Below are 72,089 nucleotides of genomic sequence, written 5' to 3'. Positions count from 1 at the left end.
TTTGTAATTACTCAACTTTGAATTTGTTCAGTGTGGTCATAGAATGAGTAAACATGTTGATGGCAACAATAGTGACCGGCGGGATAACAGGTGGTGTTGTGTTGGTGGTACAGTGGTGGTTGGGGTTGGTGGTTTGCATCGCCGCCCTCCAGGCTGTCGACCTGGCTTGTTTCCTGGCCACTGCAGGAAATCTATGTATGTTGCCCTGGATAAAAGCGTCTGCCAAATACCTTTAGGTGCATCTAGGTATACACATACACTTTACCAAACTTTCGGGTTCTTTCTTTTAGTTTCACTTTGTTCTGGAGATGTTGGATTGCAGTTGCAGTTGCATTGCAGTTATCCCTCAAACAGAGAGAGACTCTGTCCCTCTGTCACTAACATAATCACTCAGTGATAATGCTAGCAATTGGTCCGATATGGACTATGAGACATGCACATGCTGAGCTTATGCAAACAGATTGCGACAGGAACGTTATACGTGACGATGATGAAAGGGAACCGGAAACACTTTATAAGAAGGTGTGTTTATAAACGATTTACAAGGTAGCCTCTTGGTTAATTAGATAATTACAAAACCTTACAAGACATTAGATAACATTAGTAGATCACTAACAAATAGTTTACCCTATTAAAGTACAAAATAACATAATTTGTTGAATGAACGCAATTTACTCATTTAGTCAAGTATTTCCATCTAGTGTAAATAATTTGTCCTGATTACGTTCTGTAAAACACAACATGCATTTTTGGATGAAACCTAATCATGGTCATGGTCATAATCAAGTTCCATTTATTTGTATTAACGCATTACATTGGTGCATTTTAATCCAAATGTTTGTTTGTCTGTGTTACAAGAATCAGTCTTGTTGAATGAATTAAAATGACATTTGATAGTTTTATTAATGTAAGCCTTGTTACATTTAGAGTTATCGCTCTTGGTAGCACTAGTAAGTATTTCATTATATTACCAAAATTCATTTTGATAAAAAGCAGAATGATGTATAAACAGTTTGTTTTATACATTTTTATATTTTGCAACCATTTATACACTCACTGGCTTTCAATACATATAGGCAATGACTGAATACTCTTGAAAAAAATCTAAGTTAATGTGTAAGGAAATGTTTCTGATGTTCTGAAGATTCTAGAGGATTTGATAGTCTGAAAACAAAAGTGTCTGTCTCTGCTTGCTAATGTGACCTTCAGACAGCCTCCTTATCACACCCATTTATATATTCCATACTTCCCTTTTGATCAACGCATCCCCATAGGCAACACGTTATATTTATGCTCAGTATCAGTGTTCAATCAAGGCTGTATTCACCTGCGGCCAAACCACAGCCGTGAGGATATCCTTTACCAAGCCCACTCCCAACCATCTCATATTCTTTAAATATACATATATATATATATATAAATGTATATATATATATATATATATAGTATACAACACATTCTCCCACCGATCAAAATTGTTACCGACCACTTTTTTAACTACTTTTCCATGGAATTATTTTTTGCTATGTTGGTGTGTGTATATATGTGTGTGTGTGTGTGTGTGTGTGTGTATGTGTGTGTGAATGTGTGTGTGTGTGTGATCTCACCATTTTCTCACTACTTTTGTGTCTGATATTCTGGGTTTGCTAAGCATTTCAGAGCTCACAGACAGAGTTGTGCTTCTTCCTGTGTCATGATTCAATACTAAAACAAACGCACACGCACACACACAAACACACAAACACACACACACACACACACACACACACACACACACACACACACACACACAACACAGACTTGCACACACAAGAAAACAGAGGGAGCATTTAAAGAGCAGCTTTGAGCTAAATGGTTAACTGTATCGTGAGGGATTGAAACTATGTCAATATGCTAATCATGCCAGCATGACGGGACAACACAATGCGCGTTAAAAAAAGCAAACATATTTTTATCCACGCTGAATTCCGCTAGAATTTAGACATCCCTCTCTGTGTAGCCTGATTCTGTCAACCTGATTTTGATAAGTTGTTGCTTGTGCAATGCCGTTTTCTTCTCTCCCATAACCCTTGTCTGTAGAGCACTCTAAAATAAGAAATCCCTTCTCAACAGATATAATTAATCACAGTGGGAGAACAAGACATGTAATTATTTAGGTTACCTTAGAAAGCTTACAACCCCCCCCCCCCCCCCTCCTCCCACACACACACACATACACATACACAGATTCATTTCACCACACATCATTCCTGGAACTTCATGAGAAACCATTTAAGCTCAGGCAAACACTACCTTCTGCTTTTGTTAATGACTGCCGTATGGTAAATATAGAGAGCTAGCAGATTGGCAGTCCTCTTATAGGGTTTAGCAATCATTGTCTGATTCAGGGGTGTCAGTAATTCATACAAGCAAAAAGTTCATTATTTGGATCTTTATCCACATTCCCACTGACTTATTTATTATTATTATTATTTTTTTTTTTAATTGTAGAGTAAACATTATTGACCTTGTTTTGAAAAAATGCTTTCCAAAGTACGCATTCTATTTAAATGCAATTCCTTTAAAATCCCAACATGTGAGTTTGTGGTTTGTGAGTGATAGTAGGCATCGGTACACTGCAATGTTTTTTTTTATCTCAAGGTACGTTACTTTTGCTTTTAACTTCACAGCTGTATTTGACTGCACAGAGTTCATGAATGTTGTCATAGTTCATAGCACAAAGTTCATTCTCACTGGTGCCATTGGCTGCAGGCTCTGCCAATTTTGTGGGCTTTTGTATTCTACTTCATTCATCATTTCCTTGCCATTGCGCATTTACCAGTTCTTCACAAATCTCTGCATTGGAAAATACTTTGTGCAGTTCTGCAACTGTTAACTGCACACATAATTAAATCTGTCACCTCCACCACCTTCTCTCTCTCTCTCTCTCTAACACAAGTAGGGAAATATGAGTCAATGGACTAGTCTGGAAATGTCAATGGATATAGTCACTGCTTAGGCGTCTCCATGACAACCTACAGTAGTCCTAAATACATTCAAAATATTGGACAACACAGCTGAGCTCTTCTATTAAGATGATTACATATCTCTCTTGTGTTATTCAAAGATGCAATAAATCAAACATTATGCCTTAGATACCTTTCAGACGGTTTTAATTGTGCCATATTCAAAATAGAATAGCATTGTATTTATAGATGTGTTATTTGGATTACTGAGAGAACAACTGTTAGAGAGAGACTTACTGTTCAATTGCAAGCCTGTATTTAAGTGTATTGAGGATGGTCAAAAAGCCTAAAATAATTCCATCACCATAACTACATGACTATCTTCCAGAAGACGGAAAAGCAAATTGTTCTATAAAACTAGGTAATCAGCAACCTTCCTAACCCTCCACCAATTATAGATTATTCCCTTTTGCTGATAACGGGTTCAACATCAGTTCAGCGAAAGATTAATCCGACATAATGAACACATCCACTGGAACACTCCTGACCAATTCAGAATTAGCACGATTAGAGGTGTCAGTCGAAATCCCAGCTGGCGACCGAGGGGAGGAAAGTTTATATTGTGCAGCGTCAGCTCGAAACAGCATGCAGAGCCTTGCCAATCGGACAGCGAACACATCCACATGAGGGATGGGGAGCCTTTCACTGTTGATGGACCTATTCTAGTCCAGGCAATTGCCTCTCCGAACATAAACACTCTCTGGACTTCAGAGGAGATTAGGGTTTAAGGGTCAAGAGTAACTGGAGTGACAAGTGTCAGGGCGACTGAAGTATATGTAACCTGCGTTTCTGTGGACAAGCACAGTCCTGTACTGGACTCAGTCTCGCAACCCTGGGCAAGGGAGGCTAAAAACCCATGGGTGCTAGTGTCTGTCACTCTTAAGGTGTCGGAATGAGCTATGCTCACTGCACAGGACTGTACTCGCTGGTTACCATTACATATAGGCAATGGCTGAATATTCCAGCTTGAAAGAATCTAACTTAATGCGTAGGGAAATGTTTGGGATGTTCTGAAGATTCTAGAGGATTTGGTAGTCTGAACACATTTATGTCCGTCTCCGCTTGCTGTTGTGACCTTCAGACAACCTCCTTATCACAGGCTTGCAACTCGGTGCTTTCAATGTTTTTTGCCAAGGAAACACACTGAAAACTCTCAGCTGCTGTTTTCATTGCACATAGTACTCTTGACAAGATAATGAGAGGTAGACTGACATTCTGCTCAGATGCCGAAGACGATCCTTGATTCTTTTGCTTTGTTTTGTTTAGTGTGTGAATGAAGGCACTGTGACTGAACTGCTGGAAAGTAAACTGTAGGTAATGAATCAAGTGATTGCTTTGACAGTTGAGTAGTATGCTGCACAGCTAAACTGCCAAAAAGAAAGCAGCTGTCCAGAGTACTTACTTTATCGGCATTGCTGACACAGTAGGCTATTGACAGAGTCCCCGAGGGCTATATGATTTATAAATGAGAAATGTGTCTGGGCTACAGACCTGGTTAAGATGGTAAAACATTTGTTTTTTTAAATATTTTCATGTTTTTGTCTCCAGAACCGGAGTCATCAGAACATACGTGTGATCTAATGGACCAAGTTAAAGTTACTGCAAGTGGGTAAAGGCAACTGATGTCAAATAAATGCGGCCCATTCCATTCATTTAACACAATCCATTTCCTTTTTCCTCAGCTGAGCTTTGCCTCATTTACTGCCATTAGGTTGAGTCTCGAATCAACCACTGACAAGCCCCATGTTCTTTAACAGTGCTGTCTTCATAACCAACTTCGTGAAACTATTTAACAGGCTTTGGAGAAGTCTCTACCCGCTAAAATGACACTGTGCAACTGATGGCAATGATGATTCTGTTTAAACAGTGCGTCTCATATAGCCTACAGTATCCCACATCCTCTGGCTCAAATATCAGCAAAGCATTGACAAATATGTTCAAGGACAACTCAGTCACAGACCAGCACTGGGATGATTGGTTGTCGGCATGTAATTGCAACTTCAAAATTGTAAGGATGAGTACCATGGGAAATTCAAGTGCCACTGTGTCCTCCTTTTTACAGGAAAAGATCATTTAATCCCCATTAGCGTTATTTTTAAATCTCTGGGTCTTTTCAGGGCAGATATTTCTATTGATGCCAGAGAGCCTTAAGGCCAGTGCTGTTTAGGGAGAATGCCCAAGGCTCACGTACAGAAAGAAATCCAATCTCAATTATCGAGAGAAAACTATTCTGAAATAATTCCTCTGTGGTATGTGTCTGTCTTCTTTTTTTTAGTTTTCTTTTGTTTTAGAGTAGTGCTTCTAATATACAATAGTTTCCCATTTCTAGCGAAATTAAAATAGGAAGAGTGAACTTTTGCTTGTCAATGTAAAGCAGCTGTAATATTCTGTCAGACGTGGAGGCTTAGCTACAATCATTTCTGAACGAACAGACTTCTGCATGAGTAATTGTTGAGGATGAGGATGTGCTACTGTCAGATTAGTTTGGCTTAAATGGTGCAGGATCATATATGGAGGTTGTATATAGGCACCCTAATGCAGTGTGTTTGCTGGAAGTGATGGACCTTCTAAACCTTGAACCACATTTTTTGTATGTTCTACTTCTCCAGTAATGGATACTTGACCTCAATACATTTACTATGCACGCACCATATGTTCTAACGTGTCCTTTCCTATATTGGCACCGCTGGGCTTTGGAGAACACCGGTTGCATTACAGGCCGTGAGAGAACGGAAGGAGATAGCTTATTAGGAACTGTGCAAAGGTGATCTGACAGGAAAAGGAGAGAATTAGTGGCCAAAAGTCACACAAGAGAGCGTTGCCAATAATAAAATGGGGTAACTTGATTAATTTAATATAGCTCCTGAAATCAATTTTTGCCTAGAGCAGTAAAAGGCATGAAACCACTTTTGCCCCGACTGTTAATTGACTCCAGGCTTCACCAAAAGCACCAGACTAATTTGTAACCCTAGTCTGCATCAAAAGCAGTGAGGTACATGGCAACAAATGACTGCAGTTGCGACACTTGCATCTCCATGGAAATTATGGATATTTTTGGTTGATGATCAAATAGGACAGAATTCATGAGGTTGGTGAAGTTGCTTGAGGTTAAAATAATTTGTTTTGCAGAACGCAGTCTGCCTTTGGGACGAGCAGCGGCTTAGCTGAAAGGCAGGACCAAAATGTACAACACTAAAAAATGTCTTTAAATCAAGATGAGAAGTCTTCATTTATAATGTGGGATTCAAAAAAGAACTGGGGGGTATTCCAAGTACGTGGTTTGGTGAGTAACCCGGATAAGTTAACTCATAGTAAGTAGTAAACCTCCTAAAAAAGGATCCCTATGGCTTTGTTTTGCTAGGAGAATGAAGCCATAGGGCTCTTCTATTAGGAGGTTTACCACTTACTCGGAGTTAACTTATTCGGGTTCGTCACTAAACCACATACTAGGAATACCCCCCAGGATACTAGGAGTAGTAGCATAACAATGTACAACCACAACAACCACAGACAATGAACTGAGGACACACAAGGGTTTAAATACACAAGAAAACAAGAAATGGGTGAAACCAATGATTCAATAAATGGGAACAAAGAAACCACAAGGGGAGTGAGCAGTGACACAAAGAGGCACATGGTTAAACAAGGAAATAAACAAAGACACGTGGCTTAACAGGAAGTACCTCCAGGAACAGAAACACAAGACATGGCAAAATAAGGGTGCGAAACAAGGAACACGGTGTAGACAGTGAGGAATGTGACACATATGCCTGATTGACTCACACACTGATAATCAATACTTCCAACATATAACCTACTGTACGATAAGACCAACATACTATATCTCAGGCAGTCCTAAGATGAAATGGCTAAAAATGATTTTTGTTTCACATTAAGGCCCAAAAATAAAATCCTTATTGGGTCAATAAAATATGAGACAGTCTATGGCTTCCGAAAAAAGAAAATGTGTTATTACCATTTTTTTTATATCAGACCTCAGGGAGCTAGCATTGTTGTGTAACAAAATGTTGCATCCCACCAGGGGACATTGCAGGTGCGTTTTGATGTGCTAAAACCTCATTGTAGCACTGAAAGGAACTAAGAGTGTCTGCGTGGATACCTGCCCAATCAAAGAGCTCTCTAGGGTCAAACATTTTGGCTCGCCCGGGCCCCACTACTCCCAGTCGGCATTGTCCCGTAACAATGGCCTGCTGTAAACAGCCTCTCCCCAATTGTTCGCTGGCCTGGCGTTACCCCAAGCCGGCACGCAGGTGACATTCAATTCCCCCCCATCTCCGCTCAGGGTGTTAAATTCGACTGGAGCAACCAGTCCTACACCGGTTGCCTCCACCACCATTCCTGACAAAAGCGCAGAGTGCAAAACAAATGCTGCTAAGCCGTGGTATGGGGCTTGCTCGCCTCCATTATGGTCACAGTTCATAAATGATTGAACTGGGTTTTTTAGGAAAGAAAGCCAATTTTCTGACACACTGCCCACCTGAAATGAATAAATAAATGTATAAGAAAATGCCACGTGGAAAATGACATGCAAATCCAAGACTAGTGGGACCATCGCTTAAGTGCAAACACAAGTGTATGCACAGATACTGACTATGTTTCCAGAATGATTTCACATAATTCCACTGAACTGGAAAAAAAAACATGCTTCAACAAACTGTGACCTTCCATGTTAAAATGTAGATAAACAATGAATAGTATAGTTCGTCCTCAATGAGTTTGATTACAGTTATCATATCTCAGTGCTGGAATGATACATACTATATGTTACTCGGACATTGTATGAGTGATCTCAGTTTTATCTTGCCTTTTTCATCATCAAAAAGTCAATGCTTCTGGATGTGGAAATGGAGAGGGAACAGGTTTCTTTGTTTCCTGGAACCAGTGACCTTTGGTGCTGCCAAGATCCTCACTGCCAGATAAGGAAAAGTACCTATTAGGAGGTCAAAAGGTTAGGTTGTCAGTGCCATTACAGTCGTGGGCCACAGTATAAGGGCTTTCATACTGACCTCTAAAAATGGTTCATGGTATTTTACTACCAGGCAATCTTGACGTCAACCAGGTATATTGACTACATCCTTAATCTGTAATGTTCCAAGAGAGAAAAGGACCAACGTGATGAATTGACAATGCAGTATGTCCACTGACTACCACACACAACTGATTGCACTGCAAGTACATTTCTAATTCTGGATGTCTAATTATAATAGATTTGCTATTTAGGCTTTAGGCATTGCCAAGCTTCTTCTCACCAAACATCTCTTTCTTTTGGCCATTGTATCCCCTGGGTCCCCTGTAGTAAAGAGTCATATTGTAGCTTGTAGCATCCCAGCCTTGAGCATCGCCAATGGCAAAAATAAGTAATTCCAGTACAAAGAAAGGAAAATGAAGCACATTATCTGGAAGTTTGAACACTTTTACTCTCACATCTTATGGATGTGTTATACATGTACGCACACCATAATTTTTAATATGCTCAGGTCTCACAGACTACATACTAATTTACTTTGAATTTAGAGACTGATAATAAAAAAGATGGTTTAGAGTTGGTTGTGATGATAGGCTCCAGCTTTTTCACGTCTGACAAGTTGCAGGCAAATTGGTTAAAGTATTGCGTAGGATAATTAAAACTAATTAGCCCTGATATGGTATCAGCCTCAGCCAGTAAATATAGCTGCATTTGAGCCAGGTATGTGGTAGCTATGACAACATGCAACAACCTCTAAGGAGAGGACTGGGTGTTTAGTCTGAAGACGTGACCGTGTTGGTTACCACTAATGACAGCAATGTGTGTGTTTGTGTAACCCACAACTACTCACTAGTGTTTTAGCTCTCTTTGAAGAAGCAACCCGAAAGAAAATAACCTCCAAAAACTTGACAGAATATACACTAAAACCTTTATATCTCAGCCTCTCTAGCAGATACACATGCAATCAAAACCATTTGAGAGCTTAAACTTTAACCGGAACTTGCCTTGACCCCATTTTTCTTTAACACCTCTATGTGCTCTTCAAAGTGACAAAGCAAATTATCTATTGTTTCTTTGCGCTTTGAAAACATTGCATTGCATCGTCAGGCAGGTCAATCTTGGATTGCGGCGATACTCACTCTTACGGCGTGGGTGATAGTTTTCCAGTCATTTTGGACATCCGACAAACTCGTGAAAAATCTTCCTCATCCTCCTCAAACATGTCTCTCATCTACTGAGCCTTGGCTAGCGGGTCAGCAACCATAACATAATCTGGGTCTGAAATTGAATATTCTACTTCATTGTTATTCTTGTCCTCACAGTAACTGCTGTACTCTGCCTCAATGTTGCTCCCCTCATTCAGGTTGGCAGCCATTATCACTGTCTGAAGCACAACTAAGAAGCCAAAAAAGGAAAAAAAGAAAAACATTTACATTAATAATGCCTTTTGCCTTCCCCGCCTATATTTAAGCAAATCACGGTAAATTTCATCGGCCACAGAACCTGAGAACGATGACATAGTCTAAAACACGCTCTTAAGGGAGAAGCACGCAAATGTCGCACCCGGTCTTAATGGGTTAAGAGTGTCCTGCAATACACTTTGTCCAGGTTATCAATATGCTTAGTGAATGGAAATAGTCAGTATGCATATAAATGTACGTATATGTAAATAACAAGTAGCCCAAATGTGGTACTATTCAGAGGCTGACCTCACGGTTTTTGGATTTATAGGCCAGAGATATGCACAGAAAGATGAACAGGATAGCAACTAATTTCATAGGGAAATGAGCAATGCGAACGGGCACATCAGCAACCGCACGGTGAGAATAGGTGGGGTTGAGTAATAAATAGATGTGGCAATGAAGTCATTCTTTATCAGTCAATCACAGTGATTCGACCACACCGTATTAATGTCCACATGGAGCTCAGCAGTTGTTCTATAATAGAGCACAAGGCAAATGTTCAGGTCGCCAATGGAATGGTTTACACCAGAGGAGACATAGGTCCTTGTGTGGGAGGTCTGCCCAACGTTGAAAATGTCTTTTAGAAATTTCATAGGAAAAGGAGTTACTTTGAAGGATTTGAAGGATGTATTTATACATGGAACTCCCACGTCTGTGCACTTGGAATCTTGCTTTTGTTTATTAGCTACAGGTCATGCCAGCGGATGTTGCATGTTGCCAGTCGTGTTGCCATCAATAAAGTTAGGGCCTAAGGTGTCTATTTTCTTTTTTTTTATTGCATAATGTTTCTTTGTGTGTCTTGATGGATGCTATTTTGAAATACAGCAAATGTCATAAAACACTGAAATGCATCTCCTGCAGTTAGACTAGTCTTTGTTCCAGTACTGTCCTGGCTCTGTGACTGAGGGAGTCTGATAAGGGAAATGTTGACTGAATGTCGGCATTAGCATACACACGGCTCAAATAAGGCATCACTCCACAGTACACAGCCAGATCCTCTCAGTATTTGCACACTTAATATATCTGCTTCAGATTTATGAGGTGATAAAATAATTCAATCACATGGTGTAAATCTTCTCCATAGGTAGGCATTTATGATAAGCATCTCACAGCATTATCCGTCCTCTATCACCCTATATAATTCTCTCCAATACCCCGGCATGAAGCATTTTCTTTATATTTTTTCTATATAAAACCCTGTTAGACATGATTTAATCTCTGCTTTGAATGTATTCACATCACCACTCAGTGAAATATTCAGGCAAGGCCGTTGGGTAAGGTACACAATCCCATCTGTAATGCTGTAATGATGAGGAAGGCAGTGTAAACTCATTGCAAATGGCCCCTGATGGAGCTGCAGGTGCTCTCAAAGCTTTTACGCACATCTTGCTGAAACTTTTCAAGTGTTGATCGCGCTGCTAAGGCACACTTTTCAAAATTATTACTTTGGTTTCTCCCTCTCTGTCTCTCTCTCTCTCTGTCTCTCTCTCTCTCTCCCCCCCCTCCCTCTTTGAGAAGCAGGAAGCCACTGTCACATTTCCAAAGGCGGCCATATCTCAGCACCCCACAATGAGTATGTCTATTTCTTTGCAGAATGCCTTTACATTCATGAAGAAGCCATTTGTAACAAGAAAATTGCGTATACCTCTAGTCCCCTTGGGGAATTGGGGAAGGGGGGGGGGGGGGGCATAAAGAGATGTTGTGCTCAATCACTTTTCTATACAGTGGGAATAGCTGAAAATTACATTCATTTTATCAAATAATTACAATGTCTTTTGATTTCACCAGAAATAGCTGTGTACGCCGAATATAGGTGTGCAGCTATTTATATTACTTTTAACAATGACTTTATGGATGTTTCAAATACCAGACATCACCATGTATGAGACCTTTGTCTGTACTTGTCCATGGTTGCATAAATGTGAAAATATGCATGCGAAATGGTCATCATATAATTTCAAATACACATGTGTGAAAAATGGCTTTTTTCTTGACAATTAACACTACTGTTGAAAAACATGACATTGGTGTTCGATGGTTGTACTCCATATTTCAAAGCAACCCAGCTCTCAAACACATGATCAGTAAATCAAGTCAGCCTTCTAAGCAGAAACTGGCTTGCTTCAAACATTCACCATGCTTTCCATCACAATGCCTTATCCCCCTAGCCTGTTTTATGATTACACTGAAATTACACGTGTTTGTGGGGTATCTCCCCACACGCCAGCGTGGCAAGAACCATGAATTTCCAACCCAGCTTGAGAGGACCCTTCCTACTACTGCTGCAAAGGCGAATACAAACAGCCCTCTGGCTTGCTGAGCACCAGTCTAAAATCACCGTTCCTGTACGGTTACTGGCACACTGCCTAGACACGGCCATTGTCCCTCCTGTACAGCAATGCAAGGCAGCAGGCAGCATTAAATAACACAGAAATGAATTGTTTGGTGTGGGCGCGAGGTAGTGAAATTAATCAAAGGCATTGCCCCAAACACACACACACACACACACACACACACACCACCCTTTTGTGGTTGTGCACTTCACTGATGACATTTTGCATTTTGAAACGAACAAGGAGGAAGTTTCTCCCCCTCCTCCCTTCCTTTCATGAGACTTATTGCGGAGGCGCATATGGGGATAAAATAAGATGGACGGATTGAAAGAGAGAACCATTGCTCTCCATTTTAGAAGGGCCGACTTGGCATTTATCTTTGTTTACTAAAGTGTTGGGACCTCATGAATTTTTAATGCTGAGTACGACATGAGGAAAACCTTTATTAGATCCTTTTAATTTAATTTGGAGCACAGAATGGGAACACAATGTGCAAGTATTTACAAAGTCAGTGAAACAGTTATTAATCAGTTATTAAAACCACAAGCCCCTTTTGTACGCTGGCCTAATTTACCCATTTATAAGGTGTTTATTTTGCAAGGCTTTCTATAAATATGAACAAATATGTAAGGAGGGATACTTGTAGTGTCTTCGCATTCATCCCCCATCACTTTCAGTCAACAAGAGAAACTATGTTGCTCGCTTTACAAAACAGTTATCAGCCATTACACAGAAAATATTCATAGTTTTCACTCTGCTAGTTGCTGGTTGGAAACGAATAATGCTTTAGATATAATGGGTTTGTAAAATAAGCACCAGTATAAACCCTTCTCCATATTGTGACTTACACATTTGGTCCAGAATTAGGAGGTCCATCACATGGGAGACGTGAGGTCACTGTGATTGGAAGGAGTAAAACATGCTAGGCTCATGCTAGGAACTATCCAAGCGTGGACTTCCAGTTTCCTCATCCTCCTATTTTCAATACAGCAAGTTTTTTCAAGTCTTTCAGCTTTTGCAGTATGGCTACTGAGACCTCAGGAAAACTCAAAGGACCATTTCACAGCACACTACACACTCTTCGCTAATTAGCAAAGCCATCCCATGATGTCACCATGCTGGCCATCGTATGAAGAGTGTCAGGTGTTAGCACAGCGTGGGACGTGTCAGTGGGTCTCCACCACTCTCACTGGGGGATTCAGCTAGAATTTAATTTCAGCGCATCACACCGAAACAGATTTTATCAATGCATCTGTGAGTAGGAGTGTGTGTGTGTGACAAAGACATACAGAGGGGGAGGGGGTGGAGAGAGCTGTTCATGTTTGTGCATGCATTCCTCTTATGCTACCTTACAACCAATCTCATATCTCTTTCACTATACATTTCAATTACAAACTAAACTAATTATTTTTGTTTACTGTAATGTACAATTGGGTGAGATTTTTTCCCAGGGCACCACCATTGTGGCAAAATCCATTCCCTGTCCTTACATTTTCTTCAACTGCAAATAAACAGTGGTCTTCAAAACAAAACAAAATAATGAAACTGATAGTTATGAATACAATTCCACAAAGCTCACCAGCTATTAATTATTAACAGCATCAAAAGCTGTTTGTACTATCCAGCACCCAAGGATCCTTGACCTTGCGGTATTTTGAGATGCTTGTGTTTAGACCAGGTTCCAGTCTATGAAAGTATCTCTGTAGGGCAGTTAGCTTTATACTCTATGTACAACTAGCTCACCACAATAGCAGAGTTAAATTCCTTTCCGAGAACACATATTAGCATTGATAAGAGCTAAGTTATTGCACAGTCATCTAATTCTGTTGTCTTTTGTGATGTTTTCTAGTTCTTTACGCTTTCTTTACAATCTTTTCATCTTGTACTAGTTCACCAACTCAAGTACAGCATTCTTTGGAGCAATTGCAAAACAGCCTTTCTGTGACTCAGCTAAACACTTTATGTGACTTGGAAACTCTTTGTCCTTGTATTGTGTTGGTCTGCCACACTGTGAATCTCATGGATTGTCCTCACAAAAGGCCTGACCATGGACATTGAGGAAAACAACCCAAGCCAAGGATATGTTTTCATGTTCTTGGTGAAGTGCCGTTATGTCATGTAACGTTATGCCTTCCTCCCTGACCCTTCATGTATCCTCCGGTGCTGCAAATGAAATACACTGTAAATGGTATTCTTTAATCTTTAATTACTAAAATATTTTTGATATATTGACAGAGTTTTTATGCTCATTTGCCTTTGACAGGGTACACATTTAGTTTTAAAGCAAAGTGTTTAGTCAAAATCCAGACTGTATGCTGTTTCTAGGATCTTCACAGAGAAAGATGGGAGAGAGAGAGAGAGAGAGAGAGAAAGATTAACTTGTCAAAGCTTAGGTGCAGTCAGCGATTCTGGAGAAACAACCAAACAAATACATCCCTCCCTTCCGTGCTCTTTCAGAAGCTCCACCCCCCCAAACTCATGGCCGTGCACTGGCATTGCCAAGGCAGCGACACTCACATCTGGGCCACAAGAGAAATATGGCGGAGTGTCTGCTGCCCGAGGGCCAACGTTTGACACGGGCGGTGGAGATGGTCCAGATGTTCCAGCCTTATACGGCGTGGAAGTGGATGTCTCTTTCTCATAGTTGAAGAAACATTGTAATAATCAAACAAACAACATGCAATCACACAAACACAGCATTCAAAACACAGCGTTACAGTGACTGAACATTGTGCAGACAAATACTATGATATAGAGCAAACCACGGCACGCCAGCAAGTAATGTAACTTATGTTAGGTAAGTTGTGGGTTAGCGGACCCTCTCTACTGTTGCTGCTGCAAAGCTAACATAGAGAGAGGACAAGACAGTTTCCCAGAGCCAGCACAATAACAGCACTGGCAAACTAGAAGTAAGCTGAATGTCCGTGGGCTAGTTATTTAACGTTACTTGACATAAAAAGTGTCAGATTTTATTTGCACAAGCGACACACACGTGGATATATGGAGGCGACACAGGACACACAGGCAGTCTTGAGGTCGCTGTGAATTTTTGTTTTAAGCGCCCGGGGCCCAAGTGAAGTGAACCGTCTGTTCTTTTGCATGTTTTTTTTTTCTGTTGGGGTTCTCAGTGGAGGAAACCCCTTGTGAACACGGGGAGAACATGCAAACTCCACACAGAAAGGCCCGGGAGATAGCTCACCTGAGCACTGAAGGTCTGGGGAGGACCTGCCCGCCAGAGCCAGCAGCACCCCATGAGGGAATCGAACCCATGACCTTCTTGCTGTGAGGCGGCAGTGCAAGCACCTGAGCCACCGTGCCACCCATTCAGATGTGACACAGGTACCTGCTTACCTAACCAGTTGGGATGAGCTATCACAAAAACATCAGCAAACAGGACTATTGCCTAATCATAATCAATTTTGTTCTTCTCTGCTTTGGCTGTTTTTCAGCCATTTTTTCTTCTTCACAATGTGATTATGTTGTGGAGTTCAGCTCATCACATGCCAGAGTTACCAAACCCTCAATCGCTCCCACTGCCCCCTTTCCCCCATCTCCCTTCCCCCCCCCTCCCCCTGTCCTGTGCACAAGCATGTACGCCCCCTGTTGCTGATTGGCTGGAATTTTTTTTCAGCACACAAACAAAACGGACAGCTAGCAGACCGTGTGGAGATATTTCCTGAATTTGACAAAAAAGTGTAATGGATTAGAATTGCTGACTGTACCTTCAAATGATGAACATGAGACCATAAGGATGTGCATTCACTTTAGTTTAATGGTCAAGTTGGTTCTTCAGGTATATCAATCCTGAGTGTGTCTGTATTTGTCTACATAACAGTCCTAAAAATATGTTACAGATACACAGCTTGTAATGAAAGCTCCTCATATTTGTTAAGTTTATTTTAACACGTGTGGTGAGCTGCACATCTTCCCTTTCCCATATTTCTTCATACCGTTACCCCCCTATCTGTACAGACATCTAATTTGATGCAATTCTCAGTTTTTTTTTCTGAGGTGGCATGGTTTTGTTAAGGAAGAATAAAAAGCAGGGCAAAATAGACACACACTCAAGGCAGCACTGCTCTGATGTAGAGGTAGGAATAATAAAAAAGGCAGACGAGGGAGACGGGCATGTATGTTAACATATACAGCATACCGACAAATGGGATATTTTCCTCTGATGTAAGTATGGAAGTGAAATCACCAAAAGTGGGCCATGTCCTGTCAGAAGAGAGTGTGGAGGAACAAAAGCAAAACGACTGTGACAAAGTAGCCCTTTCTTTGTTTTGTGCCAGCTTTACAAGATGGAACAAATAAACTCAAATGTCTTGTGACAAGTCAAGTGTGAGAAAACAAACACTTCTGCTATCCCTGCCACATTGGCTTAAGGTCTGAGGAGGGCAAAAGGGCAGGAGATGCGGTGGGTGGGTGTCACATAATAGACACTAACACATGTATTGTAACTTTAAAGGGGGATTCATAACATCGCAAGAAGCTGTTGTTGCCTGCTCAGTGTTTCCAGCTATCTCCAAGCAGCACATAAAATAAAGAATTGCATTTACATGTTCAATTCAATTTTATTTATATAGCGCCAAATCAATAGAATTGCCTCAAGGCGGTACATGTGAAACCATCTCTCAGATGAACGTGACATTAAATGACAAGGCTCAATAACCTGTGTTGTGGTTGAGTTAAGAGTAAATGGACTTCAGCATTTCAGTGCATAGACATGGAAATGTGAAGCTTTCATTTCAATGGTACTGACACATTTCTCTTTGGATCTTGAGTCTGTGATTTAAACAAAAACATTGTCGAGAATTGAATAGTTGCTGAGAGGGTCCTCTTTTGAGGCTTCACAGTGCCGAATAGTAACTAAAAAGCTGAAGAGACGAGTGTTCTGTGGGGCTGTTTCTCACAGCAAAATCATCTGTTGCATTTGAAGGAACAATCTATATGTAAATTAGGTCCACTGAGAGAGAAAAAAAGAAGTCAGATTCCAGGAGTTTTTGTAAGTCCATTCCATCATTTTAATTTTGAGTTGAGGTATTACAATCATTAGGTCAATCCTTGTAATTTATGTATCCTTAATATCTTCCCTTACTTCAGCCATATGTGATTTTTAGCTTTGTAATCCAATTAATTTGACAATTTCAGATTGTAAGCCCTCTCAGCAAATGACACCTTCCTTTGAAGATAAATGTAATGCCGCGTTTGAGAAGTTGTTGCGTGAAATGAGAACCCCCCCATCCCCCTCCATACCCCCACTGCAAAAAAAAAAGAAATATGAGAAAAACTGAGAAATACAACAGGGCAACAGAAGCGTGTTAGAAGACACATGTGGAGGTAGTGCGTCCGCGCATGACCGCAGGGGCAGTTGAGCTTGGCCAGATAAACTAAGAGCCATGTCCGAGAGCCTTGAGTCCTCAACCCTGCTCCCTCCACTCTCCCTCCCATCCAGCAGCAAGAGGGATGTGGTCTGTGATTGTCGGTGAAGTGGCTCTGTCATCGTTAGCCAAGGACAGAGGCGATTGTCAGGGGCTGCATTAAGAGTTCCTGATGAGCTCCGTCATGGAGTGTGTGTGAGTGTGTGTGTGAGTGTGTGTATCTTTCATACACTGAATACACCTTAAAGTACAAAACACAACAGATCAAATGTAATGAGTTCAGCACGTCTAAACGGGTAAGTACGAATAAATAAATCAATAAATCAATAAAATCAAAGAATAAATAAATCAATGAAAACAAACACAAAACCATAAGGATAAGGTACAGGCACAGGAGGCGAAACTTGGGCTTTCAACAGTAGCAGTACATCTGCAGAACATTATTGACCTAAGCTGCCCCTCAGATGACTAAAACAAGTGTGCAAAATCCATTTGTGACACAAGTGACAAGGACAGAATACAGAATGCCATGCGATGCTAGGTGAGGGGAGGATAAGTGCTGCAGAAAGTAATGCTACGGCTAACCTTGGCTAACAGTGAGGGTCTTACCCTCTTTCATGAGAGGCGGATTCTTTTCTGTTAGCATCATTCAAAATGTGCACAAAGAGGATCGTGCACAAAGAGGATCCCGCACTCAGATGTCATGTGCGTGTGCATTTGTGTGTGTGTTTCTCTACTCTATCCTTGAACATACTGTTCTCACACTGTTTTGTTCAAAGTGTTTACCAGTGTTTTTCTGTTTGGGGATCATACTGTACATTTTACTCAATGTAATAAGACAGCCCACTCCAATCACTCTTGGTCATCAGCCTCTGGGCATTTAACAGTGAAGTCATATATAGTGTTCATACCAAAAATGACAATCCATACAATCCATTGACAGAGGGTTATGACATGGTTTATGAATACTGGTTGGTTCACCACTAGGTCTGTAAATGAAACATGCTGGTTTAACAGGAGGGACATGATGTAAAACTACAGGCAGATTTTACCGGCAGGGGAGAATTTTTGAGGTGTGAAAAACTAGGATTGTTTCCAGCAATGAATAACTTCACATGGATAAGCCTGAGCTCTAATACCCGCCCTGTTCATTCCCCTGGCGGCTAGCCTAGTGCACAGGGGAAGACCATGTACGATGCGACTCTTGTCAACAAGATTAATGTGCTGCTTTGACTGGTGCCTTCGTTCTTGCGCTTTTTATCTTCAAAAATGACGCAGCTTGCAGTTTTCATTATGCGCCGTGCTACTGTCTGAGCCCCTGCTTGACGGTCCTTAGGTTTTTGTGCTTCGCTTCATGTTTGTGTGTATGCGCATGTGTGTGGGTGTATGGGTGTGTGTGTGTGTGTGTGTGTGTGTGTATTGTGTGTGTGTGTGGTGTGTGTGTGTGTGGGTGTGTGTGTGTATGGGTGTGTGTGTGTATGTGTGTGTGTGTGTGTGTGTGTGTGTGTATGGGTGTGTGTGTTCAGGATGGAGCAGAGGTGTTTGGACTAAGAGTCATGCAGCATTGCCAGGTTGGAAATGAAATCGTACCAGAGGCTTAAAATTATAGTACTTTGAGGGAAATTATTGGGAGTATGCGAGTCATAACCAAGAGAACAAATAGGCGTGAAATGTGTAATGTCAACAAACATGTATTTATTGAGACAAACAACTTTTTGACACCACCTACAAATCTACCCACAAATCCCCCCCCCCCCCAAAAAGTAAAACAAAAAGTTACAAAAAAAATGCCGATGTAGTTATATGATGAATTCTTTCTCAAGTGCTTTTCCTCCCTTCTCGAAAACTCCCATGTATTGGGTACATTTTCGTCTTACTAGTTCAAGTACGTCTCTGCGTCTGCGAACTGTAGGAAGGCAGGCCTGGACATCCAACTCAGCCTACATCCAGCCCAGCATAGCCTACATCACGTCAAGAACCTGTCAGTCATGCTGTTCTGCTCAAGAAGCACTGGTGCTTGATTTACTCATACCTGGGATAGCATAGCGATGATCAAATTAACAAATTATCGCACATTATGGCACATTTGGCATTATTGAACGGCTATCGTACAAAGGGAAAAATCATTGCACAAATAGTATAATTATCGTGCATCTGGCAACGAGTCATGTGAGTTAAGAAAGTCCATTAAATGTTGAAACGCTGGAAATATCTGGACAACAAAATAACCATCATTGACATTGGGACATGGCCAGTGTGTGTATACTACCGTTAAATCAATCAATCAGTCTCCCGTCTAATGCTTTTTTGTGCTGTATGATTAATGTTCACATCCAAATTCGAAAGATCACAAGTGATCAGTCTGTATCACGAATAAGCAAACCCAAAAGAGCTAAAAAGCATAGATTGATGACTCATGTGTAAACACAGTTATAAGCTAAATGAATTGAGGTTTGCTCTTAAAGGTACATATGTTAATAGGATCCCATATGGAAAAAAAGCCTGTAAAATTTAAATATGTCCATTTTTATACAGTATTTGTGATAACAGTGTGTTAACACATAATTATGGCCCCTTTCAGACACATTAACAGAAATATGTTTTATGTATGATCTAACCATGGATGCTGAAGGGCAAGTTTGGTTCCGATATGTTTTTTTACAGACCTTTTCCATATGGGATCACTAAAGACCTCCATCCACACACTGGATGAGACTGGATGAGAAGGTGAGAGAATATATTAGCACAATATAAACGTCTGTATCGTATAAGATAATTTATCTGATTATAAACAAACATCTGCTCTACTTTTACTTTGTTCTGTCAAGTAGTGCAGGTGCTCAAAGCACCTTCAAATAGAGTCTCACATTTTTGGCCACCAATTCAAATAATCAATTTTTTTTCAGCCCTTCTACACCGCTGTTGGCAACATCAAGCTGTGAATCGATTTCAACCACCTGCCAGTTTGGTCAGCTTTCCTAATTCGTTTATTTTGTTGGTTTGCTAATTCATTTATTTCCGAGCACTGAAATTCTTTGTCGAGTCATTAAAGTAATTATTTGGAAAAGAACTAGAACTCCCATGTGGCCATCAGTAGATGACTGAACATAAGCATCCTGTAAATCCATCAAAGATCGCTCCCACTCTAGATTGCTCTCGGCCTCAACTGCTCCAAGCACTGCTAGAAGAGCCACTGCTGCAGCACCATCCCTGATGCAAACAGGAAGAGAGGGACAAACCCAGGATGACACTTGATTAGATTTGTGGGTGACAGGGCATACGTCTTCCCCCGACTGGTCTAGCTTGCAGTGTTCTTCTAAGGGCAAGGGGAAATTAAATCGGTTTGGGGGTACATATCACTCCATGTGGTTATTGACAAGGTGCCGCTGGGTGAGTGAATGCAATAAGGACTTTCTTAAGAGGATGCCTTGCATACACAGAGACTCAAGCACAGATGTAAAACTCAAGTGTTTTCATTTTTTGATGAAAGGCTTTGGGTACATGTCTAGTCTTTTAGCGCAGCATCTATTCAGAACCAGACTGATCCTTCATTGGCTTCAACTCGTTTACTTATGCTGACAAATATCCATATCATTCATTAATCAATTTAAATAGTTAGAGACACATCATATCTTTATCATCATTCAAACAAATGGCTGCTTTAATGTGCTTTTCCTTGATAAGGAAGTGCAAAAGAGTTGTTTTTTAGTATTGTACAAGGCAAGCACTTCAAGGAAGGCTTTCTTTTTGTTGTTGCAAATGTGTTGTTGCCATTCTGAGAGCTTGGTGTGTTATGGACATCAATGTAGCCAAGGACACAGAAATGCATACAATTTATGAAAATATTGATTTCAGCATGGAACACCGTCATCATCTTTATAAACATTACTACGAGCCACGAAGAGAAGGCATGTTTCCAAGACTGCAGGTCAACCTGAACACAAAAGAAACTAAATAAATAAATAAAACAAATGTATTTCTTCCTGGAAAACGAAGGCTTCAACGTAAGCATTAGCAGAAGCATGATCAATAAAAGGAGAGTGGTCTGGAAGAGAGTGTGGAGTTCCGTGTCGAAGCCATTTTAGAGAGAATATGCTCTCTTCAAGCAAATAGTGGATTTGGCATTCATTTACTCCAAAAACCACACCAAGCCTATTCCAATAAAATGTGCGTGAGTGTGTGTGTGTGTGTGTGAGTGTGTTTGAGATCTGTTGCTTTAACACTCATGAATTCAAACCACAGTGTGCCACTTCCTCATCTTCTTATTTTCTTTTGGTAAAAGGCTGGTGAGATCGAATGCCAAGCTTACCGCCTGTGTTGTTTTGATGCGCTCTTTAAAAATTCAAAGCCAAGTTGCAGCTGAGACCGGGGCTCCACTATTTCCAGGCAGCTTCTTCACCCAAAGCAATGCTCATCGAAAATGTGCATCAAATTAACATGACAAGATGAAGCGTTTGCTTGAAATAGGCTGTCCTCTACTTTGACAGCTGATAGCTCTCTCTGTATTCAAAACAGATACGTGATTATGAAGCTGAGAGGCAGTGAGGAATTTAAATCAATAAAACATACCTCCTCTCTCTCTATACTAACATTCTTAGATATTCATTCATCGTTTTTGCAATGCTTCATTTAAAGACATTTTTCACATGCTTTAGCCATGTCTATATGCAACACAACTGTTAAAAGATAAAACAAAGGAGTGCCGAGAATGTCTATGCACATCATGCTTTTTGAGTACATGATTTGTGAGGGAGGTTCCTGGATTGTGTGGATATTGACTTGGCTTACCCCCTATTGGTGTCAGCTCTCTCTCTCTCTCTCTCTCCCTCTCTCTGTCTCTGTCTCTGTCCCGTAGCGTATGATCACATTGTAATTCATGAATTTGCTTATTTGTGAAGTGCAACTAAACATTACAAACATCTGAGCAAGTTTTACAAGGCCGGTAATTGAAACAGGGAAATTGATTCAAAAGTGCATTTTTATGAGAGCATATATTACACAGTCACTTGGATGGGAGGTTCCTGAGGGGTCAGTGAACCCTGAAATGGAATTTTTCCACATGAGATTTAAGAAGCCTGTCTGACAACGCCTCAATAGGAAGTTAACAACATTTAGTTTCCCAGCTGTATTCTTAATCCACTCTAATGCAACGCACTTTGTTTAAATTAAGGTTTGATTTAATTCACATCAAACAACATGTTGTCTCGTGACTGGAGCAATGCATATACAGGCTTTTTATATCCGAGGGATTTCATTGTATTGCACTGAATGCACTTTGAAAAGGATTACAGTAAAAATGTATAGCCATGTGTGGTTATTTGTAAACCATTGGCATTACCTACACAGAATCCATTACGTCAGTAAGATCAAAGATTTACTTTTGGGGGCAATATGTGCTGTGCATACTTCACAGGGACATTTTTTTTTTATTTCAGATTATGTTTAAAGTGATCGCCTTGATTTAATTTTTTTATTTCTGCGACCGTGTCCCAGTGGCGTTCCTTTGACAACATCCTCCATGTGGGAGCTCAGAAGTGGGTCAATGCAGCCCCAAGGAGGATGATTAGAATAAATGTCTTCAATTCCATTTAAAAAATGACACACTAATAGAGTGAACGGGTCTTTGCGGGAACCAAAAGGCAAGGGGACTTTATTAAGACGGATGAAGAGGTTAATGAAAAGGAAAACACACACTGACAGCTTTACGGGAATTTAAACACTATTTGGGAATTTATACACACTGCTAAGGATTTGTGTGTTTCTTTTCTTTTCTCCCCACCACCTTGTATCATAAACTTTAATGTTTAAATATTTATGCCAATCGAGCTACTCTCGCTCTATCTTGTTCTCTCTGCATAACAAATGGAATGTATGTCCCCTCCGGCTGGTATTGGTGTGGTGATGGGCAAACCTTGAGTGCAAACTTTTCCTTAAAGGCAAAGCACTCTAGTACCATTGGATCATCCATCACCTAGGGCTGAGCAACTGTTCCTGCTAATGTGTGTGTGTGTGTGTGTGTGTGTGTCTGTGTGTGTTAGGGAAGATAGGGGCCTGGTGCTGACTCAAGTATCTTTTTTTGATGTTGTTTATCTTGTTTTGAATCATGCAAAGTCATATGCAAGGGAGGGAGTGTGCTGTTTTATGCAAACGTTAATAGTACAGCACCTTTATAAAAAAGAACGTCTCGGTTACTTACGTAACCTCGGTTCCTTAAGCAGGAACCAGATATAACAGTATGGTACATGACGTCAGTCATGGGTACAAAACGAAGCATTTATCTATTCAGGCCTGAAAGGCCGCGAGATCTGTCAGCACGCACTCCTGAGCCCGCCCCTCAGGAGTCCTTATCTTACTACGCGCCTACAGAACTGCCTCGGAAAGAAACTGAGCAAGACAATCAATCCAAGGTAACACTGTACACGCCAACTTTGTTATATCTGGTTCCTGCTTAAGGAACCGAGGTTACGTAAGTAACCGAGACGTTCCTTATCGCAGTTCACTGCGATATAACAGTATGGGACCCTATACATTCCCGCGTGATGATACAGTGGCAGCCAATCACACACACCAGCTTTATTGAAGCCTTTGCCCCCATAGAGGTTCATACGGCTGCCGGCGGTGAACATATTAACAGGGCAACCTTTATCATAGGCGGCAAGGATCGCGATCCTGCGCCTGTAGGAAACCACCCTGGAGTGTTTCATGTGCAACAAACATGTAGACACCGATGAACACACTTATCATATACATCGTTCTCAGGTCAGGGGATTCAGAGATCGCTTGCCTGCAGAACACCATGAATTTAACAGGGCCACCTTTATCATAGGCGACAGGGATCCATGATCCCGCGCCTGTAGGAAAACCCTGGGGTGTTTCATGTGCAACATAACATGTAGACACTAATGAACACACTTATCATATATATCGTTCTCAGGCCAGGGGATTCAGAGATCGCTTGCCCGCAGAACGCTATGAAGAAAACTAGGTTCAGCCACATCTAACATATAGAATCTAATGAAAGTGTGGCGAGAACTCCAGCTTGCAGCTTTGCAAATATCTTCCACTGAGACGCCCTTTAGCAAGGCCCAGGAAGACGAGACCCCCAGCGTAGAGTGCGCATGCAACTTCTCCGGGGGATCTAAAGACAAGCTCTTATAAGACAACACGATAGCCTCTACTATCCAACGGGAGAGGCTCAGTTTTGATAGAGGTCTGCCTTTTGTGCGTGCACCGAAGCACACAAATAGCTGATCTGACTGTCTGAAAGCTCTAGTGCGCTCTGCGTAACAGCGGAGAGCGCGCACTGGACAGAGCTTATTCAAACGTTCCTCCTCTGCCGACGCAAAAGGAGGAGGCGAGAAAACTGCTAATTCAATCACCTGATTGCGGAATGGGGTTACCACCACTTTAGGTGTGTAAGCAGCATTAGGTCGCATAACCACTCTGTCACCAGCGATCGAGAACTGAAGGCACGATGGGCTGACTGACAGGGTTGCAAGTCACCAACGCGCTTTGCTGACGTTAACGCCAGCAGCAGCGCAGTCTTTAAAGAGACAAACTTTATGTCTACTGTCTCCAGGGGCTCGAACGGAGGCCCTGTGAGAGCACGTAACACCACTAGCAGATCCCAAGAGGGTATGAGGTGTCTCTCTGGCACCCTGAGCCGTCTCACCCCCGCCATAAAGCGTGACGCTAGCGGGTGACTGCCAGGAGAGCTGCCATTAATGCCTGCGTGGCAGGCTGAAATGGCAGCCATGTACACTTTGAAAGTGGAAGCCGCCTTCCCCTCATCAAACAACTGCTGTAGGAATTCTAGAATAACGCGCGCAGTTAATAGGGTCGTGCTGACGCGCAGCACACCACCGCTCAAAACTGCGCCACTTCAGCGTATACAGAGCCCGTGTCGATACAGCTCGGGCGCTCTGTATTGTAGCCACCACCGCATCTGACAGGCCTGACGCAATGAGCCTGCACCTCTCAGGTGCCAGGCTCTGAGACGCCACCACTCTGGATGGGGATGCCACACTGTCCTGTGCGCCTGCGTTAGGAGGTCTCTCCGCGGAGGCAGCTCCCAAGGCTGCTGCACTGACATATTGACTAGATCTGCCGCCCACGGCTGATTGGGCCAGTGGGGGGCTATCAATATCAATTCCCTGCCCTCGTCCGCTATCCTGCACAGCACCTGCTGGAGGAGCGGGATCGGGGGAAAAGCAAGCTATGCCTAGTGGGGGATCGTCGCCTAGCGAGAACCAGAGCGGGCAGCAGGTGTTCTGCCTGTTTGCGAACAGGTCCACCTGCGCCCTGAAAAAGCGCACCTAGATCTGGTCTGTCACTTGTGGGTGAAGACACCAGTCTGCTGCTCGAGGATCGCCCCTCGATAACAGGTCCGCACCGTAGTTGAGGTGACCTGGTATATGAACTGCCCTGAGGGAAGGACGTGCCTCGCTGCCCACAGGAGCAGGCGAGCCCATCGTGTCCGACGTGGCGAGAAACCAGGGGGTTCTCCAGATCGCCAGGGCTTTCCTGCATCTGGAGGACACCACTACTCTGCGATGCCTGTCTGTGACTGCGTTGAGCCTCATAGACAGGTACCATATTTGGAATGGCCGCATAGGCAGCATCCCCAACGGGAGCGCTATGACGGCTGACGCCATCATTCCTAACAGGCGTTGGCAGCACAGCGACGAGACTGACTGTCCCAGTCGGAACTGGCGCACGCATGCATTTATTCGTTCTTGAGACAGCCTGACCTCCATGGAGGAGGAGTCTAGAATCATGTCTAGAAAATGCGTAATTTGCCTCGGGCACAAAACGCTTTTTTCTCTGTTTATCACAAAGCCCAGTCGATACAGGTGCGCCACCACTAGATGGCCGTCCTGCACCGCTGCAGCCTCTGAATGAGAAGCAACTAACCAGTCGTCCAAACAACTGTAAGCCGCGTAGACGTAACGGAGCGATGGCTGCTTCTACGCACTCTGTGAATACCCTCGGCGCTAAAGATAGGCCGAATGGGAGTGCGTTGAATTGGTACGCTAATCCTCCGAACGCAAACCTCAGATATCTCCGATGTCTGTGGTGGATCGGAACGTGGAAATATGCGTATTTTAAGTCTATCGTGATAAACCAATCGTTTGGCCTTATAAACTGCACAAGCCTGCGTGGGGTCAACATTCTGAACCGTCGCGGCATGAGTGCTTTGTTTAACACACATAGATCTAATATTGGCCGATAATTCCTGTCCCTTTTGGGGACGAGGAAGTAACGGCTGTAGAAGCCAGCAGCTTCCTCATCGGGAGGAACTCTGCTTATTGCTTCTTTTCTGAGCAGGGATACTATCTCTTCCCGTAGGAAGTGAGACTGTTCTCGCTGCACCACAGATTGTATCACTCCGCTGAATGGCGGAGGGGGACGGGCGAATTGCAGCACGTAACCCACTGTGATCGTTTTTAGCACCCATGGTGACACTGCGCATGCGCGCCAACTCGCCACACAACCAGCCCGGTTGTGCTTTGCGTTGAATTTGTCGGGAACTAACCCGCTCATGGTCAATGAGTCTAAACCTAGATCTACACCCACTCCGCCTAGGGAGGAGAACGAGATCTGGGGTTGCCCCCTCATGTTTTTGAAAAAATGTGGGGGTGCGATTGCACTGTGTGCATCGCGGGGGGAGTTACACAAGCATGCCTGGGCACTGCGCCATCTGGGACAGGAGTTAGGACATATGATTGTGGTGCTTGTGAAAACCTGCTTACCGTGCTGGACATGATTTCCACATGTGAGCGACGGGCTGATTTCTGTGGAGGCGGTGTGGACTCCACCGCTCCCCCCTTCGTGACGAGTGGCTGACTGTCACGGTCAGGAAGCCTGAGGTCTCCCTCTACCTCGCCCGCGGCGAGCGGAGTGCTGCCGCGGAGCCTGGGCTGCGTCCTGGGCAGGGCGCGCAGCTGGTCGCTGTGTTGCAGGCTGCGCTGGAGGGCGGAAGGGGTGTCTCTGCCAGCCTCGCCCGGTGGACACCTTTGCTGGAGGCGCTGGCGAGCGGAACCCGCTTCTCTTCTGGCCCGGTGCGGGTGTGGTGTGTCCTGAGGAGGACGTCTCACCCGTGCCACTAGAGCGAGGCATCCAAGCCTGGAATACCTCTCTGCTCTTCTGCTGTTCTTCGAACTTGGCAGCCATTGTGACCACTGCTTCCCCGAAGGCGCCCTGGACAGAGACCGGGGCGTCGAGGAGTGGTGCTTTTTCTCTGTCTGACAGCCTAGCCAGTGATAGCCACAGAGACCTCTGGGTAGCCACCGCGGCACCCATCACCCTCCCCAGTGCCTGTGCCGTGCACCGAGTTAGTCTGAGCGACAGATCCGCCGCGCGACGGAGTTCTGCCACAGACGGGTGATCTTCCCCCAGCGACAAGGCAAGCTCAGTCAGGAGCTTTGCCTGGTAGCGCTGTAGCAATGCCGCCGTATTGGTCGTGCAGGCAGCCCGCCCTGCAGCCAAGTAGGACTTCTCTGCCAGCTGAGCCTGGTGTCTGCCCACCCGCGTGGGCAGGAGAGGCTTCTGGCCGAGACGCGTCGTGGGGGATGCGGGCGAGAGGTAGCCCGCTACTGCATCCTCCACCTGAGGAAAGGAGAGGTAGCCCCTCTCCTTAGCCATGTGGAGCTGCATGTAGGGCGCGAACCCCGGCACCGGGGCTCGGCCCGAGTAGGGTATCGCCCATGTCGCCTGCAGTTCCTCGTGCACCTCCTCGAAAAAGGGGATGCAGCTGGGAACTGACGCGGCGGAGCCAGCATAGAACTCCCCGTCCAGCAGCGAGGACCGCACACTGGGAGGGGGAGGGAGAGGGAGCCCGAGGCAGCTGGCTGCTCTCAGCGCAACCTCGTGGAGTTGCTGGCCCAGGATCTGAGACGAGGTAGGAGGTGTATCCACCCGCATCCTAACGTCTTGGCTCATCTGCATTACTTCCACGATTGAGCTGTGCCCATCGGAGAAGTCTAGCAGACTATCATCATCTAGGCTGATGTCCAGCTCGAGTTCAGGCTGGACACCGCTTGGTTGAAGCTCCTCAGCCTCGCTGCCCGCAGCCCCAGGGCTGACAGGCGGCGGAGACGGGGAGGGACCCGGGAGCGGAGCTGCCGCTGCAAGGCGACTGCTCACACTCACCAAGTCCAAGGCTGAAGACGCACTCATTCCTACGGGGGCGTTAGCCCCGGATGGAACCAGTGCAGTCTCCTCGGCGTCCTTGCGCTTCCAGAACGCAAGGCGCCTGGTAGCCTTAGCTAGCGGGAGGCTAGCACAGATGGAACAGACAGGGCCCTCGCCCGAAAGCGCGCCCTCTGCGTGGTCCCTGCCGAGGCAGGTCACGCACCGACGGTGGCGGTCGCCCTTGGGACGGACGTGACCGCAGTCGGGGTAGTGTCTGGCCATCTTTTTTCAATCTGAAAGTAGAGAAGAATGTTAAAACACAAGCACACTATCTGCAATGAACACGTTGTTAGCAAGCTAGCAGGCTAGTCAGAAACTTAGCCAGCCAGGCAGCCAGGATAGCAGCCACTACTTTCAAAATTAAGTTGAGCCAACGAATTTTGTAGCGCCCTGAGCTAGTGAGGGTTAAGGAACCCAGATAACTCACCAACCCGTAGAGAGCGAAAAGCACACAAAACTCTTTTGACTGTGGTAGAGCGTTTGAGATATGCTCGGAGATGTTCACTCCGTCTTGCGAAGTTTCAAAAGAGGCAGTTCTGTAGGCGCGTGGTAAGATAAGGACTCCTGAGGGGCGGGCTCAGGAGTGCGCGCTGACAGATCTCGTGGCCTTTCAGGAGTGAATAGATAAATGCTTCGTTTTGTACCCATGACTGACGGCATGTACCATACTGTTATATCGCAGTGAACTGCGATAAGGAACTTCTTTTTATGAGACCCTTTTCCAACAAGAGACTGTGATTGTTATGGTTGTTAGAGGCTACATTTGGTGACATTATATTATTAGCATTTGATTACATTTCTGGCAAAAATAATGGGATTTGTTGTTTGACCCAGAACTTTACAAAATATTGCCAACTGCAGGTGAAATTACAGTGTAAAGTCAGGCCAATTTCTACCTCACAATCCACTTAGACTTTTGGGCCTGAAATGGGTTTTCCAGGGCCTTCTTAAAGTAACATTATTCAACAATTTGCTTGCTAGTTTTTGAACAGAACTCCTTATTGCTGCTTTAAGATAGACCTTAATCGTTTGAGGTGTTTCAGAGAGTGTCCTTAAATAAGTTACACCTTCTCTAAGAGATCTAACATGTTGTTTAATCAGGAACTTACTTAAGCAGTCAGTCTGTCCTCCAATCACTCACTGTAGCCGTATATCACCTGATCTAGGCTCCTTGACCCAGTGAACTGCTACTCTCTTTTCCCCCTGTTCTCAACGAGCCATCTCATGTTAAGGGCTCTACTGCAGTTTAATCTGACCCATATTTACATCTGTTGATCTGTTGTATCTCTTCTGCTGTTTTTTTCACCCGTTGCTACCGAGGGACATCATCTGGACAGCCTCCCTGCCGTCCCATTCGTGCTGGTTAACGACGCTGGGTTACCGGGTGTAAACGGCGCTGGACTGGTGGTTCTCCTCTGGCTGGCATGGCGCTGGGATACTCCACGTCAGAACTGCTGAATCTCAACCAACCCACTATTCCTGGTTGCATAGACATTATCAGAAACCTTGGACTTCTACGTCGCCCTCGATATATACACAGAGGCTGCCGTCAAACTCATCGTAGAAACTACAGACCTTCTGGTACCTTGCATCTTACACCTGTCAATGTTCAGCCTCAGCTATCAGATGCTACTCTACGGGACTGTCTCCAAACAACAGACTGGGGAGTTTTTCGGGATGCCGCTGACATCAATGATTACACTGAGGTTGTAAGTGAGAGAGCAACCCAGAACAATCTATTGGCTGTCTCGCTACATCCAAATGACTCTTTTGCTGACAAACGAATAACCCACCCTGATCCTTTGCCTGCTCCACAACAATGCCCAAATGTATTACACAAGACTGCTTTACTTAACCCTGAGGTTGAATCTTTTAGGCCAACCGATGTTGACAATGTAATATCTAATGCTGCGGCTGGATGTGCGTCTGTTGGTGCCGATTGCTCCAATGTTGTGAATGTGTCTGATTCGCTATTTCAGTTTAAGGCTCGTAAAGGTCTGGGTGTTGTACACATAAATGCCAGGAGCGTGCTCCAAAAAATTGACTTTTTAAAGATTTGGATTACCAACTCTGATCCTGACGTGGCTGTCATATCGGAATCTTGGTTAAATCCTAATATCAAGGACTCAGATATTGCAATTGTTGGTTATAATGTTTTTAGAACTGATAGAGCTAAACGTGGGGGTGGTGTTGCCATGTTTGTGAAAAACAACTTAAACTGTTCTGTACGCATCTCCACTTCCCTCCCGGGCCAATTTGAGCTGTTAGCCGTAAATATTAATCTGGGTGACTATCCTATCGTCATTGTGGGTGTTTACCGACCTCCCTCTGCTGTCCCAGAAGCATTACAGAGTCTATCTGAAAAATGTTCTTCTGTGTCTAGCTGCGAAACTGTCATATTAGGCGATTTTAACCTAGATTGGTTCTCACCTGTAGCCAATGAATTTCAAGACCTGTGCTTAGAGTCAAATCTTACCCAATTGGTTACTGAATCCACCCGCCCAAATATGAAAATCCCAAGTAACTCATCTCTGTTAGATCTCATTCTTACTAATAGGCCACAGCACTACCTGCACACCTGTGTGTTTCCCTTGGATTTTAGTGATCACTGTCCAGTGGGCTGCATCAGGGATGGACGGAGAAAGGGTGCTGCCCCTTTAATTGTTTATAAAAGGTCCCTCAAGAATCTTGACGATCAGGCATTTTTATTTGACCTGCTATCCAGCAATCCTACCTCTATAGAGCTTATTCCGGACGTAGGTGTTGCCTTGAGTCATTTCCTGTCGGTTTTTCATGCTGTCACTGACAAACATGCACCTTTTAAGAAATGTAGGATAAAAAATCGTTTTAATCCCTGGTTTACTCATGATATAAGTGAGGCCACTACTAATAGAAATAAGGCCTGGGCATTAGCAAGATCCACTGGCTCTGCTGCAGCTTGGCAATCTTTTAGACACCTTCGTAACAAATGCACACATCTGGTGAAAATGGCCAAATCCAAATACTTTGTGAATCATTTGTCTGCTTGTGGTAGTAATCCAACAAAATTCTGGAAAACAGTTAAGTCTCTTAAAGGGGTTTCCACACCTACACTACCCCAGCAGATCATGCTGGAAGATAAAGCAATTAATGATCCTAAGGAAGTTTGTAATGCTTTAAATAATCATTTTATCCAATGCGGCACTTTGTTTGACCTTTCTAATTTCCCTGATGTACCGGATGGAGTGCTAGATAACTTCACTGTTGATGCCAGGTCACTGGGAACTGACCCAACCACATCCTTCTCTTTTAGACCAATACAACAGCATGAAGTCCTCTCTGCTCTTCGTAATTCTAAATGTATGAAGAGCTCAGTGGGTGCAGACCAGTTAGACCCGCGTCTCTTGAAGCTTGCTGCCCCCATTATAGCCAGACCCTTGACCCACATTTTTAATCTATCACTTTTTTCTGGCTACATTCCTAGCATCTGGAAATCTGCATTAGTGGTGCCCCTTCATAAAGGTGGAGACCCAAATGATATGAACAATTATAGGCCGATCTCCAAGCTCCCATGCCTAGCCAAAATGTTGGAATCCTTTGTAAATGAGCAAATTAGCTCTTTTCTATCTTTAAACTCAATTTTATGCCCCTTTCAATCAGGTTTCAGAGCTGGCCACAGTACCATTACTGCAACAACCCTTGTGGTAAATGACATAGCCTCTGCTGTAGACAAGAAACAATGTTGTGCCGCTTTATTTATTGACCTGTCGGAAGCTTTTGATACAGTAAACCATGAGATACTTTTTGGCAAACTGGACTCCCTGGGATTTGATAATGTCTCCCTCAGATGGTTCAAAAACTACTTCACGGATAGAACACAATGTATAGATGTTGCAGGCATTACATCTGAGGCCCTAGTAATTAATTCTGGTGTCCCTCAGGGCTCTATTTTAGGCCCGGTATTGTTCTCACTTTACATTAATAATATCTGTGACCATCTAGAACATCGGTTCCCAAACTGGTTCCCCAGGGGTACGCAAAGTGGTTCAGGGGGTATGCGGGGAGAAAATTTCCGCGATAACGGAAAACGGACGGAATTACCCTTTGAAACAGAATTGCAACTTTCAGACGGAAACATCATTTTGTGCATTTAAATCGCCCAAATTCCCCTGTATTTTGCCCTGCAAGGCTGCATTCTAATAAACACAACAACGATCGCAATGCTGAACTCCGCTCTGCCCACGCCCCCCTGTCCAACGGCCTGTAAAATTTATTCGCTCATCTTCCCAATCGCCTGCAAATAATGTTTTAGTCTTCTGTTCTGTTGATGTCTGGCAAACAACAACCTTAGAAGGTTTGGGTCACTTGTGGCACATATTATTCACTCATTTTAAGCCATCAATCTAATGAGGCAAAACGAAAACGAAAAAAAATAACGGAATTCACCTAAAAGTTGAAAAGGAAAACTTTTTTTTTTCAACGGGGGGGGGGGGGGGGGGGGGGGGGTACGTAGCTGGAGATTGAAGGTCTGAAGGGGTACGGGACTGTAAAAAGTTTGGGAACCACTGATCTAGAACATTGCAAAGTCCATTTTTATGCCGATGATACAATTTTGTATGCCTCAGCGCCCTCTATAGATCAAGCAGTTTCAAACCTTCAACATGCTTTTGATTGTGTACAGGATTCCCTAAAGTCCCTCAAATTGATGCTGAATGAATCTAAGACTAAATTCATGGTTTTCTCCAATGGTAGAAATAATGTCCCCCCCACCCATAGGATATGCACCCGTTCTGGGACTAATATTGAGCAAGTTCCTTGCTATAAATACCTAGGTATCTGGCTAGATGATAGGCTGTCATTTAAATCACATGTTCTTGACCTAGCTAAGAAGGTTAAAATTAAACTGGGTGCTCTTTACAGAATAAGATCTTGTTTTACTTTTGAAAACCGAATGGAAATAGTGCAATCAACAATTTTGTCAGTTCTTGACTATGGTGACATTGTTTACATGTATGCTGCACCCTCTACCTTAAAACTCCTGGACTCTGTTTACCATAGTGCTATTCGCTTTGTTACAGGAGACGCTTTCAGGACCCACCACTGTAACTTATACAAGAATGTTGGTTGGTCCCCTCTAGCAGACAGGAGGGAAAAACACTGTCTTTTATTTGTTTATAAAGCCTTAGTGGGAAAACTGCCTAATTATCTCATGTCACTTTTAAAATTAAAATCCATCTGTCATAATACACGGTCACAGAGCCTCATCTCCCTTGAAATCCCCCTTACAAAAACTAATATAGGTAAAATAGCTTTTAAGTTATTTGCTTCCCATAAATGGAACACTATTCAAGTGGAGTTGAAATTAACCAAGTATTTATCTGTCAACCAATTTAAGAGCCTTTTAGATAATAAGGATGTGCCTCAATGCTGTTGTTTTAAATGATTCTCTGATTTAATTTTTTTACTTTATGTTATTTATTTATTTATTATTATTATTTTTTTATATATATATATATATATATATATATACTTAATTTCTGAGTTGTTTAATGTGTTTTTTTATTTATTTTTTCTGTTTTGTTTTGTTATGGTTTGTTTATTTATTGTTCTTCTGTACTATGTAGCCTCAATCAGGGCATTGCTGCAAAAGAGCCCTGTGCTCAGTCAATTCTCCCTGAATAAACAATGATGAATGAATGAAATCTCGTTGTCCCCACTCTCTCAGGAGAGTAGCCATCTTGTTGTTCCCGCTCTCTCAGGAGAGTAGCCATCTCGTTGTTCCCGCTCTCAGGAGAGTAGCCATCTCGTTGTTCCCGCTCTCTGAGGGGAGCAGCAACCCTCTCACCTCCACTTGTTTCAAGCTCTTGGACCTAAGGTCCCCCTTTACATTGTGGTCTGCCCGGGGCACATGCACCGAACTCTCTTTCTTACAACTGCCTAAGATTTGTCTTTAGCCAAGAACGCACTGCTAATCGAGACTAAACAAGTTTAGCACGAGCAGCTGCAACAGATAGTCTGCTGGCTAACTTTACAATGGGAAAGGGCAGAGCAAGTTAACGTGAAGATGATCATCAAACTCTGCAAGCTGAACAAAAGGAGAGATTGATTCCTCCGACCTGTACTGCACAGCAACAACAACATTCGACATAAGAGCTACAGCCTTTCCAACCCGGCTCACCCACAAACTGTTCAGCTTGGCTCAACAAATGTCCAGAAACCCCTTTCCCCCACATATAATAACGATATAATAACTAGCTATACGTCTAGCTCACCTAGCATAGTCATCTACATGGCTAAGCAACGGACTGTTTAACTTTTGTTATTGGATTGTTCATTTATTGATTTGATGTCCACTGAACTGTACTGTCGTGACCTTTCGTGATCTTTCTTGGTTATTAGGTAGTTTGGCTTCACCACACCATACAACAGTTCATGTCAGTTATGTTCCCCATAGACATAGGGTCTAGCATGCATTACTAATTATTTTCCTCTTCTAACTTGGCACCATAATCACACAGCCACACATAGCCACACACACAAAGAGAAAACTTCGCACTTCATTTAGGCTAGTCTTGTCTGACCTATTACAGATTACATATTATGTGTTTTACTTCTGATTATTTTGTGAATAAATGCTTTTTTGATTGTACATACTGGTCTATTTAATGTTACACAAGAGTGAATGCTGCCAACCTCTTCTATTTATAGCTCCTAAAACCTTTACTCCCTATTGATAAAGTAATTTTGGTTGTAGTTATTAATTTAATTATTAATTAGAGTTCCAAACTGATTTGTCACTGATCTTTAATTTCACCACTATGGTAGACGCCACACTTTGTGTGGCACCCCCATGTGTTCAACTTTTTGATCTGCTGTTGTGTTGAATGGTTGATGCCTATCCAATCGAGTGAGAGCACCAACATTTTATGGGTGCATTTTATGGGTGCTGTTGTCAGGATAGTACCAACATTATCTTTGTGGCCCTCATGAGGTGAGTATTAATGCTCATGCACAATCTAAATTAATGGCATACATTAATTTGCCATTAGAAGCATTTAAAAATCCATCAGATCTGTCATTGACGTGAAGTGACAGAGTAAACAAGCCAACATGGATTCAACCTCTTATGGTATACGTGGGAAGGTTTTTTTTTTGGAGACTTCTCAAGAGATGTTTTAGGAGACAGTTGTAGAAAATGAAAACTCCTTTAGTAAGGTATACATTTTGAGTCTTTGTAAAACACTACAAGACACCATAACTGGGAAACACAATCCTGGACGGTACCAGGATGGTGCTGATGGTGCTGTAGTACATGATGCTTTCCTGTAGGGTGCGCTGTGTCTATCCCATTGTTTTGTTTGTTTGTTTGTTTGTTTGATTGATTGTTAATCATATGATGCGATAATATTAGCATAATATAATCTTGTCTGATGGTAAATATTGCTCTTGTCATATTGCAGACTACCCACATGCATATTTAATATATAACCAGACCAGGGGCCCGTTCGTCGTAGGGTTGAAGCTAAGTTAATCAATTGGCCTTTTAGCCCGTTAAGATTACCGAGCTGATTGAGAACAGCAAATATCGGTTTGTTAACGGCTGATCCGCATCCAAATCATGTGGTTAATTTCAACCAGGCTAAACTTATCAGGGCTATTGCGCGTGCACGTCCTACTTCAAAAGGCAGGAAAGGTCGATCACCAAAACAATGATTTTCTAACTGTATAATGGTTCTAAACTCAAAGAAAAGGGCTCTTTTTTTCTCCGCTGGCGAGCAGGAGATGAACATGAACGCTTATGAAGAATACAAGACCATAATCATGGCAAAATTCAACACCGCCACCGCTGTGAGAGCAAGGTGTGTTGGGATGTTTATAGGGTGATATCTATGTAAGAATACCTGACGGCAAGTGTCAACTGGTACAAAGGATCCCTCTACCGGTTTGAAACTGCAAGGTTGCTACTTCGAATCCCCTCACCTCCTTCCTCGATATAGTTTTACATTTTCTTGTAAGTCGCTTTGAATAAAAGCGTCTGTTAAATGACTAAATGTATTAATAACAAATGCAATAAATTGAAGCAGTGAAAATAAATTGTCTGTATTTCTCTCTATTCTTATCATGAGTCCACCCTAATCATTTTCTACAATAATTATATGCCATGGTGTACTAATAACGCTCATTTCATTATGAGTGCTTTGTTCTCCGCATCACCGACACTACAAAAATGTACCACTCGCAAAAAAGCGCAAGACAGTCAATGTTCGACTGTGGTGTTTGCAATAAATGACTCGAGAAGGTCTTGTAAATTAATGATTCCTTGTCGGCTGAATCGGTAGCGCCCATACAAGAATAATGGATCTTGGCGATCGCAAAGAACTCCCTCCCTCCGCTAAACTAACTATCTAATATCAGTCCTTGGTCAATGGGATTCCTCCTTTTTCCAGGGGTGTGGAAAGCTTATCCAGCTACACTTAAGTTAGCCTGCGCTGGAGCAGGTTAGTGTTAATCGATATGTTACTATGGTGATTTATCAAAAGTTGCTTCCACGAACCAAAAAGAGGGGCGTTTTTTATCTTAGCCTGAAAATTAGCTCGCTAAACCGCTTAGCGAGCTACGACGAATACCCCCCAGGCCTGTGTAGTTTTGTTTACCTACACAAAGGATATATAACCAGACCAGGGGTCTATTCGTCGTAAGGGATTAAGTTAAGTTAATCAATTGTCCTATTAGCCCGTTAGAATTATCCAGATGATTGAGAACTGGATATATCGGCTCGTCGACGGCTTATCCGCGGTCTAACCATGTCATTAATTTGAACCAGGCTAAACTTATCCGGGCAATTGCGCATGCTCGTCCTACGTCAAAAGGGAGAAGCGTCGATCACCAAAACCATGATTTTCTGACGGTACAATGGCGATTAAACTCAATGAAGGAGTCTCCTTTTTTTCTCCGCTGGCGAGCAGGAGATGATCATGAACGCTTTCGAAGAATACAAGACCATAATCATGGCAAAATCCAACACCGCCACCGCTGCGAGAGCAAGACAAGAAGCTGTGTATGGGGGGATATTTATGTATGTATAGATTAGGGCAAGTGTGATCTGGTATAGTGGGTAGCGCTGTCAGTTAATAGTTGCAAAGTTGCTAGTTCGATTCCCCTCACCTCCTTATTAAGTGTAGTTTTACTTTTCTTTGTAAGTCGCTTTGAATAAAAGCGTCTGCTAAATGACTAAATGTAAATGTATTAATAAGAAATGCAATAAATTGAAGCAGTGAAAAGAAATTGTGTGTATTTCTCTCTGTTCTTATCATGAGTCCACCTTAATCATTTTCTAAAATAATGATATGCTATGGTGTACTAATAACACTGTCATATAATTATGAGTGCTTTGTTCTCCGCATCGCCGACACTACACAAATGTACCACTCGCAAAAAAGCGCAAGACAGTCAATCCCCGGCTGTGGTGTTAGCAATAAATGGCTCGAGAAGGTCTTGTAAATAAATTATTCCTTGTCGGCTGAATCTGTAGCGCTCATACAAGAACTCATCATGATGGAATAATAGATCTTGGCGATAGCGAAGAACTCTCTCACTATGAAGCGCCAATCTAACTAATATCGCTCCTTGGTCAATGGGATCTCTCCTTTTTCCGGGGGTGTGGCAAGCTTATCCAGCTTCACTTAAATTAGCCTGCGCTGGAGCAGGTTAGAGCTAATTGATGTGTTGCTATGGTGATTTATCGAAAGTTGCTTCCACAAAGCGAAAGGAGGGTCTTATTATTATCTCATCCTGAAAATTATCTCGGTAACTCGCTTAACGAGCTACGACGAATAGGGCCCAGGCCTTTTTATTTTTTGTTTACCTGCACGGAGATAACCAGACCAGGTCTGTGTAGTTTTGTTTACCTGCACAAAGGATATATAACCAGACCAGGCCTGTGTAGTTTTGTTTACTGGCACGAAGGACATGAGACATTGCTGCAAGTAAAGTGCTCACTAGGAGCAGTGAAATTAAATCTCTACTTTTGATTTATTCTACGCCAGGAGCAGTGAGTACACACACACTAGGAGCAAGGAGCAGTGAGTACAGACACACTAGGAGCAGGGAGCAGTGAGTACACACACACTAGGAGCAGGGAGCAGTGGGCAGCAGCAGTGCTGAGCCTGGGGTGCCTTGCTCAAGGGAACTTCAGCCGTCGTTTTAGAGGAAGGGGAAAGCGTTATTCTTCACTCCCTCCACCTACATTTTTCCTGCCGGACCAGGGGGTCCAATCGGCGACCTTTTGGTCAAAAGCCTGCTTCTCCAACCTTTAGGCCAAGCCTGCTTCTCCAACCTTTAGGCCATGACATGTTGCTCGTATGACTTGTGAGTACTAGTCATTAAAGAGAAATTTCAACCTTGAAATGTAAATGACAATCTTATAAAAGATGTAAAAATAATGTGGAAATGTGAATGATTCATTCCTATCCATTCAAATGTGACAACTCTTCACAGAAGAGGCTACTCTTCTTAGTTCAATATTTGTCCTCATGTTTTTGTATTCATATTTGTGCAGAGGCAAAATGTTACAACAAATAGATGCATTCATTCAGGTGCACTTAAATGATCATTCAAATTAGCACATTTTAGAACAAAAAAGCGGCTTACCAGCTTCTGAGGCTTAAAATACCCCCAAAGGGAATACAAAATTGATGAAGTTGTAAATGTGACACTGTATCCCTGAAAGCCTTTTTTTTATTTCTTGTCTTTTTTAATTCTGTCAGTGTCTCTGTGGGTTGTTTATCCCTGTTGGCAGATATCTTGAAGTCAAGTTGCTTCAGTCCCTCTACTGAAAAGAACTGCTCACGTTAAGAAGAGATCTATCTCTCTTAACAACGGGAGATATCAAGTCAATTTTGTCTAATACCTGAAAAAAAAGGCTTGTACATTCAAGGAGACCTAGCTTTGACTTTTGTTCTACTTCCATCTAATACAGAGAGAGAGAGAGAGAGAGAGAGGAGAGACTGTCAGAGAGAGAGAAAAAGAGAGAGAGAGAGAGAGAGAGGAGAGACTGTCAGAGAGAGAGAAAAAGAGAGAGAGAGAGAGAGAGAGCACTTCGATTGGGCTGTTGACCTCTTCCTAATTTGTAGAGTGATAACTTTACTTCTCTCTCTCTCTCTCTCTCTCTCTCTCCATGGTGTTATTACATGCGTTAAGTCAATCCAGTTTCCATGGCAACCCCCAGGCCGTGTCTCTCGCTGTGGAGAGCTAATGGCGAAACTTCAGGGCCTGAGTGTGACAGCTAGTCAAGCAAAGTTCAATAACCCAGACCATATGGGCCTCTCCGTTCTGGGCCTCTGTCCATTCTCCGGTGGAATAATTAATTCGCTAAGGCCACTATGTGAGATTTCTAAGAATCTGAAACATAAATCTATACACAGTATTTCTTTTCATAATCTGTTCCTTACGCATGCACGTGTCAGTGGAACAGTCCCAGGTGAATGTAATCAACTACTAAAAGTCGAACATGATCTGACTGCCAATCGGTCCAATCAGGACACTTGCAAGGAGATCGATGTCTCTCCCCTGATGGATATCTTAAGAGTGCACAATAGATTGAAGGAAGGGGATGGACTGCTGCACTGGGCAATGCTTGTGGACGATCTCAAGAATTTATTTTAGAGGCAATGGACTGAGTGGTGAAGGTATTTCTTTTTAATAGAAGGATTCTGCTGTTTTCATACAACCTTCGTATTTGTAAGTCTGATAACACTGTGAATATTAACAATGGACATGCATATTCCAGATTCTTTGGCCGGGGGGGGGGGGGTTATAAAGTCCGCTTTAGCTCTCTGATGTTCTCGCAACAAAGGACTGTGCACTGTACACTGTAACAGCAACCCCCACAACAAGGGTAATCAGCCACGCCACCCGCTGAGAGGGAGCCAATCGAGAAGCTTGTTCCTGGTTTGGTGTATGCATCCCCTCTAGGCACACCTAGGCACAGGGGTGACCTTTGGTTGACTGTGACATCTAGGAGTATGAGTACATGTATGTGAATGTAACATACTAATGTTTAGTCTTGAAGTCTTGAAATCCTTACAATATGGGCAGTAGTCTGATCGTGGTAATGACAATCTAATTCTTGGCAATCTAATGTATCTGAACATAGTTGTGTTTGACCAGAGACTCACTTTAGTTCAGTATTGTCTGAACTATTGTCTTCTCAGCTCATTCACTTATTTGGCTTTGCTGTCAGGTTCTTTTCATTTGATGCATTTAGGTTTGTTTGCTGTAATTAGCAAGTATTATATTTAACAGTTGGCAACCATCATATTTAACAATTGGTAATCACTTGCCATTGAAAAAATCCCCATTGTTTATTCTGATGTGCCTTTTCAATGACAATATTTTCTTTGTTTCTTCATGTCAGCCTTTTCAGTGCAGGATTTTTTTTTCTTTCTTTTATCGATGTAGGTACTTTTCAATATCAACTTACTTTGTCTTTTTTGGCATGGAAGAGGTGGGATTTGATGGGAAGGACAAGAAATGCATGTTTTGCATAGATCCTGTGGGCAACACATCTCTGAACGTGAGCATGGCCGGATGTAGGGGGATTGTAAAAAGAAGAACAGAAAATCCTACGTAATCCTGTTCAATGGCACTTCTCATCCACAAAGATTTTGTATTGATCATTTAACGCTTGATGAGAAACTCCCATACCTAGCTAAACTGGATACTTTCAGGATGAATTCATGCATTGTGTTTCCTTAGGAAATTACATAATTTCATCCTAAATACCCGTCAACCCTCAGAGCCAGATTCACTGGTCTTAGTGATCTTACAAAGGTTTTTATTGACACACTGTACAATGTTGATGCTGTAATATTTACCACTCTAATCCATATTCCTGTCCCACACAAGAAATAAGCCCTCTAGTGTAATCATTTCTGTTGTTGGTAATCATGACTGACTTTTACAGTTGTCACAATGAATGTGATCAAACTGTCTTTTACATGCTAATATTGTGATTTCCAGACACATATTTAGGGAAGTGAGTATTTTAATTGTGAAAAGGAAACTGCTAAGGTAGTGCTACCTTACATTAACGAGAAGTGATATGCAATAAGACAGGGTCCTCTCAGCAAGCTCCCCTATGCCTGTTCTACATTCTAGCCAGGCTATGTCATTATCCGTCCCTCCCTCCAATTTACGGAGCACTCCTTCCAACTGACCCTCATCAGTGTGTCCAAGTTTTGCAGAAAGGTGTCAGAAAGCAATTATTCCCAACCTAAAATATGGTCCCCATGGCCATTTTGGATGCTGCCAAGCAGCTAGACAGGGCTAGCAGGAGAGAAGTTTGTTGGCACCTAACGGATTACGCTCCTGTTTAAAATGCCCTCACCGATTGTTACATCACAATACATTTTTTTCTTTTAAAAAGGCCATCGTCTTTCATTTTGCCTGCACAAGACAGGTTGGTCATCAAATATTTGCCCAAAAATCACATTTGACTGCAAGATAATTTTCTCTGACTTCAGAACATCTTACTGAGGGCAAACGGTGACTGTCAAAGTGCTATTTCTATTTTGGGGGCATTAAATCCTTGACAGACTTAATGGTCCTCTTTGCGAGAGCAATCCGTGGAGAGTTGAAGACTGCTATTTGATAAATAATCTACTGACTACATTACACTTAAAAGGATTATCTTTTCCTAATATCACAGTCCAATTCTGTCTGTTTCTAAATGAAAGCAGCAAGATTCTCAAGATGAAGGCAGAGATTTAATTCCAACAATAGCCTTTGCATTTTAATGAGGCAGTGAGAATAGAGTATTGTTGGCTGGAGGGAGGTTCTATAGATATTCTGGTGGGTGAATAGTAACACGCATCGTTGGCAACCTCAGGTTTTATAAACATGATGAGTAAGACCATCTATAGACACACTGGTTTCCTGCAGCAAAATAGACCAATATGATGTGCAGAAAGCTGACATATCTGCAAAGATGGACAGGGGATTTTAAATGTATTTAGTAAAATTATGATTCTACCAGATCGTGTCAATAGAACAAAATGTATTGGTCTACTTCACCAGATTTTAGAAAGACCTACTGTAAATGCATATGCAACCAGAAGGACAAGACGTAAGTCATAAGTTGGGTAATCACTAGAATTCAGATTCTGAACTCTGAACTGTAGAGTATCAATGCCAAATCCTAGTTGAGTGGAGACGATTTTAAGAAATCATGACGTCATGATTATGAGCAATGACTACAATGCAAAGGCAAATAAATAAACCAACATAAAAATGTGAGTCTTACACAGGTGACATATTTCACTTGACACGTGACAGATCCCTTGTCACCCACCAATGATTGGCAACGAGATCATATGTGGATCAAAACGGTTCATCCCACTGCGGGTTCGACAGCACTGGATCATATAACTTGAAGGACAAAAGACTTCGGAGAGTACGCCGAGTTAGCTCTGTGCATGTGACACCAAGTGCAAACACCCTCCATCCCTAATGGAGACTTTAATGAACATAGATGATGTACAAGAAAAGACTGTCCTTGGCTTTGCAAATGGTGCAAGCAATAAGGACAATTTTCCCTTATTCACACTGCTGAAAATTGGGTCACCTAGGTTCTGCTCACGAGAACACACTGTTGCTAAATTATGCATTTAACACACTTCAGTCGATTAGTTCTATTCCTTGTAACACCTTGGCTGTAATAAAGGGACATTGCGTCCACTCAATGGAAGATTGAATGGCCAGGGCGAGTCCCCGTAAGGGATATATGCAAGACAATCTAACCAACCACCTTCATATGCAGCAGGATGATGCTTTAACTTTAAAGATTGCAATGAGTCTATTTTAAAAAAAAGTACAAATCGATTAAGGATGCATTTCATTGTATTCAAAAAAATATACTGGTGTCTCGATTTCCTCATCTGGCAGTGAATGCCCTTCAGTGAAAGTGACTAGGCAGTAACTAGCCAGTGTAAAAGCTACAGTGGAATACAAAGGGAAAATACTCGGGTTACACATAATATCTTTGAAGCATCACAGAGACAAGGGACACATTAGAGCTCTGCTGTGATCATGTTAAACCCTGCAAAAGCAGCAATAATTCCAGTATCATAGTCCAGATGTACAGGTTCATTCAGATATTTATTTATCTATAAATGTATTTTTAAGAGCAACGCTGAATCACTTTGATCAGGGCAGCATAGATTGGGCCTGCAGTAGATAAGGCGTCTAACAGCCACAAGGGGTCAAGAGTAATGTGTATAATCTAGCACCACAGTTACAACTGCACTTGGCCGGGCCACAATTGTAAAATGAGGTCTCACTTCATATGTAGTAAAATAAATTAAAGAGGGACTTTTGGAGAGACATACAGGCCCTGTGTGTTCTAATTCCCTCTTAAAGGGCACAAGTGATTTATTAGAGGGCTTCCAGGACAAGTTTAAAGACTATAAATCCTGCCACATTTATCTTCCCTTTCTCATTCATTCCCTTTTGAAATGCAAAAATAATCTTCTCTTATCACCCTCCCTCTCGTGATACATTGACGGCCAAATGGGTTCTCATCTGCCATTTTAACAATGATGCAAATCTCCGGGCCGTGAGGATTTAGAAGCATCCTCACATGTGTCGAGGCACAAATGTGGTCAAACAAATGTGCTATTTTCTGGAGTTGTGTCTAAAAGGCTACATAATTGATTTTGTGAGATCTCCAGGAAATTAAGGAGCAAGTAAATGAAACTGATCACTTCGCTACCAGGGCTGTTGTAAGTGACGCTAAGAAATTATAATTACTGGACACCCACAAAAACTCTTTCTCTCTTTCTCTCTCTCTCTCTCTCTCCCTCCCTCCTTCACACACACACAAACACACACATACATGCAGAATTGCTGTACCTCCATCTTTTTTCCCCACCCAACGTATGTCACCAAGTAACTGACAATACGAGTCATCAGAGCCAAATTTGTCTTCAAAAAGAGAATGCAGTGTGCCACTGGCTAGCTGCCAGATAATAACATAAAAGGCCCTTTGAGAGATTAATGGAAACATTATGCAGACCAGGAATGAGCTCGTTCAATATTTCGCCTGCTCAGAGATTCGTGTAATCTACCCTGATTGTCCGCATGTAAGATGATGCGATGATTAAGATGAGAATGCAGTTCTGTTGGACACTTAACAAACAAAAGACAAAAAAGAAGAGAGAGCGAAAGAGAGAGAGGGAGAGAAAAAAAAAAGATAGTTACTATTAAAGTGCTTTTGAAAGCCACGTGAAGCTACAGCCTCCGGTACGGTCAGCTCCTACAACCTCTGCATCATTACCTGCATATAGAGGTGGTGTAAGTAATTTATCCCACCAGGGGAGGCTACAGGTAATGAAAGAATTGAAAAAGAACAATATTACAGGTTCCTACAGATAATAAGACTCAGGTCTCAGGAGAAACCAATTGCTGTGGGTTAATTGTTTGGTGCATATTTAAGAAGCAGACCACCTTGTATTCAATCTGTGTCAACTGAGATAAAACTGTTTTAATTACACACACATACACCCTTCCTATTTAAAAGTATTTTTATACAATACTGCAAGAGTAGCTTCAGTTTACCATATGGTTGAACCGGAGAAAAGTGAGTGACAAATTATCCTGACTCATCTTTCAATCACTTCAAAATGTAGATAATTACACTTTAGCTAACATTTTCTTCAGCATTATTTTCCTTCAAATATAAAAATGTGTGTCAAGTGGTTGTGTCAATAGGGCATTAATCTGTGTAAAAGATCCGTCTAACCACCCTGGAGAGGTATTCCAAGAAAAAGACCCCACTAATCACATGTGCACACACATCCACACACAGATGTGAAGGGTCAGGACCAATGATGTACAGGTGAAGATGGCTCACGGGAAAAGAGATGCCACCTCCTGAAGAAACCAGACATCTCTAAAAAGAGGGGAAGTTGTTTCTTTGTTGAGTTTCAAACCAGCTAGTATCCAGCGAAATGGCTATTTTAAATCTCCTTTAAAGCTCCCATCAGTGAGTTCTCCCATAATTAGCATTGGCCTACACTGCTAGGTCTGTAGCACATTAACATGGATACGCAGAAGCCTCTGAGAGTTACACGTAGGCTTTATACACGAGAATATATTTTTCTTGAAACCACCGCCTCCTCCCACTTCTGCTCTTCATCACCATCCTCCTTCTTCTCCTCCTCCTCCTCCCATGTGTCTTTGCAAATTGAGGACATCCGTAGCACCAGGCTATAATTAAACATCCCAAAATACCCAAACCTTTATATGGATCTAGTGAGCGCCTTAACAACTGCTGTGTCACATGTGGTGACTGCTTGGGACTTTGGGTGAATTGCTTAGTGCGAGCTCTTAAAAATTACTCAACCTTCTTGCATTCTTTAGCCATTAATGATAGATTTAGAAGATAATCCTCTTTCCAGAACAAGCACACAATGCCTTATTCATTAAGTAGTTTCAAATGTGTCCTCCCTGAACAAGGAAAACAATCCAGAATTAAAAATTAGAGGGGAACAATTCTTCATAATTAAAATAGGCGTTAATCCCTTTGTCAGAATTCGGACCGTACTTTAAAAGGATCCTCTCTGGAAAGAAAGTCCTCATCAATTAATAAGTAAGATGTGCTTACTGGAAGATAACAACCGTGCTGGTAATTTTTGCACAGATTGAGATATTATTTGCTACGCTTTAAAATTTCAATGCAAATTGGATTAATGTTTAAGGCCACTGGATTGGCCTTTGGATGTTTTAGGCTGTTATGGAATGTGCACAAATCATGATGCAGTGAAACCACAAAAGCCAAAAGAGATTTTAAAAATGACACACATGCACAAAGAGCTTTGCATATATGTAGATTTTCTCTTAAAAGAATGACATATTATTGTTTTTTAATTCAACATTGAACCTACCTGGTCCTTGATGGACCTAAGCAAAAAAAACCTGTAGCCTAATCATGTTGTCTGTTATGCTAAGGTGTTTCAAGACATGCCGGCTAGTTTAGTATTGTTTTTTCAGTGTGAATATGATATGTCATGTTGATATGAATGTATGTGACAATGATATTGGAAACGAAAATTGAAGTACTGATCTGTTTTTTTCTAAAGTAAATCTTCATGCTTTTTTGTATAACAGTTGTACTGGTTTTTCATATTTTATATTGGATTAGATTAGTAATAACTACCTAGTTTAAAGGTAAGTGAATTAATGTAAATATACTGAATTAATATTGTCAAGTTCATTAGTGAAACCCCATGTGTATTTTGTTAGTTTAAAGAATTCAGGTTAGCCACCTCTCATGACAGCTCAACCAAGCTAGAGAGGCGCTACACATGAAACACCTAAACTCCTCTGGGAAAAAGAAGCAAGCAACCAGTAAGGTATTTTTACATAGAAGATACCTGACCTCAGAAATGCACCAGCTCTCCACTGGGGATAGTTTGATTCGTGGAAGGGAGGCCAATAACAAATACAAGCCGTTGCATACGATTGCTTCTGGAAACATCGGCCAGGACAAGTAAGCATGAATCAGCCTCCATGACATTTTAAAAGTATCCCTTCTTCATGACAGCTGAACTAACTTTAAAGGGAGCTGACCTATTGGCTTGTTAAGATCAATCTGACTCCTGCTAGGTGTGAGGTCAATGTCAAGGCTAGTTTGTCAGCCTGTCTTGCAGGTGCTGTTGATGCCTCATCTTGCTGCTATCTGCGTGGAGAAAAGCATTTGGACTGCCTCGAACACTTTCATGCCCTTTTCATGTGTTCTTGCAGATCGCCGGATGCTAGAATATTAAGCTAAAAACGTTGCTTAAAACTGAGGATGATTTGGAAGGAAACACACCAGGAAGAGTCTCTCCAGGGGTCTAGCCCCAGGAGCCAAGTGTGCTGGGAAAATTACATCTCTCTGCAACTAGGCAGATTTCTATCTGTCTGTCCAGCGTTTGCCCTGCTCTGAAAGCATATTCTACTTTTCAACTGTGTGATTCTGTGATATGACTGACCTTATGAGTTTCCATGGAGACTGCCAAAATCATGTTCTCTCACATTGCCTCTCGCTTTCTCCCTCACTTTCTTTCTCTCTCTCTTAAGTCACACACACACACACACTCTCTCTCTCTCTCTCTCTCTCTCTTTCTGGCCTGATGACTGCACAATTTGTCACAATATCATCCTCTCAGCTGACCGCCTGAGAGCAGCTTTGTCACTACTCTTCGAGGGTGACTTTGCCTCCAGCTGCACCGAGGCCTACTTTTCCATCCCTAGCTGATGACAGAAATATCTTCATAAAGATTTGTCCTCCTAAATATAGAAATGTATGAAAAAAAGGCAGAATGTTCAACACTTTGACATTTGAACACCGAGAAAAATGATGGATCGCTGTTTTGCTGGTGACACAGAAACTGAGTATATTAGGTCACTTTTGAATAATAAAGGCTTATTTGAGATGTGCTTTGAACAACCACAAGACCACAAATACTCCGAGCAAAAAGCCTTTTTTAAGATGTCTGTCAATGTACACAGTGCCATATATAGCTGCATGTCTTAGTATTGCTATCAGAAGTAGAAAAAAATATATCATGCTGTCTGGTTGTCGCAACATAATCCGTGTCAAATTGCTGTACCATACGATCAGAGACAATAATGGCAGGTATGCCAACAGACCAACCAGGCGTTTCCAGTCCCAGTCATCGGCATTAAGAATTTTATCTTCAACTCTTCCTTCAGTGTTGGTTTCATTAACAGGGTGTCATATACTATTATTGATTTCTTACAATCTACATTTAATATGCCATTATTTATCCGGTCTACCCTGATGACATAAATATAGTGTATAGAGTATGTGAGAAACGCCCGGAGCCAGTTGCGTTTGCTGCTAAAAAAAATGGGGAACATAGGTTTTTTGTTTGGGTTTTTTTTTGGTGGGGGGGGGGGCAAACTCATCATAGCTCAGCAAAAAAATAACAACAACCATCAATTCTAAACAGAGGGAGATAGTGGTTCAGGAAGTAGAGGAGTCGTTTAGCACTTGTAAGGTTGCTTGTTCCTGACTCCTCCTTACCAAGTGTCCACGAAGCCAACTCAAAAGCTCCTCAAAATGTCACACAGTCTATCATTCTGCACAGGATGTCTTTTTTTCATCTCTTCATGGTGCCTTGTAATGCCAATCCTGTAGCCTTCATGAAGCTAATCGGCAATGCTAAGCTTACCCAAACAAACAACCTCATAGCATTATATAGATGGCTGTGGCTTCTTTTATGCCATTTATATTTTTCGTCATAGTGCGCATATGTTACTCCATAAAAGCTTTAATAGTAATAGGTGTAGGGCTTATGGTAAAGCATTATAATGCTTTATGAGTGCAGTCATGTCTATTTATAAACTGTTATGTAGATTTATGTCAGTCATTATGATGCATTATGAATACTTAAACAAGTATAAATGTGTTTTTTAATGCTTAATGAGTTTAAGTAAAATGTTGCCACAAATATCAATTTGCTGCCAATAAAAATGGGAACTGCAGCTTATTAGAGGGCAAACTCAGGTCACCTGCTTGACAAAGGTTGAAGAAATTACATAATCACTCAAAAATTAAGACATGGCATGACTACCAAGCACGACTACCGTGGAGCATTGTATAATTCAACATTTTTTATTTCAAATTTATTTTGCAATATTTAATTAATTTATGTTTACACTAACATGTTTAAGTTGGTTTTCTTCTCTGGACAATTGGAAGGGGCTGGTGCCCCAGTGTTCTACATCACCCAGCCACTACTGCCTTCAGCATCTATTATAAATCATTCCAGAGGACTGTTGTATGGTGGAGTTAATGTGCATGTCCATAACAAGTAATTATCACAGTCATTGAGAATTCTTCTAGTTAGACTCCACAACCATTTGTAGTTGAATGCCAGTGTATCGACGAGCAGTGTTGGCCATTGTGAGCTTCATGAGCCACCGTGTGTCACTCGCTTTTGGTGACCTGCTCAAGCCGAGTGAGGACAGTCACTGGAGAACACAGGCGGTCGGTGACTGATGGTGGGAGTGTGTGGGAACTGTGTCAGAACCTCGGCATCTGAGGATGGAAGGAAGCGAAAGGGCCTCTCAGTCAGCTGGAGCGATGAGTGGGGGTGGATGCCGATTCGGTCTGCAGCAGCCATTGCGACACATGGCCGAGTTTGATGCTCCGCAGCTCTTCGGGCTTTGAAGATCATGCAAACGGCTGTTCTGCATACTGAGACTCACAGAGTTCTGTCGCTAATGAGTAAAAGTCTGCCTCATTGGAACAGCCAGTGAGAACTTAGTAAATCCAACCAATATTAGAGCTTAAGGTGTTTAGCTAATTCACAACTAACGTGTCCAGTGTATCCATTACTAAATCATCTGTTACATCTTTTGGTTAAGATAATGGTGTGACCACTGATAAGGGAACATTGAACTGTGTTATGGTCAGCGGGCAGGCTTACTGTATTTGCATGTGTCACTGCACACCCGAGAATAAAGTTTAAAGATATACATATATCTAATAAAAAAACATGTCCACAGAAAACAGCATTACTGTCATACTTCAGTCATGATTTCATGCCCGGGCTGGCCCAGACCTGCTGCAGCCGCCACCTTTTCATCACGTTAGAAGGAATTACAGGCTCCCTTATTTCCCAGATGAATCGTTCAAGGCTCATGTGCAACTTGTGTCTGAAATCCATTATGCAAAGCTCCAGATTGATTTCCAGCCACAATAAAGCACTTGGTGACATCAATTGACTTGCAAAATCCAAATATTTAACTTTCTACCCAAGTGTGTGTGTGTGTGTGTGTGTGTGTTTGTTTGCGGGTTTACGGGATTGTGTGCTTGCACTTACTAACTGGGACACATTCCTTTAATACTGTCTATCAGAGCATCTGACCTTCTGGAATGCATTAATGTGTCATTAAAGGGAATCAGAGAGTAACTGTCAAATTAAACCACTCTCCGTCCTTGAAATAAAGCACGGGACAGCAGAAGACTATTCTATAGATAGTGTTTCAATCATCCGATTAGGATGTATAAATAACAATAACAGTCAATATATTTTTTTTTTAACTCACCTCGTCAAGTACTAGTGTTCTGTGATATTTTTACTTGACTGTATCTGAAGTGAGTATATTCTTTCTACCATTTAATTGTTTTTTTTTTCTTTTTAGTTTTAAGTAATTGTGGTGTATTGTTCAAGTGCCCCAACAACAGTGAAAATTTAGCATGAACATTTTTAATAGTGTTTTCTTTTAATAAATATGAAAAAATACGTGTGTGGGTGTTTGTGCCTTTGTGTTTGTTCTCCTGACTTAAATATTGACTCAGCTAGCTTACTGATTGCACTTGCATGGATCTAGGTGTTTCTGAATCACTAGCGCCTTAATCATGAGGGGATGGTTTACTACATTTCATTATTAACCACCACATCACCCTCAAACAGTCCATTGACTTTAACGCATGTTATTCCGATTTCACATTAAACAATTCCAGGCTCCACTCCGAAGGCAAAGCCCCACCTTGATCCACAGTGTCGGCACTGGCTTTGACAATTACATCCGCTTTTGATGACAAATGTTCTGTGCATGAGAGCTCCTGTTAATAACCAAATGGGTCCAATGACCAGACAGAGGAGCCTTTTGCAAAGTGGCAGAAATCCCTGGGTTGTGTTACGGGGCGGCAGACATTGTGACTTACAGTCCAGTAAAAATGATGAATACCGTCAGACAAATTAGGTAAAAAGGAGCTCCATGTGTGGGGAACGTCACACATGACTCAGGTGACACACCTCCCTCTATGGTACGGCAATGGATGTTCTACACAACGCCATAAAGCACGGCACGCCTCTCTTTCCCATTATGACTCATCTCCCCTCGGAGTGTTAAAACCTTCGTTTCTCACAAATAAAACAGCCCGTTCACCCACCGAGGGACTTCCCTGCAATCTCATTTCCTACACCCCAAAATAATACCCCCCAACCCAACCAGCCCATGTCTAATGCAGCAGTGGTTTACAAGAGGCCAGAGTTGCTGCTATACAGTTAATCATTGGGTTGCTGTGCTCCAGGGTTGTAAATAAATGCACAAAGCAGTGTCGAAAACAGAAACATTAGCATTGGCCTTTTTTACTGGCTACAATACAATACTATGCCGTATTATTGTGTGCTAACAGAGAAAGATAATGGGGCTAGTGTTGCAGATTTTGACAGGATATAACAGCTGAGTAATGATTCAGATGTATAGCAAGTGTATGTTTGTGTTTGTGATGGTATCTGTGTGTGTGTGTGTGTGTGTGTGTGTGTGTGTGTGTGTGTGTGTGTGTGTGACAGATCAAAGAGAGAGGCAGAGTGTGTTTATGTGTGTGTACGGGATGGAGGCGATCTGAGCATTGCATTCAAAGTAGGGTAACATCTCCTGTGCGATGTTCCGCACTTGTGTGTGTGTGTGTTTTTCGCGAGAAAATTCCATCTGAATGTAGACTGGGAAGACAAAGGTAAGAAGGTAGGTAGTTTCACTGCTTGAATTATTGGCAGCATAATCTCTTCCTATAAAAGCACTTTGCTGTGTCTTTTCATCATGTGGGCTATCTATTCCTAAACGCAGCTCGCAAAACACCTAACTCATAAATATTCAGAATCAGCACTGCCTTTTAAACAACTGAATGGTTCATAAGGCTGATTCTTATGGCATAGATATTACCAGTGGACATCAGCTCACAGCTTTTATTTAATTTGGACAGATTTTATAGGGTTTTTGGGAACAGTACTTGGAACTTGGAAGCAATGGAAGAAGAGTTGTGTCTGCAGACTTCATTTATATGTTGAATATCTTATCCGTTTATATCTTAACTGATCCATGCAGAGTGAAATGAGAAAGACTAGAGTAAGTCTAGGTAATTTGTTTGAGGTGAAATTGGGGAAAAGTGAATTATTCAAATGTAGCTGCCCCTATTAACATAGTAGTTTTCCACTAAATGATTGCGATCATAGATCTGTATTGTAGCCCTCAATAATGGATTTATTTTAAAGAGAATACAGTAATAATGCACAGAAGCCATAGTTCGACCAAAGTTATTCTCTCTCACACACACACACACACACACACACACACAATCATTTATCTATGTAGTTATTTCTAAAATCAAATGGTGCTTAGTAAAAAACTGTCCTTTTGTGAGGTGCTATGAATCAAGTGTTGGCAAAATGATGAACTCAGAACAGTACAGCAGGTCACTATATGAATTGCTGAACTTAACACCAATAGGAAGCACCTGCCAAGAGATCAGTGAAGCTATTGGACAGATCCACGCATGAGGTATCCCTCTCCGGGCCTGGACAATAAAACTTGCGAAACGGGCCTCATGGTATGCCAGACAGTGGTGGCCCTCATCCTCTGTCAGATTGAGGAACGACTATCAGGGGCAGTGCACCCTCTCCTCATTCATCTTGCCACCACAAACAATATTCCACTCACTGTTGAGCCCCAGTAATGGGAGAGATGAATCGCTCGACGGAAATTAGCGGTCCAAATGGAGTGTGTGCAATGTAATGAAACACAACATAAAAACAGTCGGCTTGATATTACGTTTGCTTTGCCATTTCATGTGCAGCACGGATGGCTGGGAGGTGTATTATTTGATTATTTCATGACATATCTCTCTAAGCCCCTCTCAATGTACATGTGGGAAAGGCGGTGTTTGTTAAGACTGAATGCGTGTGTATTATTATAAACACAACATGCGGTTATGATAAATAATGATGTAATGCCCCATTGGCATTATAGTAAGTGTTAAAATGTCTTAGAGAAAATAACAGCATTATTACCTTAGTGTGAAATTGAGTGTAAAAAATGTTTTAAAGCAAGTTTCCATGGCATCACCACATATGCTTGTGCTTGTGTAATAGGAGTCGAACTCGAACCCTTAACGTGGGCAAAAACATCATGTACTTTCTTGATTATTGTGAAGGCAAGTGACAAGTGACTTGTGGGCAAAATATGAAATATACATCAAAAATAGATCCCTCTGTAGCATGACATTATGTATGGCTGACACCAGATATTTAGCTGTTAAGGTTTAATCCAGTGTTAATTTTGGCAGCTATTTTAGATTTAGTCTTAGTCTTAGTCTTTAGACGAAAATGCATATTAGTTTTAGTCACTTTTAGTCATTTTTATCCTACTTAGTTTTAGTCTAGTTTTAGTCGACGAAGTCTCATTACATTTTAGTCTAGTTTTAGTCACATTTAAAAGTCCATCTTATAGCCACATTAAACTCCTTTACTTCCCTTCTCAGGCGCGGGGACCCCTTGTGTTGTGTCTACAACTGCATAATAGTCAAGCTTGCAGTACTTAAACTGTGGATGCAATTAGTCTCTAAAATACAGATCTCCTAGTATATGCCTACAGCTGAATTCCAATGAATTCAACGTAAATAATAATTTGAAGGCAATACTTAATTAACAGTATTATCATTAAAATATAAGAGCATATCAAGTCTAGATTTTGAAGATTCAAATGATGTGATAACACAATACAACTACTATGCCTACCTGGCCTTAGTTAAATCAAGAAAGTACTGCCAATGATAATAACAATTGCATAAAAAGACAAGGATATGTAAACCAATCACGTATTCATTTCTTTTTTCTTGATTAATGTCATGCGTGGCCTGTCCTATAGTCCATTCTGCAATGCGTTTACTAGCTAGTTATCGATAGCTAGTATAACTTAGCTAGCAATCGATAGCTAGTATAACTTAGCTATGCTACCTCATAGTTAGCTAACGTTAGCTAGCTAAACGTTTTGGAACTCATTTGCCAAGCCAAACGGGAGGTTTCAATCGAAAATGACTAGCTAGTTGTACAAGCTGACACAACCTATACACTCGACTGCCCCTTTGAAGTTAACTTAACGTTGGCTTATATATTCTAATAACTAGTTAACATTAGCTAATTATCATTGACAGTTACTAGCTCATTTACCTTGGCATAAATAGCAGGGTTGTCTTGTGCTCTTTCAGGTGCCTCTTGTTGTGTTCTTCCCACCTATTTTGAAGCCACAAGGTTTCTCTCCGGTTATTGCGGTGCATTGTGTTTTATTTTCTGTCAAGTTATAATTAAAGACTGTCCAGATATCTATTCTTATTTTTCTTCCAGTACCGAGTGCTTGAACTTCAGCCATCATAACGTCTGTTAAGGCGTCACTTGCATGTCGGGGCATCTCAGGGAGTGGAGGAGGGATAGATACAGGACCGGGCAACATTCAACCAATGATGTGCATACAAGTTTAGAAAAAAAAAACAATTGTGACTTAGTCAACCACCAACATTTTCGTCTCGTCTCGTCTCGTCAACGAAAGTTAAAATAGATTTAGTCATAGTTTTTATTTATAAAGATCCGTTTTCGTCACGTCTTAGTCTCGTCTTAGTCCCGGGAAAAAGGTCGTTAACGAATATTTTTCGTCATAGTTTTCGTCAACGAAATTAACACTGGTTTAATCAGTGTGAATGAATGCATTAAACACACACAGCCCTTGGATGCTTACCTAATCAAATTGGATTTTGTTATCAAATTATTCCATATGAAGTTAACATGAGAATTGAGAATATGTGGTTATACATGTAGCATACATTATGAAATATAATTAGTGAATATGCACAGTTGCACATAAGCCATTTGTGCCCACAGAGTAATTAACGATGTCATAATTTAATTTGATCAGCTCTCTGGCAAAGAGCAGTACAGAGAGACTATGGATGAGAAAGTAACAAAAGTTCATGAAGATAGCACTTTAAGTCGTGAGTTCTGAATGGGTAAACAACTTCAAAATAAAATGATAAATTATGTGTTCCGTCGATTTTTTTTCTCCTGGATGTACAAACACACACATAGGTCACTAGCTACCACTTATATTTATTTCATGATAAAGAAAAAATATAGTTTACATGAATATAGGTTTATAGATGGCTTCAGGCCATCTGTATACATCAACCACCATTGCTCTCACCGCTGTATGTGCTCAACCACCACTTGGCTCCAAGCAGATTCATGTGGCAAGTATTTTTAGTTTTTAATATGCTAAAGTATAGTTTTTAGTTTTTAGTGTTTTTAATGTTGTTAGTTGTTAGTTAAGTGGCCTACAACTCTCTGCCCTTCAATGTACTATTGTTTTGGACCTCAGGATTTTTCTAGCTACAACTATGTGCATACACACCTACACACACACACACACGCACACACACACACACACACACACACACACACACACACACACACACACACAATCTATTATCATCAATTATTATTCATTTTTACCCAACAAATATTGTACTAGACAGAGTGAGTGTGAACACCATGACAGATGATGAACATATCTGGGTGAGCAAAAAGAAAAGTGAAAAATGAAAAAGGATTTAACGATTTAAGTTATAAGTTTGAAGACAGGCTTCCGGTCCATTTGGCTCTGCAAATATTCACATGTCCCTTTAGGACCTTAATGACAGTGGTTATTGTAAATATGTCTGATAATCCTGTCTTTGCAAATAACAAGCTGTCCAATTAGTCAGATGTTGATACAGTGAAGGTTTATTCATTGATGTCAGGCTGTATTCTCGCAATCAAGAGGTGATGTGTGCGTAGGAACTATGTTGCCACTGATTTGTGCTAATGCAAGATAAACACCACAGCCAATGATTATTCTGTTGACAGAGGAAGAGTTTATGAAAGTAACAAGTGTCTGGTTTAATGACATGGATCAATGTGAGGAAGAGCTGCCCACCATAACAACTACAGGAGAATGTGCTATGTGCAGGTCTAGAATGTCATCTACACACACACCCACACACACACCCACCCAAACACACACACACACACACACACACAATGTCATCTACACACACACACACGCACACACACACACACACGCACACACACATACACATACACATACACATACACATACACATACACATACACATACACATACACATACACATACACAACACAAAACATTTGCACTTAGAGCACTAACTCAAATGCTAGCACAGCCTTTTTTACGGCCTCTGTCCTGTCCAAGGTTGACTCTCACGTAGGCATTCTATGGCAAATGCCTCTATAATAGCTCTATGATGTTAATGGCTTTCAAGGACTTATGAGCAGGTATGAATGATTTGTCCCAAAGTGAAATCAGCAGCCATTCATTAGTGTTGCAGTGGTATGAAACAGTCTCCATGTCAGTGCTTTGGACAGGCAAACCCCATATGGTCTCACTTTGAAGCTGACCTTTAAGTCACACACCACATGGGCAAATTTGTTTATATTAGTCAAACTAGGCATGCAGGCCTTTAATCTACACGGCTATCAGTAAGTGGCAGCGGGCAGTGTGCGTGTTAAAGCCTCACGCCCTGATACTTCACATCTATTAGTACTGCCTTGTGGCATTTCTTGAATAGGCAGTGTTGTCTGCACAAGTATTAGCCGTACGTAATGTGGCCTCATAAGGCCTTGAACTTACACAGCTGAACTCTGTGTGTGTGTGTGTGTGTGTGTGTGTGTGTGTGTGTGTGTGTGTGTGTGTGTGTGTGTGTGTGTGTGTGTGTGTGTGTGTGTGTGTGTGTGTGTGTGTGTGTGTGTGTGTGTGTATTTGTGTGTGAGTGTGTGCCCATGTGATAAATGTCAATGACTGTCAGGCATAAGAGAGAAAGGCTTTTATGGCTTCACCTTACTGAAGGCAGTACTTAATTTGAGGCCATTTATCGATTTACCTCTGACGCCGTCTGTGTACTGTTGCCTATGCAGTTCTGCCATTCCTATAAAGTGGCAAATTGTTCATTGTGAAGGGAGAAAAAAAAGTATTTAATGAGAATGACTGGCTGATCGGTGGCTGAGTGCTTTCCTTTGTGAACATGGGAAAGTGTAAAAGCCTTTGAGCTTTGTGGTTATAAAACAAAGTGGAATGGAATAGACTTCAGGATTTTTTTTGTTTTTGTTAAAAAGCTTTTTTTGCAAGCATTGCAAGGCCTCTTGTTATCTGAAATGAGCTTCCTCAGGGTACTTTGAAGGGTCAGTCAAACAATCTGTTTTAAGGACTCTCAGGTCTGTTATGGGCTGTCTCATGAAATGTAGGTCTAGGTTAGATCCCACACCTGTGATGTCAAGTCAGTCATTAGAGTCAGTGTACAGACAGGAATAGATTCACGTCCACCTATGTGAGAAGGAGGCCATCAACTCCGCTCCCCCCTCCCCTCCCATCCCCCTTCTCCCATCAGTTTCCCTACCCATCCATCATCTACAACTCTCTCCACAACCATGATGTACACATGTATCCTGGTCCTAATACACTTAATAAGGGTCAAAATACTTTCACAGAGAGCTGGGCAAAACCATTCATATGTCTTATCTTAATTTTTTGACATGGTCCGTGACTGAAAATAAGAATGTATGAAAGTGTACTGGTTCGGCTAAAAACGACTAGGTTATTCATGCAAATACTGTAGATTAAGACATAAAGCAGTCAAACAGGAAAACAACCAGGAATACAACCGAAGATAAGAAAAGTCACAGAAGAAACAGAAGTCTCGAGAAACAGGACGCAACAGGAAGTTGAGTGTCGAAGGAAGTGACTGAACCTGAGCAGGGGTCAAGGCTGCAGGAGGAGCCAGGTGGCAGGAAGCCAAAGATTATCCGACAAAGGCCCTCTATATCTGGCACCTCACAGATGGCTGTCTTTTTTCCGATCAATGCTGTCTATTTGCCCAAGAACCAAGATCAGCTAGTAGAGGAGCCACTCTTTGTAAGCCACTCTTTGTTCGTTGTGCATAGTGAAGGAGTTGAGGCTCAGAAGGATTTCTCTCACCATCAGAATTACTGTATGTGATTTGTGTTAAGGTTAAGGCCTCAGTGGAGAACCCTTTTTTCCAGTCATGACCTGCAGGAGAACTCTGCAGGTCCACATGTTAGCACTGTGAGGCTATCTTTGTCTGTTGCACTAAGCCTCGTGGAACAGTGCAAGACATCTCAAGAGGACCGCCATGGAAACCAGCTCTTTGTGACAGTGAGTTCAAAGAAAAGAGGTGGCCTCCACTCTTTTATAAGACCGGTACGTTGGTTCTAGCATGAAGCTCTTGCTGCAGGACTAAATCATCCTCATGGTTTAATGAACAGCCAACATGTGCAGACGAGCTCAACATGTGGAAAGAACAGTTTCACTCAATTGTTTTATACAATCCTGCCTGTTAGCATAATATCCTAAAGCATGTTTGTTAAAACATTTTGATAAGAGACAACACCAGAGAATGCCCTCCTGTCTAAGGAACAGGAGAGAAATGAGACTGAATGTTTCCTCTAATGTGAAATAAAGTTTCATATCAAATTGGGCTCATTTGCTTTGCCTCATAAGTCCTTGTGCAGCTTGCAGACGATTTCATTAAAAGTCCTCCTACAGTGCACTGTCAGCCATGATAATGCGTTATCCATTCATCAACTCGTCATTCTCGGCAACCCATTCTTAATGGAAAGGAAAAAGGTCAAACACCGGAATATTGTGTTTTGTCCCAATGTTCCTGATCAGCATCCTAATTAAGCAAGTGCACCCATGAAAAAAGAATGACCAAGAGTGAGATCCAGCCTGTGTATTTTTTATTTATTTTTTGCTTGTTCGTTTATTGTTATATACCACCTAGTTTTTCTACATTAGCATTGTATTAAACATTGTGAAATCTGAGAATTATTTAGACATACCTGGGGTGATGTGACTTTTTTGGTCTGCTTAGCACAATCAGTACATGACTTTAAATCTTTATGTGTATGCTGAGTTGCATGATTATAGCATGTCACACACACACACACACACACACACACACACACACGCATGCACGAAAGCACGAAAACACACACACACACACACACACACACACACACACACACACACACACACACACTCACACACAATGAAACACAGTAATGTCTCTAAACCTAGCAAATATATTACATAAACACATTAAGCATAGGCTTATTGATGCTTATGGATTATCCTTCCCTCAAGTCCATCCAAAAACACCCCCTCTCTCCTTGGGTTCCTTCTCTCTTTTTTGACTTTCATAGGCTGATCCACTGTGTCCTTTGGAGCATCATAATGGAGCCGGCACAAAGGAACCCTCGATGGAGGAAGCGTTTGCCAAACGGGGTCTTTGTGAATAATTGCTGATCCCATACAACAGTGGCGGCAAACTGCAGTGGAGCACTCGGAGCTGACAAATGATCCAGCAGGCCTCCGCCACTGAAGAGCAGAGTGACGGGAATGCAGATGAGAGAGAGAGAGAGAGATGGAGAGAGATGGAATGAGGGAGGGAGGGAGAGAGGGAGAGAGAGAGAGAGAGAGAGAGAGAGAGAGGCAACAGGCCTTGCGCGCCACTGTTCTCATACCAGGAAGTCGTGAGGCTGATGTGACAAGAGCTCATGTGGCTGGCAGCAAGGCTCTTAGCTGCGTTTGGCTCTGCATTTCCAGCTCTCTCTCTCCCTCCCTCTCTCTCTCGCTCTCTCTCTCTCTCTTTCTCCATCTCTCTTTCTCTCTCCCTCCCTCTCTCTTTCTATCTCTCTCCCTCCCTCTCTCTCTCCCTCTCTCTGTCTCTCCCTCTCTCTTTCTCTCTCTTTCTCCCTCCCTCTCTCTCTCCCTCTCTCTGTCTCTCCCTCTCTCTCTCTCTCTCTAACTCCCTCCCTCCCTCCCTCTCTCTCTCTCTCTCCCTCTCTCTCTCTCCCTCTCTGAGTCACTAACCCTATATCTCTCTCACCCAGCTCCTGATAGGTCTACTGTGTTCCCCTCATTCTTCATTTCCACAGCTCTCTCCTCATTTCACCCCTTTTTGTCACCTTCCATTCACAGGCCTCTGTGCCCTTGAAATTAAGTAATCAAGCTAAAGGGTTGAGCGCTTGTGTCATTATTCTTAGACTACCGAAAAGCATCCCCCGGAAGATGAAATGTAACCTACAGCAAAGCTACAGGCTAACATTATTTTAGCTCATCGTTTCAAAGAGGTAAACACACTGTGTTAGGACACAGCGGCTGTTTTTTTCTTTTTTTTTTGTGTGATAATATTTTGTGCATCAGTAGACCACAGACGCTTTAGAGGCCGTAAAATATGTATGCGGCTGAAATTATAAATGACAGGAATCCGGATGAGAGAGGCAATAGGCACACATTCTTTTTTGGAGCTAGGAGTAATTGTTCTGTGAAGAACCCAGATGGCTGCTCCGCTGTCTGTCAACCGCATTCCTGTGTTTCTGTCTTTCCCCCTTAAATGTTCTCTCTCACCTCACATACCTCACACCAACACACGATTCCCGTTGTTTCATCCTCTTTAACAGTCACATCACCTTAGTATTTCAGAATCCAAAACATCAATCAATTCAATTCAACAAGCTAATGACATTACGCCACATTACAATACGAGACAGGAGTTTGGATGACAAGAGTTCATGCAGTGAATGAGATGCAATGTTGCATATTTAACGTCTCCAATAACAAATGCGCAGACTGCAGAGGATGCACCAGCACTGAAAGTTGACAGGCATCCAGATTAGAGAGAAGGCAACAGGCTCCCCACATGGTTTCCTGCACCAGGAGGCCTGGTTCCTCTGTGGGGAACCCAGGTGGCTAGGCTGGCTGGGCTGCTGACTTTCTCAGGCTCTCTGCTGGAGAGAAGCAGAAAGCCCTGACACACTGAGACCACCAGATGATAACACTTATGTAAGTCACAGCGATGTTATTATTATTATTATTTTTTTTTTTTACATTTCTACTGATTAGTCTTAGGGAGGTTGATTAGAGTAAACAAGTAAAGGATTATGGAAGACATCGGCGTGCTCCATTGTGGTATGTTGTGTTTTAGTCAATCCTCTTAAATGCATTTCAAATTGATCTTTTTCAGTGAATGAGGGGGTAAGTTTAAGAATACATCTGGTTCGGCTTTTTATACATAGCAGCGTATGCTGTGTTGTGAACCACACTAAAGAATAATTGCTTATTCAGGTCAGACATTTGTTTGAATTTTTCATTTCCCTGTAATTCTGGTAGGTTGTCGTATCCATACACGATAGCAGTTTGTTCTGTGATATTATATTGTATCCTTTACTTTACCCATGCCTCAAAAACAGGTGAGTTGAAGAGGTCTCCAGAAGTTGAAGAGGAACAGATTCAGATGCAGCTCAGGGTATTTCAGCTTTTGTTCTTCACACAGCCATTCATGTGAATCTCTAACTGTTTTCAAATATTTGTCGTTCAGATATTTCAATGTATTCAGAAGGAACAGCAGGGGGCCTAGAAAGTTCCAGGCGGTATCTGTAGAATGGAGGAGATGATACTCTTGTCCTTTTGATTATGCACTCAGGCATCTTTGTCTAAGGACTCATTTGTAACCCGCTATCACAAAGGTTTGAGATGCACTGAGGTTCACCCAGCTGATAGTCTACTAAGTCGTACTTTACCAAACAATGGCTTTGTAGTATATGAAATATGCACAGCAAATCCATAACATGTCTTATGTCGTCTTTGTGCCTTGTAAGGAATAAAGAGATGTGTAAATAGGCTTATGGTAATGAACTTTTTGCAGCAAATTAAGTTTTCTTGGAGTCAAATGAACCTCAATTCTTCTCACAACAGAAAAAAAAAACCAATTCATGTTTTTTTTGTCTTGAGTTAAACTGAAGGGAAGCACTCATAATCTGATTGATAAAAAAAAAGTTTTGTGTCACACGTCAGTTGACCCCCAAATCACATTGGCAGCTGCTTTATATCTGGTAATGGGAATGTTGAGGCACCATTAAGATAGTTAAGATGATGCTCATCATCCACCAGCTCCACAACAAGCTGTACAGTGGCTTACACCTAGGTATGACACTCCTGGGAGTGGGGAGCGGTCTGCGAGGGGAGAGGCGTGAACGGTCTGCGACAGAGGCCGCGTCTCATATAAATGTGTTAGAACTGCGGACAGTAGTCCTGGCTCTACGACACTTTCTGCCCAGACTGAGTGGTCAGCATGTGTTAGTGAGGACGGACAACACTGCGGCCTTGGCGTATATAAACCGTCAAGGCGGAGTGCGCTCCCCGTCACTGCACCATTGGGCGAACCACCTGCTCCTGTGGGCAGCGGTTCACGTCCGTTCCCTCAGGGCAGTTCATATTCCAGGTCACCTCAACTACGGGGCGACCCTCAAGCAGCAGATTTGTGTCTACACCCTCAGGTGATAGAGCAGATCTGGCTGCGTTTTTTCAGGGCGCAGGTGGACCTGTTTGCGAACAGGCAGAACACCTGCTGCCCTCTCTGGTTCTCGCTAGGGGGCGACAACCCCCCACTAGGCATAGACGCGCTGGGCCACCAGTGGCCAAACCTGCGCCTATATGCTTTTCCCCCGATTCCGCTCCTCCAGCAGGTGCTGAGCAGAGTAGCGGACGAGGGCAGAGAATTGTTATTGATAGCCCCCCACTGGCCCAACCAGCCGTGGGCAGCGGATCTATTCAATATGTCAGTGCAACAGCCCTGGGAGCTGCCTCTACGGAGAGACCTCCTAACGCAGGCGCACAGGACAGTGTGGCACCCCCATCCGGAGCTGTGGCTTCTCAGGGCCTGGCACCTGAAAGGTGCAGGCTCCTAGCGTCAGGCTTATCGGACGCGGTGGTGGCCACGATACAGAGTGCCCGAGCGGTGTCGACACGGGCTATGTATACGCTAAAGTGGCGCAGTTTCGAACGGTGGTGCGCTGCGCGTCAGCATGACCCCATTAACTGCGCGCTGGGCGTCATACTAGAATTCCTACAGCAGTTGTTTGATGAGGGGAAGGCGGCTTCCACTCTCAAGGTGTACCTGGTGGTTATGCGACCTAATGCTGCTTACACACCTAAAGTGGTGGCAACCCCATTCCGCAATCAGGTGATTGAATTAGCAGTTTTCTCGCCTCCTCCTTTTGCGTCAGCAGAGGAGGAACGTTTGAATAAGCTCTGTCCAGTACGCGCTCTCCGCTGTTATGTAGAGCGCACTGGGGCTTTCAGACAATCAGATCAGCTATTTGTGTGCTTTGGTGCACGTGCAAAAGGCAGACCTCTATCAAAACCGAGCCTCTCCCGTTGGATAGTAGAGGCTATCGTGTTGTCTTATAAGAGCTTGTCTTTAGATCCCCCGGAAAAGTTGCATGCGCACTCTATGAGGGGGGTCTCGTCTTCCTGGGCCTTACTAAAGGGAGTCTCAGTGGAAGATATTTGCAAAGCTGCAAGCTGGAGTTCTCGCCACACTTTCATTAGATGCTATATGTTAGATGTGGCTGAACCTAGTTTTCTACATGGGGTTCTACAGGCGGGCGATCTCTGAATCCCCTGGCCTGAGAACGATATAATGATGAGTGTGTTCATTAGTGTCTACGTGTTATGTTGCACATGAACCATCCCAGGGTGGTTTCCTACAGGCGTGGGATCACTGATGTTCACCACCAGCTGCTGTATGAACCTCTAGGAGGGCAAAGGCAATGAATAAAGTTGGTGTGTGTGATTGGCTGCTACTGTACTATCACGCGGGAATGTATACGGTCCCATTCTGTTATATCGCAGTACACTGCGATAAGGAACGTCTCGGTTACTTACGTAACCTCGGTTCCTTAAGCAGGGACCAGATATAACAAGTTTAGCGTGTACAGTGTTGCCTTGGTTTGATACTTCTTGCTCAGTTTTCTTTCCAAGGATATATTCGTGTCGCGCTGCTGAATTTATAAGCTCCTGAGGGGGCGGGCTCAGGAGAGAGCGCGGACGAATCGCAGCCTTTCAGGCGTGAATGGATAACCATGGTAACCAACCATGCTTCGATTTGGGCCCATGACTGACGTCATGTACCATTCTGTTATATCTGGTCCCTGCTTAAGGAACCGAGTTTACGTAAGTAACCGAGACGTTTTTGTCTTGTTGACATATCATTTTGTATTCACTGCTTACTTGTATTTATCAATTATCTGCATCAAGTGAATTTGACAATAAAACAGTATCTTTCACGCCAGACAAGCCTAAACAAGCCTACAAAACCCATCTGCCAACACAGGAGGCCATGTTGTCAGCTGCACATAGCTGTATAGGTTCACATATGGAGTACATTGTACCCAAAATATGGGTTTCATCTGTTTTCTGCTTAACCCTCATGTTGTGTTTGGGAACTATTTTCAAATATTGCAAAATGATAGAAATCGGTGATGAAACTCCATGGACTTCCTTCTACCTTCCTAAAATGATCCCAAAAAATGATTTTCATTGTTTTTTTTCATCACTTTCAGTGTACACACTATAAAAAAAGTAACGCCTGTTCTGTTTGGGTCTGTTACCTGAAGTAACTTTTGATGAAGAGCTATATTCACTGCTCTGTCTCACTCAGTGTGCTATAAACTACTCAGCCCTTTTCCTCATGCTCATAACTACCTGCTTGAATGTCCATTTCAAGAAATCTAATGTGGCATGCTAGCTTACTAGCAATGCATTGTATCCATGTATTTCTATGGTGCATCAAAGCAGATTCTCCCCTCAACACACTTACATACTATTTTTTTTACTTTGACTTTTTAGATATGACCTTAGCACTTCAAAATGTCACCTATCCTTTCTTGTCATGGTGACTGCACATACTTGTGAGCTACTCAAATATAGACCTTAGCATTTTATCCTATGCCTCCATTTATTTTATTAGCATGTGAAGTTCTTACCATTGCATTTCTATTTATGAGAGTAGAGGACCACTTCATTACTCATTTTTGAACAGACGGCATGAGAAGGTCTGTGGATGTTCTAACTCAGCTAATGCAGTTTATAGGTCTGAAAGGAGAACCTGTGAGAGATGGAGGAAAGCTGATGCAGTGTATAGGTCTGAGAGGAGAACCTGTGACAGATGGAGGAAATAGCTAATTGTGCTGAAAGAAAGGGGTACTTGGTAATGCAGGGATAGGCTGAAACAAACTGTTATGATGTAGCAGTTCTAGCCTAGCATCACAACATTTGACACTGTGGTTCAAACTGGGATCCATTTGCCAACAGTGGGTATATCCACATAAATGCATGCTCCCTTGTGGATTATTCCTTTAATCCACATAATCTACTATATCTGGTGTAAAGATTCCTCCAAAATGCCCTAGTTTCTCAACCCCCTTGTATAAACTTGTTCTCTGTACAATTCCAATTCCTCAATGAGCTCTACCCTGCGTATCCATATCTAAGTGGATGTTACAGACTCACAACCTCAATGTCTTAATTTAAAATTGTTCATAGATGGTGTCATTAGTGTTCAAAAAAGGTTTCACCTTCATTTTCACTACCAATTTTGAACATTAAAATATTATAATTTGTTCATTCAAAAGGTGGTGCTATAGATCTGATTTATGACTAGATGGTTTCATTTAATGAATTTCATGAACTAAACTTTCTAAAAACAATGTTAGTGCTATTTTGTGGCACTGAATCATACTTTTACCCATGTTCACAACGTGTGGCTTTCTGTGGGCACTAAAGAGAGAAATAAATCAGATGACTTTGTAAAGACCTATTTGGTTGAATTCTAGACAAGTCATTTTAACACTTTCCCTAATTGTAAAACCATACTTAAATATTAAGGTGAGTAATGAGATAAATTGAATCCCAAGTCATAATGACCCAAACATAATGGGTGTTATTATTTCTTAGCACAATATGAGGGTTAAGTATGCTCAGTACCATACCAACACTTGTTAGGTGAAAATGAGGGCATCATTATTTCTTCATAAATACAACTGAAGATATAAACACTATGTATTAGTAAATATCATCAGTGAATATCACCAAATTTAGAACATTCTTCTCAAAGGTAATTATCACTCAGGACCGGATTTCCCTTGAAATCACATAATCACCCCTACAAATTAGATTATTTATTTCAGTAATTATTTAAATTAAAAAGAAATTCAGTATTTTAGCCTTGTATTTAGCAGGCTCTTTGCTCAGTGAAGGATGTAGTGATTTGTCTGATATACTGTATGTCTCCTAATCAGAAATCTATCTGCAAGTTAACGTGATTGACTTGAAAGTGCTGCATTTTAATTATGATATGTTGATCTAAAAATCATGATTTATTCAGCCCAAAACCACAAGCAAGTCTTGGGGCTGTGATGCAACTGAAATATGTTGACATACAACCAGTCATCTCTGGAGTGCCATGTTGGTAAGCTGCCCTATTAATTTGAGAACTTACACAAGGTTGCTTCACAAAACTTTTCAGAGTGGTAAGGGCAAAAAAACAACAGGTCTTTATGTCAAACTTAGATGCTCTCATTCCTTGTACGGTAGTTAATTAAAAGTTCACTAAAACAACTAACATGACCTTTGTCCTATTACACTTAAAGTGAGTGCCATTTCATTACCCCTCTCAGTTCAAGAATAGCCTGGCGTAATTGAAGACATATTAATTCCAACCTGACCCACTCATTATTCTATTACACTCCCTGTTCCACTCTGATAAACACGTAATTTTTATACAAATCCTGTACTTCAAAGGGAACCCCAAACTGTCAGCTCCTCTAAATGTGTATTAATTCATCCGCTGATGCACTTGTAAATACCTTTCATATTTAGATTGAAAGGATTCCTAAGGTAAGACTAATATCGTAATTTATTTGGAAGGACCAGTAATTATAAAACTAGGACATATAGCAATGGGAGATAATTAATGTTAGAATGCCCCTGTGAGATTTTCATAAAATGGAGGATTTGACAATGGCTTTCAATTATGCCCCTCCCAGTGGAGGTGTGGATCCAGAGCACAGTATGTCTATATTAGGTGGTGGCAAATGACAAATGTGATTTACAGTATGAGGAGATGTCCTGTGGGAGGTGACATTGGTTATCTCTTAATGGATCACTGGGTTCTTCTTAACCTCATGCTTCAACACCTTGGAGGAGTCTGTACAGGTTTCTCTGCTTTTCACCGGTCTTTAGCTAATCAAACCCAGATATAGTTTGATGTCTGTTGTTGTATGTTGTGTGCACATCTTTGTAATTGTTTCTCATGCAATTGTTTCTCATGCAATTGTTCCTATTCTGTCACTCATGCTGTAAAGAATTAGACTAAATACATTGACATCTGCAGACATTCTACATCACTCCCCTCAGACACGCAGACACACATGCACACACACAGAGACACACACACACACACAAAAACACAAATCCACAGCAAATGACAATGACACTCATAAACTGCATAAAATGTGTAATTTCATCCTTGGGTATGCCTGGACTGGGAGACACTGAGCCTATGAGGCCAGATGAGCCTTTACAACGGTACAGTAACTAGCACAAGCAAGAAGCGGGCGGTACAAATGGGTCATGGAGGGAGATGGGAATGAATGTACAGCTCGTCTCAGTGACCTGAGCTCCTTTAGCATCTGCCCCGGACAACACCTGCGCAGGGTTTGCGCGGGCTATAAATAAGCCCACCGACGAGTGTCACACCTGGCAGATGTTAGCCTGGACGCCACTGAGCTGCATTCCCCAAATGGGAACGCTAGCCGAACTGAGCTTATTTAAAAGGGAATCCAAACCGTGTCTGCAAACTAGTTGCTCACTTCACGCACACACACACACACACTTTTAAACACACATGCACGAACAAAAACACACAGACAGACATATGCATGAACACACATTTATGCATGTACAAACACACACAGACACACACATACACAAGTACATACCTATGCACATACACATACAGTATATATGTGTGTGTGTGTGTGTGTGTGTGTGTGCATGAAAGTAAAATGCATTATCAGAAGTGAATTATCCCTCATGGATTAGGAATGCTAAGACATAATTGGTGTTGTTGACAGAAGCATTAATGGATTTTCATGCACTGCTCACAGATTGAGCATGTTAAGCTCACAGTGGTTGTTAGTTGTGTTGAGTAATTCAGCGGAAATGACATTCTTTTGAGAGAGGAGAATAAATAAATAAACAAATAAATAATGTTCAAAGTGCTGGCCAGAAGTGCAGCGGTAAAAAAAGAACGTTAAAACAGCAACATATTTCAGCATATGACTGCTTTATTCAGGCCGTACATCTCATTAAGTTAGACTTTATTTATTTCAGTCTCCAGCAAAACTAATCTTCTAAAAGGTGAGATCTATTTCCTTAAGAGCGGCAATTATCCCAGCATGAGAACCAGCACAAGGAAGTGTATTTCATCAGCCCGGCCTGACAATACATTAAAGCTCATAATTAATAGCATGATGCACAAACATGTCAGATGTGTACCCATGCCTATCCACGGATGGCTACTGAAGATGATGGACACAGGAGTGTGAGACCAGCATGCATTTAATGTTTTTCGTGCACGAAATGTGCTTTGGATGGAGACAGAGTGTTCTTTTTACTGTAAGTGCAGCTAGCTTGATTTAGCGCCAAGACACTCTTCATGGATTAGCTTTTAGAGTAGTGAGAGTAGTTAAAAAGTAAGGTAAGAAAGGAAACTATAGTTATGAGGCTATTTAATGGCGTATGTTAGGAAATGAGGCTTTCAGACTTAAAATGTACAAATCTACATACAAATTAGGGATGGATGACTGGAGTCAATGTGTTTGCACCACATGGGGATATTCACGTAGCAATGAAATGCCTAAACGCCACTTTGACTGGAGGTATTTTAGGATCGGTGTCCAATAGCAGAGAGGTGTTACGTTCCTTATGGTTCCATTTTGCACTTTTCTCTCACGTCCAGATAAATAGATGTGATTTATCCACTTTGCATTTACACTTGGCAACCACGATGAGTTTCCAGCAGCCACACTGTAGACCATTATAAGATGGCTTTAGCTGTTATTTAGATAGCAGTTTATGGCTATCTAGGCTGTAATAGCTAGGCTTGGCATAGGTGTGATCAAATCACATAGATGTGATTTTGCTGTGGAGAAGTTAAGATGACATGTGAATTTGGCAAAAATGCTGCAGTTCACAAGTTCTCAGTGTCCCAAACCATCTGCAGATGTTACCTGTGCTGTCAGATATCAATAGCTGTTCAAAATCCCCTTGGTGCATGACGTGAGAAAGTATATGTGTATGTGAAGCATATTTCAAACATATTCCATCTGTATTCTGGGAACAAAAAAAATGTTTGGGTTCCTGAAATAAAAACTCTCCATTAGTAATATTAAGACAGATGGATCACATTTTTACAAAACATCTTTTTTCTTTGCATGTTCTGAAATGTGTTAATGTTAGTGTTCAACCCCTTCTGGTAGGATTCATGCACCTTGTTTTTCTGAGGCACTATCTTCTCCATTCAGGGGCACATCAATAAATTCAGGGCACATCTCCGGATATGACCAGTATAGAAGTAGTAGTAGCACATTCAGACCATCCAGACCGATGGGCTGAGTGGCATCGTGACCCTGATGATGTGGAAAGTTACCTTTCTGTTCACCACTTGTATCAAAAGAAGTTACAAGATGATGTGAAGGAAATTAATGTTGTACAGACAACCAACCAATGGGCTGAGTGGCGTCGTGACCCTGATGGTCTGAAAAGTTTCCACCACTCAAAAGAAGAAAAAGAAAAACAAGTTACAAGATGGTGGGAAGGAAATTAATGTTGTACAGACACAACTGAGCTCAGTGCATGTCTGACTGTGCTGGTGTGTGTGTGTGAATGTGTGTGTGTGAGTGTGTGTGTGTGTGTGTGTGTGTGTGTGTGTGTGTGTGTGTGTGTGTGTGTCTGTGTGTTTCTGTGTGTGTGTGTGTGCACTAAAAAGGATGCTGGCTGGCTGGCTGGCTGTCAGGCACACATTGGGGTTGCCCACGTGACTAAAACTCCCCTTCTCTCTCTCCCTCCACACACACACACACACACACACACACACATCCTCCCTTCCTCCCTCCCTCCCTCCCTCCCCCTCTCTCTCCTCCTTCCTCCCCTTACCTCTGAATCATTCCCTCCCCCAAGGGCAGAGAACAGAAGCGAGTAGCTGCAGCAAGCAGATCCCGGGCCCCAGCTCCTGATCTCCTGTCTGACGGGGGCCTCTTCCTCATCAGCTCCGCACAGAACACCACAGAATGCGAACGCAACACAACGCGACGCAGCGTGGATGCCTCATCCGAGCTTAAGAACACAGTGTTCCTCCAGAGCAATGACAAACAAAGCAGGCAATTCCCTGGGTGCTTTAGTGGCACACTCCTATCTCTGTGGGAGAAACTATAAATACAACAGTTACAGACTGCACTTTGTTTTATTTTTTTGTGTGCCACCAAAGTAACCAAGTAGACGCATTGTCACGTGTTTCACACAGTGCAATACCATTCTGGGAAAAAAAATGGGATTTCTTTGCAATATATTACAAAGGAGAAGAAAAAAAATAGGCAATTCAGGATTTGTTTGGAGACGAACATGTATAGAATTTGCATTCGCCGACATGATAGGATGGGCTGCCGACGGATCAGTGTTTGAACATAGTCAGCCAGACATGAGGGCAATCATCAAAGAACTATACATGCAATCACCTGGTGATAAGAGCAAACCTCTCTTTTATGTCTTTCCGTCATTATATCATCAAGGCTGGTTCAGCTTGCTGCCGTGACATAACGTTCCCCAGTGAATTTATTCTAATCTTTTAATGCCCCCATGCTGTGAAGTTTGATATTACATCCTTGTTGAGATTTTTTCTTTTTTCTTTTTTCTTCTTGAGCCGGGGCCTGTGTTTTTTTCCCCATTACACCCAGCCCACTCCATGTGAACAGAGGGTACTGACTCATAGTGTCATAATCATTCACCAAATGGTGCTAGCAGGATGCACGCATGGTTCGCACTCACAGAACGACCCATTTGAGCCTTTGCCAATCAGCTTGGAAGACACTGTGTGTTTGTGTGTGTGTGTGTGTGTGTGTGTGTGTGTGTGTGTGTGTGTGTGTGTGTGTGTGTGTGTGTGTGTGTGTGTGTGTGTGTGTGATTGTGTGTGTGTGTGTGTGTGTGTGTGTGTGTGTGCTGCATCTCAACGAATGAGCAGAATCTTTGTATAGTTTTGAGGCAACTCATGTGATCTAGAGGCTCTGCCATCATTCTTGTTTAGCACTTGACTCATGAATTGCAGTTTGTGTTTGAACACTCAATGGAGGGGATAATATTAGCAAATAACAGTATTCTATCCACACATTCTCCAAATGTCAGTAACTCTCCAACTCTCCTCTTTTGAAACATTTGTGGATTATTGATAATTGCCAACAGCTAACGTATTGTTACTAGAGATAGATATGCATGGCTACAACTGTTAGCAACTTAATTATGTAGAAATAGTTAACATTGGATTTTTCAGATTTCTACAGATTTTTTTTTTTTAACTTAAAACATTGAGATCAGTACTCACTACTAAATAAATACTGCAATAGCTGTGAACACAGACGCAGATGTGCAGACCACAATATCTCTGGAAATTAATTTCACGTCAAGTTGGAGCCAAGATAAACACTTGCACAGTGTGACCATTCTCTTCAGCCTGAATGGACTCCCATCAGCATCTGAGGGGGGAGATAGAGTATAACTTTACCTACAGCGTGTTTGTTGCTGTTGTAATTAATGGCTGTGTATTCCAAACAAGTCCTCATTTACTGTCAAAACACAGTAGAAAAGATCTTACGTCAACATACCTGTAAGTCATGGAAATGCACAAAGATCAA

The sequence above is a fragment of the Clupea harengus genome, chromosome 21 (genome assembly GCF_900700415.2).
Source record: "Clupea harengus chromosome 21, Ch_v2.0.2, whole genome shotgun sequence".
Classification (NCBI taxonomy): domain Eukaryota; kingdom Metazoa; phylum Chordata; class Actinopteri; order Clupeiformes; family Clupeidae; genus Clupea; species Clupea harengus.
Note: the sequence above shows the minus strand (reverse complement) of the source record.